General features: G+C 45.1%; 1 protein-coding gene across 1 annotated transcript; it reads left to right on the top strand.

Moving 5' to 3' along the window:
- Positions 1–34461: 34461 nt before the first annotated feature.
- Positions 34462–36740, top strand: LOC121497946 (glutamate dehydrogenase 1, mitochondrial). Its single transcript, XM_041767783.1, has one exon. The coding sequence runs from the start codon at positions 34462–34464 to the stop codon at positions 36130–36132; it is 1671 nt and encodes a 556-aa protein (XP_041623717.1). The 3' UTR covers positions 36133–36740.
- The last annotated feature ends 35349 nt before the right edge of the window (positions 36741–72089 follow it).

Genomic DNA, 72089 nt, shown 5'->3' with positions numbered 1-72089 from the left:
GCAAGAGCAACACTTAGGAACCTCCTGCTCTTGCTCCACCTTCGCTGTTCTCCTGACTCATCATTACAACACCTCTCAGGCATTCGCTCAATCCCTTCTACACGTGGAGTCAAGCTTGTCTTGAGGGTTGTTTATGTTTCTCATCTTTATTTCAGATGCCTGTGTTTCTGTACACTCACTCTCTCACTTCCTGTCTCTTGTAGAGGAAATAATCCTCTTTCCCATGATTCCTCCAAGAAATGTACTTCATCCTCAGAATCTCTACCCACCAGTTATTTCTTCTTTTGTGGTTTACCTTTTCTCCTTTTTGTCTTCTCTCTCCTACAAAAAAGAAGACAAAATCTTCTCTTGACCTCACGAATCATTCAACAGAACAAACTCTCTTCAATGTCAAACTCCCCCCAAAACTTGGCTATTCTTTTTTACTGTGCCTACTTCTTCTATCTATAATTTGTCCTTTGATCTGTAAAGTTTATCCCTGTAAGGCCGTTAAAATCACTTATCCTCCCTTATCAAGGCCCACCTTCTGTTCAACAAAGTAAGCAATTCTGTTGTCTTTGAACTTGGGCAACATTTGACAGTGTTAGACATGTTTTGGTTCCCAGATCCTTCTGGGTATCTTTCAGTCCTAAAGCTTCTATCAAAATACATATTTTCCTGGTTTTCCTTCATTTGTATTGCTTCCTAGGGCTTTCTTTCTCTAGACTTTTTTTTTTTTTTAAGAGAGTGTGTAAACAGGGTGGAGTTTGCTGTAGAGGGACAGGGAGACAGACAATCCCAAGCAAACTCCCCACTGAGTGTGGAGCCCCACTAGGGGCTCAATCTCATGATCCTGAGATCATGCTCTGAACAGAAATAAGAGTCAGTTGCTTAACTGACTGAGTCACCCACGTGTCCCCCTTTGGCTTGACCTTTAATATAAGGCTTTTTAAAAAATTCTGACTTCCGGAGTACCTGGGTGGCTCTCTCAGTTAAGTGTCTGCCATCAGTTCAGGTCATGAGCCCCAAGTCCTGGGATTGAGCCCTGCCATCAGGCTCCCTGCTCAGCGGGCAGACTGCTTCTCTGTCTCTCACTCCCCCTGCTTGTGCTCTCTCTCTCTCTCTCTATCAAATAAACAACTTATTTTTAAAAATTCTGGCTTCAGCTGTCTTTTGCCCTCTCTCCTTCAAACTTCTCTCATGACCTTAGGATAACTTTCAGGCAAAATACTTTAGTTATCCTCTCTCCACAGACAAGTCTCCAGTACAAATTTCTAGCTTTGGGGTCTTTTGAGCTCAAGTTGCACACCTCTAATGGTCTTTTTGGCATCTACTCCAGCATGACCTGCTTTTACCCTAAGATTCATGAGGGCCAAAATCAAAATTTCGTTTAGAATCTACTCCTTGTGCCCTGACTTTTCTGCTTCCACTAATGGTCCCACTATTTCCCAGGATACAGCCTTAATACTTTCATGCATCTTTCAATTTGTGCTTCACCGTCAGCTGCTCCAGTGGGCTGCTTCAGAGTCTGAGTCCCATCAGCCTTCAAGCTGAATGCAATTTGTCTCTGGCCTTGGAACCTTCATAATGCTGGGATTCTAGTCTGTATTATATTCTCAGGAGTTTTGAAAAAGAGATCTCCCTTCCTATGTTACAAGCTATCCTAATGAATGTGCAGAATCATAATTCTTTCCTATCACCACCATGCTCACCACAGTAAGCATATGCTCCATGCTCAAATAATACTTGCTAAGAGGAGTTGAACTTCCCTGATTCCTTTCATCACCTGTCCTTCATAACTGGAGTTCCAGACACCAAAATTCTTGCATTTATCTGATTTCATGTTTTTTAATTTTCTAAATCTTAATTAAGTGGTGCATAACATCTTGCAATCAACTAGGATATTAACAAAAGTTGTTAATTTGCCATGATATTTGGCATTTTGAACTATGTGGCAGAAGTGAAAACCAACCAACCAACCCAACCTTATCATTACTAAAGCAAAAGCAATGTGTTATAGACTTAATCCCTTGTGTGGTTGAGAAGGCATTTTCACTTAACCTTCCCTATTTTAGTCTTCTCAGACTGTCTGAGAAAGTACCCTCAGGGCAGAGAATTCTCCTGCTTATTTTGAGTGCAGTCTGACTGCCCTTGAGGTAATCAGGTGTGACTAGGTAATGTGCTTTAATAATTATGGCATTTAAAACATTTTGTCCTGTTTGGTTTTATTGTTGGATATGTAAAAAGATTTACAAAGTCTAGTCATGGCTTAGTTCCATGGCAAGGCATTCTGACAGAAAAGATGCACAGGAATGTACGCTATGACCTAAGCAATTCTGGAGAGAAATTACATGGAAGGCCTCACCTCTGATCTGGGCCACTTTCTCCTTTCCAAGGCCAAGAGAAGTTACTAACAGTAAGTGCAGGTGACCATCTCTGGCTGCTGGGTGCTGGCCTGCTGCCAAGGGAGTCACCCCAGGGAGCAATGTTTCATAGACGGTAGGTATAATGAGACCCTCTAGAGCTCCCACATCCAAGTCACAAACTGGTAGCTCCCAGGCCGGGCTCAGCAGTGAATTTTGGCTTCACATAGTTGGCTCAAACAATGTTTTTCACATTGTTGGCCCAAACACAGTTTTAAATCTAGGCTGGACACCAACATTTAAAAAATCATGAGATTTCACATAGAGCTTTGGATTTCTGGCTTCTTGGTATCTGGCCTCCATACTCACACAAAATTACTTGGCTGGAATTAAGAGTATTCAACCCTTTTGTGATGGACTGGTGCTCTGTCTTTCCAACCATCCCTGTCACTGAGCCAGACCAGCTCCTATCCATTACTGTGCACTTCACCCAGGAAGGTAAATCATGGGGTGGCACAGGTCCTACTGGTATGGAAGGCTGTGACTCTAGGAATCACTTGGGGATTACCACAACATCTCAAGTCAAGTCTTGTTCATTAGAAAGGATGGATGTATTTTTAGGATGATGGGAAAAAGAAATCAATTTGAATGGAATAATCGGCCAATTATAGCTAAATTGGAATTAACCTCTGATTTGAGATTCAGAGAAACTTTTTTTTTTCCAGACAAAACAGACTTTACTTTTTTGTATATTTTTTTATTGGAGTTCGATTTGCCAACATATAATATAACACCCAGTGCTCATCCCATAGAGTGCCCCCCTCAGTGCCCATCACCCAGTCATCCCATCCCCCCACCCATCTCCCCTTCCACTACCCTTTGTTTCCCAGAGTTAGGAGTCAGTCTCTCATGTTTTGTCTCCCTCTCTGATTTTTCTCACTCATTTTCCCTCCATCCCCTATAATCCCTTTCACTACTTCTTATATTCCCTGTATGAGTGAAACCATATGATGATTGTCCTTCTCCAAATGACTTACTTCACTCAGCACAATACCCTCCAGTTCCATCCATGTTGAAGCAAATGGTGGGTATTTGTCATTTCTGATGGCTGAGGAATATTCCATTGTATATATAGACCACATCTTTTTAATCCATTCATCTTTCGATGGGCACTGAGGCTCCTTCCACAGTTTGGCCATTGTGGACATTGCTGCTATAAACATCGGGGTTGCAGGTGTCCCAGCGTTTCACTGCATCTGTATCTTTGGGGTAAATCCCCAGCAGTGCAATTGCTGGGTCGTAGGGCAGGTCTATTTTTAAATCTTTGAGGAACCTCCACACAGTTTTCCAGAGTGGCGGCACCAGTTCACATTCCCACCCACAGTGCAGGAGGGTTCCCCTTTCTCCACATCCTCTCCAACAGTTGTTGTTTCCTGTCTCGTTAATTTTCACCATTCTCACTGGTATGAGGTGGGATCTCATTGTGGTTTTGATGTGTATTTCCCTGATGGTGAGTGATGCAGAGCATTTTCTCATGTGCTTGTTGGCCAAGTGTATGTCTTCTTTGGTGAAATTTCTGTTTGTGTCTTTTGCTAATTTCATGATTGGATTGTTGGTTTCCTTGCTGTTGGGTTTAGTAAGTTCTTTATAGATCTTGGATACTAGCCCTTTATCTGATCTGTCATTTGCAAATATCTTCTCCCATTCCACAGGTTGTCTTTTAGTTTTGTTCACTATCTCTTTTGCTTTGCAGAAGTTTTTTTTCTTAAGTGCTAAAACTCATACAGCAATTTGGCAGTGTGGCAGGATACAAAATCAATGCCCAGAAATCAATGGCATTTCTATACACTAACAATGAGACTGAAGAAAGAGAAATTAAGGAGTCAATCCCATTTACAATTGCACCCAAAAGCAAAAGATACCTAGGAAAAAACCTAACCAAAGAGGTAAAGGATCTATACCCTAAGAACTACAGAACACTTCTGAAAGAAACTGAGGAAGTCAAAAAGAGATGGAAAAATATTCCATGCTCATGGGTTGGAAGAATTAATATTGTGAAAATGTCAATGCCACTCAGGGCAATTTTTATGTTCAGTTCAATCCTTATCAAAATACCATGGACTTTCTTCAGAGAGTTGGAACAAATCATCTTAAGATTCGTGTGGAATCAGAAAAGGCCTGAATATCCAGGGGAATATTGAAAAAGAAAATCAGAGCTGGGGGCATCACAATGCTGGATTTCAGGTTGTACTACAGAGCTGTTATCATCAAGACAGTGTGATACTGGCACAAAAACAGACACATAGATCAATGGAACAGAATAGAGAATCCAGAAATGGGCCCTCAACTCTATGGTCACCTAATATATGACGAAGCAGGAAAGACTATCCACTGGGAAAAGGACAGTCTCTTCAATAAATACTGGGAAAATTGGACAGCCACGTACAGAAGAATGAAACTGGACCAGACACAAAGATAAACTCAAGATGGATGAAAGATCTAAATGTGAGACAAGATTCCATCAAAATCCTAGAGAACATAGGCAACACCCTTTTTGAACTTGGCCATAGCAACTTCTTGCAAGATCCATCTATGAAGGCAAGGGAAACAAAAGCAAAAATGAACTATTGGGACTTAAGATAAAAAGCTTCTGCACAGGAAACATTATTTTGCCATAATACAAACCTACCATCACATTACCTTTGTTTGCTATTCCTTATATTAAAAAATATTTAAACAAAGACAGTCTGTCATCCTTTCAGTTTTCACATTTATCAGATTCACAAGCAAGGAAGAAAATGCATGGTCTTAGAAATACAATGTAGCATTTTTCCAGTTTTATTATTTGATTTATTCACTCTAAATATGCATTTGAACATATTTAGTACCGATATTATCTCGTATATGACAAACATTATCTATAGTGTGTTTTCAATTATTTTAGACCATTTGCTTTTAAAGAGCTCTCACAAACAAAAACAGAACAAAATGTTCTTAAAAGTCATTAAATTTATTGATGTTTTTCTGAAGTTCGAGAGCAAACATTTACTCTAAAGATTGAATCTGGAGCATGAGGCCAATTTAGTGTTTCTTGAAACTGTTTTGAGTAGAACACTAGTGCCATATTCTTCTTTTTGATAGTTTTATTGAGGTTTAATTGAGATACAAAAATGCATATATTTAATGTATACAATCTGATAATTTGTTGCTATACAACATAGAGCCTATGGTGAACAATATTGTGTTGTGTATTTGAAAATTTGGTAAGGAAGCAGATCTCACATTGTTGTTTTTTTTCATCTCTAAAGCAGAAATAGTTTTACTTGTTTTACCGAGCTGTAGCAGGTTTAAAAATCATGTCTCTGGAATGCCTGGGTGGCTCAGCAGTTGAGTATCTGCCTTTGGTTGGGGCATGATCCCGGGATCCAGGATCGAGTCCCACATTATGTTCCTTGCTGAGACCCTACTTCTCCCTCTGCCTGTATTTCTGCCTCTGTGTGTGTATGTGTGTGTGTGTGTGTCAAAAATAAATAAATACAATCTTTAAAAAAATAAAAATTATGTTTCTATAATGATTCACACAGAGTAGCACAGTGATTTCTGTCCCCCTGATAATTTTTGTCAAGCCCATTACTGAAAAGCAGATACAGGAATTTGGTGGGATGGGACACTAACAAGTGAACTCAGATCTCCTCAAATTCTTTTGGAATCTAGGCACAAAGGGAGTAGCAGAACACATGTATACAAACAAATAAATTTTAAAACTACATGGATAAGTACAATTCACAGGGAGACAGGCTTTGGGAAGAGTGTGGACTAACAAGAGGGAACCAAGTGGGATGGATGCAAGGCAAGTGTCAGGGTAAAGGCAGGTTAGGTCAGGGGTCCATCATGGCAGCAGCTGGTTCCCTTCCCAGAGCCTGGTTCCCCGACCATGTTCGATGGAAGATTGTTGAATGAATGAAGACTGAATCTGGGGCCATAGAGGATGGAGAAAGAGTAAACATGAAGATCATAGAGCAAAAAGTGACTTTATTCATAATGTTCTGAAGATGGACTTTGATTATCTTGTTGAAACATTTCCTAAAAGCTCATGATGGAAAACTGAGAAATTCCTCTTAAATTGGGTGCCAGACTCTTCAAATATCCTCCAAGACACTGTTTTCTGTATCTTAATGCTGTCTCTGGATTTATAAAAGTAAACAGTGACCGATGGAGAAACTGAACAGCCATGAGGGCCATGGTCTCACAATGGCCTTATTTTCTAACAGAGATTAGCAAGGGCTAATAGCATCCCTGTTCTTCTGAGTTGTGTACAGTACAGTGGGAAACTCAACTACAGAGTTTTTGATACTTAGGGGTGTCAATAGTATAAGGTGTAAATGTCTGAATAGGTCCCTAGGTTTGTGGAGGAGAAAGAAAATGTTAACTAGTTTGGCCTAGACTGAAGCCTACAGGCTGAGTAAATTGAGGCACCTGGTTTAGTAGGTGGGTTGAATGGGAAGAGAGAAGGTAGATGACTGACAGATCATGGTGCTCTTAATCATACCCCACCACCAACAAAAAAAGGGGGGCATAAGACTTTAAGCCCAGAGCCATAGGGAAGCTGTACAGCTTTTCTTTTAGTTATAATTTATTTTATCTTTCCATGCAGCAGAAATCACATTTATAGGTCTGCAGCATATTTGCAGTCAATGGCTCATGTTACTTTCAGATGCCTCAGCTTTGCTGTGGGCCTGAATCATCTGCAAAGGTATTTAGCTTTACTGAGTCCAACATTGTGCACATCATTCCTGGCTTATTCTACAGGGCTTTAATGTCTTCACTCAAGACTTCTGCTTTTTCTCCTTGATTGGAAATGTTGATTTTATTTTCCAGAAACAGCCACAGAAGATCTCACTCCTGATACTATTTTGAATTGCTTACCATTATGTCTTCTGAAGGCTCTTTCCTCCCCCTCGCACCCAGCGAGCACCTCACAGCTGGTGTCTGTTGAGTGTAGCACACGAGGGTGTTTGTGCTTTGGAACCAAAGAAAGTTTAGTAAGTTTTGTTCACTCTTGGGGTGAATTTCAATCTGAATTCTTTAAGTGGCCTGTATTTGAAAGGCTAGTTATTAAATGTGACAGAGATTATGATACTGAAGAAAGATATTAATATGGTACATCTTGTAACCAACATCGCCAATTCCAAAAGTCATCAGGTTATGAAACAGAAATCCCAGCACAGAGGCTCAAGAAACAACTACCTGAACATGGCCATACCAGTGTTACTACATCATGGAACACTCTTACCTCAAATATATATAATCATGTAATTATGATATGAACCAGTGTAATTGTGATATATAACGATGTGCAGTGATCCTGAATAATAAACAAATTATTATTTGTATCAGAATTGTTAATTTTGTTCTGAAACTTTCTGAATGGATAAGTTGCCTGCCTTTGGCTGGTCCTAGGAGTATTTGTTCATGTCATCATGAACTTCATTAACACGGAACAAGAAGCATGGGATCTGGACCTTTAAGGATGTGCCTTCACCTGTGCAAATTGCCTACATAGATGAAGCAGGGGTGTACATGAATTATGGGGCCCCCCACTACAGTTTTCACCCCAAATGTCTCCTCAAAGGATTGTTGAATATTTCCTGAAATCTGTTTAGTTCAATGCCTGGGGATGGAAAATGATCTTAGCTCCCTGGCTTGTATTCTAGATGTGTGATCATCTTGATCATTCTCATCTTTACAAACACATCATGGCTCACTTTGCTCTTCACCTTCCTTCACAGCCTGCTCATAACAAAAATCATGACTCCACCTTCTGAGACTATGAACTGGAATTGCATTGTTGGCCCATGGGAAAGGAAGGCAGGGAGCTGCACAAGCATCCACACTGGCATTACAAGTCACATGCAGTAGAAAGAAATAATTAACAGCTTCTATGCCATCCTCAGTGGACAACTCATGGATGGACTGTGAGCCTAGAAAGTGAGGGACAACTCTAGAGAAAAAACATAAGGTCCTGCTGAAAACATAGGGCCTTCCAGATGTCTAAAATTAGTAGTCATCATCACTATGCTGAGAGAACAGTACAGAGTAATTCATATCAAAGTGGCCAATACAGGCTTTTATTTGCAAAGTGTTGAAGCAGTTGGAAAGTAGTTTATGCAGGTGACCATTTGATTTATGTTAATTAAGGGGCCTTTTATACGGGGTGAGAAATAATAGTTAAACTCTGTTGATTAAAAAATATATTATCTTGTTTAATCCTTAAAAAACACAGTAGGAATTATTGTATCCTTTATACATAGGCAAATGGAAAATTATGCCATTTTTTTTCTTTTTTTAAGATTTTATTTTTTATTTATTCGTGAGAAACACAGAGAGAGGCAGAGACACAGGCAGAGGGAGAAGCAGTCTCCTTGCAGGGAGCCCAACGCAGGACTCGATCCCAGGACTCCAGGATCACGTACTGGGTCGAAGACTGATGCTAAAGCTGAGCTACCCAGGGAACCCCTGTCATTTTTTTTCCAATAAATCCCAATGAATACACTGAGAAACTAGGAATCAAATTTGGGTCTACCCTGACAGTTTGCTGCTCTTGACCATTGTACTTGATACAGGGGTCTGTAAATGGCAGCAATATGCTAACGACAGAGAAGGCTCTTCAAAGTAGGCTTGTGATATAGTGTGATCATAAACCTGAGCATTTAGTCATTCAATTCAGTTAACTTTTGAAATGCATATGCTTGTGATTCAGTACTTTGTAGATAAGGAACCTCAGAAGTAAACTGATCATTGTGTGAGAGCCTTCTGCTCTGTCTGGTATGGAAACACTGGTACATGTGGATATTCAAGCTTATTTAAAACTAATTGCTATCAAATAAGAGTAAAACCTTGGTTCTCAGTTACAGAGGATGCTTTTCAAGGGCTCAATAGCCACATGAAGCTAGTGGGCAACTGAACTGATCTAGATCGTTTCCATCACTCCAGAAAACTCTGCTAGACAGTGTTGCTGGGTAATTACCAAACTCATATGCTTGCTCTTGGCACATGGTTGTGTTTCTAGTAGTTAGATATGCAATAGAGCTGAGTTCCAGCCCATGTGACGTTGGCAGAAGTGATTCCAAGTCTGGACCATGCAAACTCCCATGAGAAGTGTGGCCTGTTCCCTGCTCTGCTCATGTGATGCAGTAGAACCTGTTTAATTGATAGCCACACATTGATGATGGTGGAGACAAAAGATGGAAGGAGCCTGGGTCCCCAAGTTACTGCCCGGAAGGAAAGAGCCTGCCAATTAAATCGGGACTTCTTGCTTTGGGCAGGATGTGAATAAGACCTAGATTTCAACTCTGGATCTGCTGGGATTTTGGACTTTATCTGTCTATTGCAGCCATCAGTCAATAGGCTTTTGAGCTGTGATTTGAACTTAGGAAACCTGGATAGAGAATTTGGCTTCCAATCCCCTCACTGAAATCAGCAAGACAGGATAAACAGCACTGACATGAATCAGACTGGGGAAATATTTGCATCTAGCAAACCACTACACAATCAAATAATTTTCTTTACATTCAGGATTGGGGAACTTGGGAATGATCATAACAATAATAACATAACACTCTCATTTTTAATGGTGCGTGCTGAGAAACCGCATTATTGCATTTAGTCTCCATGACAACCCTACCTACTAGGTACAATTTATCCCCATTTTAGAGATGGGCAAACTGATACTTGTCAAGGTTAAGTAATCTTCCCATGATAATAAACTAGTAGCGGAAAGCACCATTATTCAAACTCTGAAATGTTGACTGAAGAAATGTGAAAACACGTAGAGAATCTGAGGGACCTTTTTGACAATGGCAGTTACCAGGATGGGCTCTGAAGGGTTTACGTAAAACAGGTCAAGAAGAGCGACAAGGAAGTACAATTCACTCTGGACCTGTGGCTCCAGAGATGGTCTGCAATGAGAAGAGCTCGCCTGTACTCGACCACACGTGTGTTAGCGTGTGTCCAGTGTGACATTGGGTAAATCAGTATGAACTCTGTCTATAGGGTGCTCTTTATATATATTTTCTAAAATTCTCATTAAAAAGAAAATATTCCTTTCTGTATTGGAAGCCACGCATTCCCAAACGAAATTGATGAAAGTGACTGGACTGTATTGTTAGAGGCTGCCTCACACAGTCACTTTGATCGGAGTTGGAACTAAAATAACAAACGATGAAGGGACATGCTTGCTTTGGATGTTTCAAAAAGCAAATATGTCATGATTGCTCTGGGTGAGAGCCTGAGCCGTGTTCTGGGAACTTGTTGACCTTCACCAAAATGGTTCTCCTGGATCAGCGAGGCACACGCTTTCCATGGAGACCACACAGTGACAGAGGGAGGGATGCCCCGGCTGCAGCCACCTGCATCCAGTGCCACGCTTGCAATCACCAGATGTCTCCATGGATGTGCTGCTGTTTTCATAGCTTGATAGGTATTCTGGGGACAAAAGTAAACCAATGTATTGTTTAATCATCTTCTTTTATAGGTGGGAAAATGGAAGAACACTTTGAGACCCTTTACACTCATTCTATCCTGTGGACAAAGTCACGAATGAAAGCTAAAGCCTCACACCCAGCAGCACTCGATGAGACAGAAGAATAAACAAGATGTTACGAATTAATGATTAGCGCCAGTTCGTGCGTCTGGTCACACTAATGATTCTTTGTGATCATGATTCCTACACTTACTACGTGAATGGAAATGATATATAAAAACACGAGCAAACCGGAGAAGAGATTTGCTCAGTGCTTGGCAACTCAGAGCTTTCAAAGGCAATCACCAGAGCAGAGTCTGCCCCAAATCTTCTAGCAAGAGCTTTGAATAATGCATGTGCTACTGCTTTGAAAGTTAAAAATAAGTGGGATGCCGGCAACAGAAGGTGGTACTAAAATACATCCTCCAGTGGCGCCGAGGAAAAGGTAAGAAGGAATTCTTGACTTCACAAGAGTGATAATCATGTAAAACATAGTGAAGACCTTGAATAACATGAATGCTCTTCTGAGGGAATTATTTAAATCATAATAAAAGGCAGAAGTCACAACAGACTCAACCGAATCTCGTAGCTTCTAGAATCTACAATACAACCTTTAGATCTGGAACTTACTCTCCGGCTCTCAGAAAACACTAGCTATAGAAAGCCAACACGCCAGCGAGAAAACCAAAAACATCAACAGATCAGCAAACCGATTACAAACAAGAAGTCTGGGGTGAGGGGTGGTGGATAGGGAGAATCAGGACCTTCTGGAATCAACCCAGAAGTTCTACTCTATTCGGAGGTGAGAAAAGCTCCGACTGGAGCTCAGTATCCCACAGGGCTGCATGTTTTTTTTTTTGTTTGTTTGTTTGTTTCTTTTCTTATCCAAAACAACAAACTTTAAGGGGAGGCATGTGATAAGAAAAATGAGACTCTCTGTAAGAAGAAGCAGGAGTGTAATGCCAGATAGCCGTGCTGGTCTTGTGGGCTGTGGGGGGACCTGGATAGTCAGTATCCGGACCCGTGGAACCTTTGCAATGCCCAATCTGGCAGCCAAGACCCACATGTGGTTGTGTGGCTGGTTGAGGAAATGTTAACAGAATATTAACATTTATTTAATTTTTAATTTTTAAAGATTTAGATAGCCATACAGAAACGGTAGCTATCCAGTAGAAATTGGATAGCTCAGATCCTGACTGAATTTAAACACAAACGTCACGGTTGTTCACTTAATGTTTATCATGAGCCCATGCCATGTCAAGTACTCCACAAGCACTTAACTTCCAATATTCTTAGTACTGATGCAGTCCAGAAGATATTTCAAAAAATTCACTTTCCTGCCCAGTGAGAAAATATTCTTCACATGAGAGGACCTTCAAGTTTCTCCCATATATTTCTGCCCATCGTGATCTGAGCCTCTAGGACCTCCAGCCACTGAGTGATAAACACATGGTATTGTCACGGATTACTTTTGCACAGATTGGCAGGAAATAGAAAAATGTTTGGAGAGCTGTCTTGACCCAGATTTCAGAAGATATTTGTAGTGATGCAAATGATGTGTGTACAACCATTAAGAAATCGTAATTATTTATATTTTATGGGTTTAGAAAATGCAAAGGATGTTAGGTTTTAGGTACTTCCTGATAGTCACTTAATATATATATTTTTAATTTTTTTAAATTTATTTTTATTTTTTATATTTTCTTTTTTTAAAATAATTTATTTTTTATTAGTGTTCAATTTGCCAACATACAGAATAACACCCAGTGCTCATCCTGTCAAGTGCCCCCCCTCAGTGCCCGCCACCCAGTCACCCTCACCCCCCGCCCTCCTCCCCTTCCACCACCCCTAGTTCGTTTCCCAGAGTTAGGAGTCTTCCATGTTCTGTCTCCCTTTCTGATATTTCCTACCCATTTCTTCTCCCTTCCCCTCTATTCCCTTATATTCCCCAAATGAATGAGACCATATAATGTTTGTCCTTCTCCGATTGACTTACTTCACTCAGCATCATACCCTCCAGTTCCAACCACATCGAAGCAAATGGTGGGTATTTGCCATTTCTAATGGCTGAGGAATATTCCATTGTGTACATAGACCACATCTTCTTTCTTATAGCATAATTTTGTTCCTTTTCTCTTTATTTTCTTCCTCTCTCCTTCCTACCCATCTCCTTCCCTTCATCTTTTCTTCCTCTTTCCCTGTTTGCAGGAGGAGTGAGTGTGTCAGGCAGGCTTCACATTCAAGTGTCATACTAGGTTCTAGCTTTGGGGTGTGGAAATCATGTCTGTGGTCTTTGCCTGACATCCCTAGATTCACTAGGGAATCTATTTTTTTTTTGTTTTTTGTTTTTTTTGTTTGTTTGTTTGTTTTGTTTTGTTTTCAGGAAACTCATGAGTAGTTCCTTAAAACAAGTAGTTTCTAGTGTCTGGACTTTGGTGTACTTTGCGCTCCTCTTAGAAATGACACTGCAGTAGATGCAGTGCTGCGGTGTGGCCATGGGCACAGCATCCCCCGGTGCAAACCCTGGCTGGTTTCTCCTCTTTCTCTTGCAGGTTCAACTCACTCTCTCTCTAGCATGAAGGACAGAGGCCACTTGGCAAAGAGCACTTACTTGCTGTGTATGTGACACTGCAGAATCAGGTGAGACTCCTACACTCCCCACCCACGCAGGCACGGGGAGCCCCTTTGGGACGTTGACAGACTGGAAGCATCCCTGTGTCCCCAGCTCAGGTGGTTCTCGGCAAGGTGGCCGGAAGGGGCTCCTTTCTGAAGCCCTTGCTCCCATTCCTTCTACTTTCAACAGCTCGCCTTGGGGCTGCTTCTCAGCCCTCAGAGCTGAATTTACAATGACACGTGGATTTAGTGAATATTTGACTTAGTCGAATATTTGACAAACCCTATCTTATAGGTAGAGAAGTGAAATAGAATTGGAGGGAACCCCCGGGAATGAGTGCCTAAGTCCGGTTAGGAGAGAATTAAGATCAGTGTCTAGGTCAGTCTTGGGAGCAGGGTCGGGGAAGAGATCTCAACACATCACGGGCTGTTCAGTAGTTTTATTGTCAGTGGCTTCACATACATGGAGCCTTGAGCTCATGAACACTTGAAACCAGGATCACACTGTCAGAAACAGCGTTTGCAGAAATGGGACTTGCATTCTTGAGAAAAAAACTCAGTAATTTTTTTTAGAAGTCTCTACAAAGGCAGGTCTATGCTGACCACTTAAAGATCTGTGTGGCATAGAAAATAATGTCATACATTAAAATCAATGGTGTCTTTAATGTGGTGAAATGAGGTGTATACAAATAAGTTAACACCTGTTTTTTTAATTGATCCATTATTTATGTAAAAATAAACATGTATGTCTTGTTTTGTGTTGCTGAGAGCCTGGCCCAAAGTGAGCAAACAGATATTGATTGAATGTTCTAATATGTCATAATTATCACTCACAATCATATTGTCCACCACAGTCACTGGTGTTCATAGGTACATCCTTCTTCCTTTGGAACTTTGTTTTTTGATTCATAAAAATACTGTTTCTCTAATGTTTTAATACCTCTAAGAGGATGAGACCAGAATAAGATGGCACAAAGACCAATTTGTCTGCTATTTCTAGAGTCATTGACATGTTCTTCCCATAACCATTCCATGAGCTATATAGGTCAGACATTAGCCAGAGAAGGCAGAAAAAGAATGAGCAATTTTCTGAAATTTTCTAAAGTCACATAACATATTTGTGGCAATAGAACAAGAACCATGATCCGTATCTTCTGGTCGCTAGCCCTGTGCTAATGCATCATAAATAGCGGTGCATCTGCCCCAGCTCAAGCCTGCGACACAGGCAGAGGGGTCAGATCCCGGTTCCCACCTCCTGCCCGTTGTCCGAGAGCAAGACTCAACACACACCACATGCCAAAGACTTCGGTCTCCCCAGGAGCACAGAATCATCCTGCCTTTTTCCAAATCCTTATCTTTAAAGAATAATAATTCTATGTCTAGAGTTGCCTGAAGGCCTCAGTGGGAAGATCACGATCAGATTTTAGTGCACAAACGAATCTCATATTTTCTAAAGCTTATGAAATGGATCTGTCACTCACGGGGCTAGGGAGCACTAGAGCTTTACTTGGATGCTGCAGTTTTTACCTACTGGGGCCAACTAGAGCATTTAATTTCACCAGCCAGTGGCAGGAATCATGACATGTTTCAGTTTTGAACATTGAACTTTTAGTCTTTGTTGAAAGTAAACAATACATGACTCATCTGTATCCTCGTTAGAGTGACTTTTATGTTTTCATGGCATATAACTCTTCCAAAATATTAATTTTTCTGAGAAATGCCTATGTTTGCTCTTTTAGTCAGGCATGATCTGATCCTGGTGTCATGGTCCCTATGCCCCTGTATGTAGCATTTACTGCATCGACTGAGTGCTGCTACGTGGATTTCTTTGCTCTGAACCTATCTCAGAGGAATTACAAACACCGCACATGCATGCATACATGTGCACAAGGCCTTCCTTCAACGCAAGCAGAATGTAGTTCTCATGAAGAAGCAAGGTGTGTGTGTGTGTGTGTGTGTGTGTGTGTGCATACGTATACAAAGCTAGAGAGTGGGTACAGAATAAAGATAGACACAGTCATTGAACTTCTGTGATACGTATTTTCAAAATTCTAAGCAAGCAAAGTTACTCAGGATAGGCCCTGGAGAAGGAGCTCTCAATGCAGGTTTTGAAGAAATCCTGAACTCCATGTGGCTTTGTGGCAAATCAAAGGAAAGGATCCTTCATGAATAGAGCTTTGCCACTTTTTAGGAGATGATTGGTTAGACCAGATGATGGTTTGGACACATCTCAGTACACCATCTTGGGACACTGTGGCAAGAGTCTAGGACTTGGGACCAAAGGATACAGGTCTCTGGTTGGCAATCTTCCAGTAGGAAGTGGAAGTGACATGCTGCCTCTACTCACCTGGGCTTTCCCCTGGGCTACCTGAGGAGCAGGACCCAGAGGGCTCATTCTGGTGGATGCCTGACGACATGTTTTCCTTTTACAGAGTTATAAAGGATTTTGAGTTAATGGCCACACATGGAGAAATCCCAGGCCGGACTCTTTTGGGGAACTTGCATTGTCCCCTGGCCACTAGCTCTGGAGCTGGGTGAGGATCGCCCTGGAAGGATAGGTTTCTCCAGGTCCTACCGCTGGCCACCCACGCCAAGTCCCATGTGAGTTACCATCGGCCATTAGGCTGCTATGTTCCTTTCTTTTACTACAAAACCCTTCTCCTGAGTGTCTGACTCGTAATCCAAACTGGTAAAATGAAATACAGACTAAGAGAGACATTATCCTCACTCTGACTTACATTGATAGGTTGGCCTCTGAAGGCATCTGAATTTGCGATAAGTATGGCCGTCTGTCAGGTCAAAAGCCACATCTAGTACAAGAGTCCCCATGCATCCCTCTGTCCCATCTGGGCCTTGATCTGGGGCTTACTCTGTGCTAAGCACTTGGGCCCCAACTTCCTTGCTGCTCCTCAGACCCTTCCCTTCTGTAACCCTGGGTTACAGACTGTTATCGACTTGAGCTTGATTTTGTTATCCACACCCTACTTTCAGAATGAACTCGGGAAAAAAAAAATGAACTTGGATGACTTTGTTTCCACCTACTCTTCTTGGCTAATGTTATCGGTCAGAACTTTGGAGCTCAACAACATTATTGATGAACAACCTAGGGTGCTTTGCTTGGTTGTTTTAATACTTTTTTTTTTTTTTATCTCTAGAATATCCGTCTTGTTTATCCTTGAACAGTACTGAGTTACAAGGTTAGGGGTTGGGTCAAACTGTCACTCTGGGGGAATTAGATGGTGTGAAAGCTCAATGCCACATCCACCATGAGGTTCCTGGCAGGCTGGGCCTTGATCATCTGTCTGCCATGTGAGTGGACACTGGCAGATAGAAATTATTCAGTGGGATTGTTTGACTGAATAAGCCTGTCCTCATGGGGGGAATCTGTCCAGGCAGAGGCTGAGTGATAAGGCATGCAAAGAAATGGCCACTGGTGTCTAAGGAGTCATGGGGAGGATGGCGGCTCACTGCCATTGCTAATACACCCCTGGTGAACAGGCTGCCCATCTGAAGGCACATCAGACACCACATTGCCACTGCACTGGGCTTTTCCAACACCATGAACCCCCGGGTCTGTTCACTGCAGGGATTGGGAACCACGGGGGCTTTATGATTATATTTGAAAAATAAAACTAGTCATAAGTGCTTTGATTGAAGAGATATTTTCTACTAATCTCAAGACAATTCACCAATCTCAAGACACAAATGAAGTGGTATGCTAATAAAAAGAGTCACAAGACAGTCATGTGTACTTGGTTAAAGTCCAAAAATAGCTGGAAGGAAATCTGGAGATAACATGTAGAACAATATTCCCTTTTTATATCGGGGGCTATTCATTTTATTGAAACACAGATCAAACAGTGGTTTTAGGATCATAAAAATCTGGTCAAAATGGCAGGTGGTTTGAGTGCAGTGACCGTGCTGTGATGTGGTCTGTCAGAAATGGGATGACAAAGTAATGCTTAAACCCTCACTATTTCTGTTATTTTTCAGCAGCGACTTCAGTGATGGGAATCAAAATTTTCATTTGTTTTTACGATACAAGCATTTCTGCATTTCAGGAATGCTTCTTGGGAAAAGGAAATGTATGCGTGTGTATCAAGTTCTCAACTGAGCAGGGAGGTTCTATTCCCCAGGAGACAGGTGGCGATGTCTGGGGGATCCTTTTTGTCAGAAATGGGGGAGCGGGAGCAATGGGATCCAGTGGGCAGAGGCGGGGGATGCTGAACATCCTACAAGACACACGACAGCCCCAGAACAAAGGTTCTTGTGGCCTCAAGTGATGTCAGGAGTGCTGAGGGCGAAACCCCCTGAGACTATGTGTGTGTGTTCATATGTACACAAGTACGTGTGTATGTGCAGATATGTATGTACACACACGAAGACACACAGGCACCTAACACGTATACACTCATCACATATACACATACATGCATGTACGCACATGACGTGAGACGGGGAGAGACTTGGCAGCTCCACTCAATAATCTATGAATCCGCAAGCAAGTTCTGCATAAACAAAACATCCCAAAGTTCCAAAAAAGCAGTAATTAAGGATAGAAGAAGTATAAGAACTTTTTTTTTTTTTTTTTTTTTTTTTTAGTTCAAGGAAGATTCAGCAAAGGGTCCTACAAAAGTATTAGGGGAAAGTACTACTGAGAGGCTCAGACTGCCTCTCTGCTTTTTCATCTGCCAGCCGTCTGGGGGACTCTCCTCTTCCAGCCTCGGATGCTTCCTCACTTTTACAATGACACCAATAAGGACCGCCCAAAACAACAACAACAACAAAAACCCCACAAAAACCCATATATCTGGGAAGTCACTTTCTAAACCCAGAAATGCTTCATTGACAAAGAGGTAGAATAATAATGGAGGGATGTGGAAAGCAGATGGGGAAGGTGGAGAAGAGCGATCATACAGCCAGTGGAGACAATGGTCTTACACAGGGGTTTCCCTCCTGAGCCGTTTCTAAGGTGAACATTGCTGGAAGACTTCTAAACCCCTTCCCACTTCTTAGCAACGGTTCCAAAGAAGCCAATTTATTTCTGGCAATAATTTTTTTTTTTTTTTTAATAAAAAGCCCTACCTTTCCTGCTGTGTTGGATTCTGGTTCCCCTTCTCCACTTGACACCTTTCATTCGGGCCTAGCATGGGAGCCACCTCCTTCAAGGGACCCATGGCACCCCGCCCCCACCCCTGACACCCATTTGCAGCCCCACACAGGGGTTGTTAGGCTGGCTTGGTGATTGGAAAGGACCCCATAAGGACACTAGACAATGAGAATTAACATGGCCAGTTCACCCCCTCCCGTCACAACACAAATGTATTCTCAAGAGTTGCACATCACAGAATGCCTCCCCACAGTTGGAAGTAAAGTCAGAAGTGACTGACATTCCACCACAGTGTGAGCTGTGCCATTAATGAAGCCAGCAGGGCTGCACGGGGATGGTCTAGACACGTCCTTAGTGGCAGGGCCTGCACCAGCTGAGGCGGCAAGTGTACCTGGAGGATGATCCTCAGAGCCACCGAATGAGACGAAGTCTGGAAGCAACAACCAAGAGCAATGCCCAATCCGAGCCTGGGCTGGGGCATTCTTATTAGCAGCACAGGGGCTCTGAGGAGAGATGAGCTGAGACGAGGTAGCCGCCCGCAGGAGAGACACCAAGGGACAGAAGCCATGTGGCCAAAGCTGTGACCTCATGCACCTGCCTGTCCTCACCTGGCATGCCTGGGGTCTTCGGGGGTCTCTGACTCCCATTCCCCTCTGACCCATGGGTGCAGAGAGGGCAGGTAGGGGTGAGGATGGTTTCTGACAGAAAACCACTATCCTTTTTTTTTTTTTTTTTTGCTGAGACATGCAGAGAATTTTTATTTATCATGTATGTTAATTCTTATATTTACTTGCAGAACAGAGTCACAGATAGAAGTTCAGGCAAGGTATTAGTAGGGTGCAAGGGTCTTGTACACAGTAGGTGGTTCAGTTAAGGGCTTGTCAGGTAGTTCTCAAACGCCAACTTTTGGTACAGTAAACGGTCACTTTTACGTAGATGCCTTTGGATTGCTGTTACGCTAAGTTTTTGCCAATGAAGGATTTCGTGTCATGTATTTTTTTCGTGCGGGGTTTTTGTAAATTTTGGGGGGTTTTTTTTGAAAATTTTTTTTTGGTTTTCGGTTATCTTTAGAGGTTAGGTGGTAGGGTCCCATCCCCCTCCCCCCCACAGGCTCTCATCTGTTCTATCCATCCTTCAAAGACATTTTCCTGCATCTACGTTAGAGCTAAGATCTGGTTCCTCATCATCATGCTGTGTACAACATCCAAGCCACCATCCCCCCATAAGATGGTCTTTATTTAAGAAGATTAAACATAATTTGTCTTTTAAGCAAATTATTGTTGTTGTTTTCCTTCGGTTGGGTTCTATGCAGTGTGGGACGTCAGCTGTGTGACCCTGACCGTTGGCCCCAGCCAGAGAACCACCACCTGGCAGTGCCTTGAGCCTCAGGCAGAGTACCCTTCCTCAGGTGGTTTTACTGACCAGGCCCTAAAAAGATCTCCCTCCACCTCAGAATGTTGACCCATGGTGGATGCTCAGAATCCGCACCTGGAAGGTCAGCTAGTGAGCCACAGGTGTGGGCACTGGGACAAGCCGGGGGAGCTTCTCCTTTCTCCCCATCTCCTGGCAGGACTGGGAAGGCTGCGCCTTGCTCCAAAGCCAGAGAGCTGTGACCTCACAATGTAAGGCTCTCGTCCTCATCATGTATTGTGCTCCTGGGTTTTGTTTTGTTTTGTTTTTCAATCAAGACGTTATGTTTTAGAGCAGCTCTGGGTTCACGGTAGAATTGAGGGGAAGGTACAGAACCCTCCTATGTACCCTCTGTCTTCCCATGGCCTCTCCACTATCAACATTCCCACCAGGTGGTATGTTTGCTACAGTCAATGAACCTACCCTGACATGTCATCATCACCCGGAATCCATGGTTTTCATGAAGGGTCCTTCTTGGTATCGACCATTCTAGGGGCTTGGACAGGTGTATAACGACGTGTGTTCACCATGTGCTATCACACAGACTAGTCCCACTGTCATAAAAATCCTCCACCATCCATCCGTCCTCTCCCACCCCTGGCAATCACTGATCTTTTATGGTCTCCATAGTTTTGCCTTTTCCAGAATGTCTTATATTTGGGATCATGAAGCATGGAGGCTTTTCACATTGGCTTCTTTCACTTAGTGAGATGCATTTATGTTTCCTCCATGTCTGTTCATGGCTCGAGAGCTGGTTTCTTCTTCGTGCTGCATTGTCTGGATGGGCCACAGTTTAATGACCTGTCCACCCACTGAAGGGCATCTTGGAGGCCTCCAGGCATTGGCAATTATAAACAAACTAATATTTTTAATGAGTAAATCAAGCAATGCTCAGGCTTTTCTATCAAAATGGCTTGACTGACAAAAGGGAACAGCGATATTGAGTAGGTCCTGAAGGGGTTTGCAGTCATCTGTCATGAGAGAGAGTTTCTGGAAGTTTCCTATTGGATCCTAATATTTCTGGCAAACTTGCATCCCACTTTTTTTTTTTTATTATTATTGAAGATCATAATTACATCTTCTTGTCATTAAGAAGTGTATCTTCCCCTAATTTGATTCTCCGTCAGGGGAGAATCAAAGTCTTCCTTTCCCAAAGTTGCAATTTTTCCGGTGGATCCCTCTATGCCCTGATGTTCTGAAATGATCATGACTAACTCCAAGCATGAAAGTATCCAGAGGCCAAGTGAGTACATGCACACCGTCCCCAACAAACACAACGGAATCCTTGCATTACTGAAGTCAGCTAAGTGGGTTCTCAATTTCCTTAGATGTCCCATCCTAAAAGGAGAGCCCCAGCATGCCACATTATGAAGAATTTCAGTTGATTTGACTCAAGCGGACGTTTTTCTTCTGAATGAGGTCTTTGGCAGCAGATGAGTCAGCGTTTCTTGCAATTAATTGAAGACCACTTAGCAGACAGTGGGGTACAGAATAACAAGGCCTGGCGATCGCTGCGCTCATCCAAACTTGAAATCCATTTTGGAGCCTCTTGTAGGGCAGCCCGTTGCTGCCTTCCCATCACCTGCTTCCTAATGACACCGTAATTACATGGGGATAATTACTTCACTTTCTATTATTTCTGCTCAGAACACCCTAGAATCTTAGAATCACGATGTCATCGAGGGACCTGGAGCTTGTACCTTTCAACTTCCATATTCAGTGGAGGCAAGAGCAACCAGAGATCTGAAGCGATGTGCCCCACGTATAGTTATTAACCCGACGTAAATTACCGGTATTATTAAACGACTGAAATATTTCATCAGATACCAGTATCTTGTGTGTAGAGAATCCATGTGCCTGTATTTATTTGGGGAAAGGATGTCAGCTTTCTTGCTTCTCTGGCGTGCTCTGTTCCTGTTGCACCTAATTTCCAATTATTTGCTTACATTTTTGTGCCTTTGCTCTTGTTCTAACCCTGCTCTGGCACCACTGTGCTGTTGGCTCATGGAAAGCAGCGTCTCTGTTTCATCCCCCATCCCCTGAAGCCCTGACCTACTGCCTTAACCCTGACGGGGGCACAGGACATGCGGGGCGCGGCAATAGGGAATGCCCGTGTTCGGAAAACCGGGGTCCAGAAGTGTGTCCTGCGCTTCTTTGCCCTCTGTCTCGAAATGAGACCCGTCCACTCGGCTTCTCACTAATCGATCACCTGGACTGACTTCTGCAAGGTTGACTTTGCAGCCCTGCGGCCCCGTCAGTCCTCCGTCCAGGCAGCCACATCCGTCGTCCTGTGCGGTTGTTCTGGCCCCACCGGGAGCTCTGTCCACCCCTCCCCCAGGGCCAGAGGCCACTGTTCCATCGAGGAGAGGCTGCAAAGCCGAGGGAAACAGGACAGAGCGGGAGCACCAGGGGGCTGTGCTTTCTCCTCCCTCCGGGTCAACAGCAGGTGCCTGACTTTGTCAAACACATTCCCTGGGAGCAGGGCGCGCAGGGCAGGAATCCCAGGGACGCTAACTTTCAGGACACACTACGGGCAGGCATCAGGTGACCCTGCAGAGGAAAGCATGGGACTCGAGGGCCAGGAGCAGAGGCCAAGTGGCTCCGATTCATGGAGAGAAGCAGAACATGAGGAAGGAGGCCCACAGTGGGGCTGGCAGTGGCCGCACACCCACCCTGCACCTGTACCCTGCACCCTGGCTGCCCCGGGGGCCTCTGGGCAGGACCCTGAACCTCCAAGCAGGGCCTGTGCATTCCTGAGTACGCAGCATTTTCCCAGGTTGGGTTGGAGGCTTTATTACAAAAGGAGCCTCTTTACTGTTTCCTCAGTCAGGGCCTCCCACGAGGCTGAGAAATATAATAATCTTTGCAAATATGCCAATCACTTGGATGGAATTTTAACAGCCTGTTAGCGAGGTTTAGATGAAGAGGGAAAGTCACATTGGTATTTTTAGAGCGGTCTTCCTCTGAGATTCTGCTCAGCGCCTGAGAGTTAGCCTGCACCCCTCTCCTCCTGCTCTGTTCTTCGGTAAAAACGTGCAGAGATGCCTTTATTTATTTATTTATTATTTATTTATTTATTTATTTATTTATTTATTTATTTATTTATTTCTGTTTGGCCCTATTGCTTAAATATGTTCAGTATCAAGGGTAGGTTTTGTGGACCCGTCTACGAGGAGAATAAGAAATTTCTACTACGAGCTTAGATGCTTTAGGTGGGATTTGACCCCCTTTGGCAGAGAAAAGGCTCACCCGGATGCTTTATTACAGGCAAAACCATTTTGCAAGAGGGAGGGTACGCCCTGCCCTGGCTGGGAAGCAGTCACATGGGGCTATGAGGGGTGCCTCACTGTTGGGGCGCCCGTCAGAAATGGGGAGTGCTCGAGGCCCTGCCCTGGACTCCATGCCCGTGCTCACATTTTCAACCTCTTATCTCACATCGAATTAGTTTTACTGGGATACGAATACCCATCTCAGCCAGGAGGTGAACACAGTGTAGCCGTGTTCAGACCCTGATTGTTGAAAATATATTAAGTTTTTGAATATTGAGCTTCTCATGGGTCTTAGGATGCGATTCATTATGCCACCCTCCAACTTGACAGTCTCTCCAGATGGACTGGCCGAAAGCCACCCACATGTGTCGAGGTAGGCGGAGTGGAGGCGTGGGGGCTTCATGGAAAAGGGGTCGGCTGATGATAATTTTAACAAATTCAATCCGATTTTCCACACTGAGTTAAACTTGCCCTGAGACGATTTGAGAGGCTCTGTGAGGCTGGAGGGCAAATAAATCAGACACAGCGACCCCCATGGACTGGAGGGGACAGGTGCAGGTGCGGTGGTGCATCTGTGGGGTGAGGAGGCCCTCACTGCTGGAAGTGCAACATAACCCTGGCAAGGAGCTGGGGGACGAGGCCAACAGCTTCCTAGGGGTGGTCAGCCACCCCAAGGGCTCTTGTGAGGTGGTGGATATGTAATGTGTGCTGTAATCACGTACACTAAATAGGGAAACTATCTATGCAAGACATATACCGCAGCACGCATACTACCGCCTAGCATCCTGCACATCACATATAATGTAGGTTATAACATAGCACATAATATACAAGCTATATTATGATGGACTGTGTATATCATAGTAGATGCACATTATATCTTATATGAAATATATAATACATATAATATCTCATAAATTATTACATATTATATCACGTGTCATGCTAAAATATACAATATGGCCTATATGTCATTAGGGTATAACAAAATATAAGATATAAATTACATAATACAGCTCAATAATGTATATACTATATAATAACATATGGTAATATGTAATATACTTCATATCTATTATACAATATATTATATAATAGTTATATTTATGATCTGTTCTAGCAGGAGAACATTAATTGTCTTTGCAATTAATTATGATTGCATTTTCATTATAGATATTACCAGTGTATGTATATATTACAAAAATTCCACAAGGGGAAATGGGTTTAAGTTGAGTCATGAGGTATTTTTCCAGAAAAATAACAATGCATGTGTATTTTCATGCTGTCCATTGATTTTCTTTTAAACTACCACCATCGGCAGTTTAAAGGACCTGCGTCCCAGGGGGCAGACTATGCACACAGGGGCTCCCATGGCTGCCGCAGGGCTCGTGGGTGCTGCACTAGCGCTCTTTCCCACCATACGGGCTCTCCTCTCCCTGCTGGCGGCGTGTCATCTTTCATTACTGGGAGAAATTACACATATTGTATAAACAATGAACATGCTGGTTTGGCCCACCCGTTTGTAAGAAAAACATGTGGGGTTTTATGGAAATGAGTTACAGCTCCGAGTTCCTGGCACCACCACAAATCTCTTCAGTGCAAGCACCAGCTTTGTGTCTCTCTCTGTCCTGAGAGGGCACAGTATGCACCTCCCCGAGGGCCTTCTGCTCCTCTTCTAAAGGCCTGCCAGTGGAGAGTGTCAGTAAACTCAATTTCGCCAAAGTGCACTGCACACAAAGGAATGGGGATTTTTGGTAGTAGCCTGGCAGCCACTCACCAATGCTTTGTAGGACAGAAAGAGAGCGCTTTCCCTCCTCAGTTTCACTGCACATGAGACCCTCTCAATCCAACACCACCTTCCCCCACCCCCCCCCCACCCCCGGCGCCTAATGAAACCTGAACATCCGATTGCCCTGACACAGTGGGTACCTACAGCGGGGTTGTTTCAGGCGAGGTCATCTTCCCCAAAATGCTTTGTGGCTTCCTTGCTGGATGACCTTGGGCCAACTACTCCCTGAAGCTCATAAGGTCCTCATAGTGATGCAATGAGGTGACATCTATAATAGTGCTTTTCAAACCTAAATAAGCACTAACAAGCATTTCTTACTGTCACGTTGTCACACAGCGTCCAACGTCTAGCAGACCGCTTGCTATCTGTTGAGCTGGATGCCTGGGCATTGAGTAGTTCACATTGTACAACATCTCTGTGCATCAAAATACAAAGTTATCAACTTTAATTATGTCGATATTGGGGACAAAAAATATATATGCCATCTTACAAACTCAGGATTATTACTGAATATTTTTTTTAAAGAGAAGCATAGTTTTCTTCTTCTTTCTTGTTTATGTTGCACTTAAAAAAAATCCCAGTAAAAATATTCCACAGTATCACTCTGAAGTAGCACATGGTGCAGTCGGGAAATAACTTCATGAAATTTTGTTTTCATTGTAAATTGAGCATTTTAGGCAGATTTTACACAAAGCAATGCCTGCTAAAATTTTCTTCATAGCCCCACAGATTGATTCCCTCTCTTTGCTGATTTTTCTGTATGGGAGAATTAATTGATCACACATTTGCTCAACAAATATTTCTTTGAGCTTCTCCTATGTGCTCTGCTGAACTGACCAGGCCCTGAACACTGGTCTTTGAAGGCTTGTTCATGTCATGGAGTGGACGTCAGAGGAGAGGGCTCTCCCCCTGCTCACGGAGCCTTGAAGTCCCCCCACATTAGAAAGAGTAATGTCAGGAATGTGCCAGCGAGAAGTAATCTGATGGAGCTTTGACTCAGGGCTGTATATTTGCAAGATAAGCTTGTAGGAGAGGAAATGCTTCCTTCTACCCTTGCAGATTCCATGGCCCAAGAACTGCCCTGCCATAAGAGGAGTCTTCGGAAGGAAAATGAAGATCTGACGAAGCCCTTAGGCCCCAAAGCTTGCATACATTTTACACAAAGAATGGTAAACTCTGGGGATGTCACACGAGAACGGGGCTGACTGTGGGACAACCGTGGGGAGGTCTGTGGGGAATTCCAGAACGATCAGGGTCATTTAGTAGGTGTATTTACGCAGTCCCATTCCGGCATCGGTAAGAATGCACTGCTCTTCCTGGGACAGGGAGGGACTTTCTCATGGAAAATTTGATGACCTGCTTTTGGGTACAGAAAAGGAAGCCAGCCAGCCCTTGCATATGCTGACTCTCTAGGGCCTTTAGCTCAAAGTAGTCAGTATGCCCAAAGGGTGTATTTCAGGGTGGCATGTTCTAAACCCCTTCAACCCCTTCAACGTGCTGATGCACCTTAGAACCTCGTGCATCAGCAATAATCGTGAAGGAGCCATGAGAACTGAGACTGTCTCACATAAGTTCTTGAGACCGATAGGCCACTGTGAGAGGTCCCCGTCCTGCGCACAGCCCATTGCTGGTCTCTGGTGCTCATTGGCGTCTGGTGTTTGTGAGAAAGGCAGGAGTGTTGTTGGTGAAATCTGCATGCCGATGCACCAGGCTCCTGGGATTTATGGCCTCAGAACAGACCCAAGTCCAGATTCTTGTAGGAAAGTCTGCTGCCTATTTATGGGAAAGTCCACGCTGAATCTTGCAGGCCTTGGAGTTTTAGATAACGAGTTATTTATTTAAAGTTGGATCCCCTAAGTCTGTACTCCAATCTGCACCACAAATATTTGGCCAGACAATGAAATACTAGGCTCACGTTGCATCTCGATCCCCTGGAAACCTCATTTATTTTAGCTGATTCATTCCTCCTGTTGGGGTGGCGGTGCTGTGCAGAGAGCCCTTCTTAAAAGGAATATAGAAGTTTTGAATTTAATTTTAATTTTTTCGTAACTTTAAGTCCACTTCATTCTGGTAAGGAGGAATGTGTTATTCAAAGCCATAAAGATAAAGGGATTCTTCATATAGTCTCGGTACAAAATATTCCCTTCTTCATGTTCAAGCAAATTATGTTAGGTACATGGAGATCCTGCGTCAAGCTCTCATTCCAAGCAATGAGCTATACGGTTATTTATTTCCGTTATTTGCCTTTTTGCTACGTGCTTCGATGCATAAATCATAACCGCTGCCAGTAAGTAAGGGAACTCAAGAAAAAAAATAAGCAATAAGCTTTGCAACATACCCATTTGATTCTTCTGTACCTATTGGGAATGAATAACCGGTCCCATGGACTTCGTAATGCGAAGGAAAACTCTCTGATCTAATCCTAGTAGGCAATGGGCACAGCATCCTGTGATAAGCATAGAAGAAACAAGAATATTAAAATCCCTGAAAGTAAATTATTTTTGTTTGAAAAATGACCCTGTTTATACCGATTTTCAGTTTCATGATGATATGAAAGCAAAATTTCCTCCATCAGTTGTTAATCTCCCCAGAAAAAACTTAAAAAGAGATTTGGGCTTGTAGTTCTAAGGGTGAATCCTTACTTCAATATTTTATTTTGTCTTTTATTTATTATTATTTTTTACCCCACCTTAATTAAAGCACTCACACCGTAACATGTCAGAGGTGAATATGTCAGAAGCTTATAAACTTCTTTGGCTTCCTCTAACCTCTACCTGAAGGGAAATTCCTGCTTCTTGTAATTTCCTCATACAGTCAGGGTAAAATCGCTATTCTGTCCTGGTCACTGTCATACCCAGAGGTTTACATGTATGAAACCGGACCTATCTTCACCCAGACACAAGGTGTGTCCCAAAGAGGATTTGCAGGAAGCCCGTGAATCAAGTTGGAGAGATTAAGGTGTGTTGGGAATTCCTACCTGCTTGAGATCAAAATCCTGCCACAGATTTTCCCTAGGAAACTACAGGTAAATTGCTAAAATCCAGGGACATTGCTAAAATCCTGCTGCATGTGACCTTCTGCCAGCAAACTGGATCTTCTCATTAAGCAAGGAGGTGCTATGTTTGCTGGTTCCTGTTCTGAATTGGATGCTTAGTCTTAGGGAATCATATCATCAACCTTCCAGAAATCTGAGCTAAACATACTCTGAAAATCATTGTTATCTGTTTCTGAAAAGAGTTTTACGCTCACGAGGGCCCCCGAGCTCACCTGTGCGTCAGGTGTTGCCATGCACCCTGCCCGACCACCCACCCCAGGTCCTGAGCGAGGGTCCCACCCGCCTGAGTGCCATCGATGCCAACCTAGAAACCCTCACTCAAAGGTGACACTTCTGCTGAGTCTCTTTCCTGCTTGGACTCCGGCGTAGAGGAAAATCCAGAACACAACAGGTTTTGAAAAACCAAACAAGGCAAAACTCTGAATCACAGAATCAAAATTTAAACTTAGGCAAGAACTTGGAAGTTTATCCCTGCTTTTACAGAGGTTAGAGCCGCTGGAGACCAACGGAGCTCCTCACACTAGGGTGCTAGGCCCACAACATCTGGGCTCCTGTACCTCGCAGGGAGCTTCACACAGCCCGGCCGGCCCGAGGGGCAGGGGGGCGTCATGCCAGGTGCCGTGTTCCAGAATCCTAGAGATGGACGTCAGTGGATGAAGGAGAAATTCAGAGAGAGGAGCACTGCTCTGAGGAGCTGGTGAAGACGGGAGGCTACGCAGCCTCCCCAAGGTGAGTGGTCCGGGGGGCTGGTACCAGACCTCAGGACCGGGCCGACCCTGTCCCCTAGGTGTGCACAGAGTAGGGGAGGAAATGGATTTTCCCTCTGCTCTTCAAATCCCTGCCTTAGACTCCCCGAAACACAGCATAGATCGTCCGGACAAACACAAACAGAAACGCGTTAACATGTCGGCCTCACATCCACACGGGAGAAACCTAGAAAAACGGGTGGCTTAGATTTATTTTTTTTTAATTTTTAAAAATGAATAATTAATTAATTTATTTATTTTCAGTTATTTATTTGGCTCAGATTTAGGTGTAAATACCATCCTGATGGGGGAGGGAGCTGGTGGAGGCATCTCAGCGGGGAGGGAATGGGGTAGGGGAGATGGCGGGCCCCTTAGAATAGATGAGGGGTTGGTGACAATTTGTGACCGTCTGCGGTCAACTTGTCCTGGCTGGCGAAGCTCCCACATTGGGGACCGTGGACATTGAGGTCCTTTTGGGGGATCCGTAATCAGGTTGATGAGGGGCGTTCAGAGAAAGCCTCTCCCTGCACCTGCTGTCTTTCAAATGCCTCCCATTCAAATGAGCACTATGACACAGCCCCACGTTTTGAGGCGGTGTGGACACCCACGTGCACCTTTTGGGGTGGCAGTGTGCTCGGGGCCAGCTCTCCTTTATTTGGGGAGCTCTGTCCTCGCCCGGCTCCTGGGACGTGCCCCTTGGGACAGGCTCTGAAGGCCCCGACGCTGGTCCACTGCCGGGTGATGGATGGAGTGTCCGGTGCCGGAGGGACTGGGGACCACGCAGCCTGGCCCGTGTGGAGGCAGCTCTCCTGAGGCGATGGCCTGGCCTGGCCTCGTCCCTTCTCATCCTCCCTCAGCCTTGTACCCCCTACTTCTGGCTCCCCCCCTTCTAAGCACTCTGCTCCTCAGAAAAACAAAGGAACACGTTGTGGTCTGGCCCTGCCTGTTGTCAGCAGGGTCCCCGTGTCCCCACTCGGACCCTCTTTCACTCGAACTCTGTCTTCACGTGGGTTGTCGTGTTGTTTTGAGAAGACACTCCTCTTACACCGTTTGGCCCATGGTCTTTAAAGCGGGCTTTTTCAGACCGAAGCGTCTCATCTGTCTCCCCAGCCTTGACCCCCTTGTCCCCCGACACACACGGGGGCATACAGAGATGCCCCAACAGACAGGCAAGAGGCCTGATGGGTTTTCTTGAGATTTTATTTATTTATTCATGAGAGATAGACACCCAGGCAGAGGGAGAAGCAGGCTCCCCCGGGGAGCCCGACGTGGGACTCGATCCCAGGACCCCGGGGTCCCGCCCTGAGCCCAAGGCAGATGCTCCACCACTGAGCCCCCCAGGTGCCCCTGAAGCCTGATTTCTAAGCTGCGGACAAGTCATGTACACTTGGGAGTCTCTGTAGTAGTGAAGTCAGGCGGCGTAACCGGCTCTAAGTCCCTCTACCTAAAGAACCGCCCATCCTGTGCTTTCTTTTCTGCAGCTTCTCACGCTTTCCTTACACGGAGGATTCAAGTTTGCCACCCCAGACCCCCCGCTGCTCAGCACACACCAGCCCCCAGGCCCCCAGGGCTGCCACCCCCTCGGCCACCGCTCTCCCGCGGCTCTGTCACAGCCAGTGACCCTCCCGACCCCCCCCACCCGGTCCCCCGACCCCCCCCACCCGGTCCCCTGCAGCCTCGGGCTTCAGGGGCACCAGGTGGAGGGCCCTCGACGCCTCCCCGGGTGCCTGTGGCCGGGAGCAAGCCCCCAAGTCAACAGAAGGGGACACAGCGTCTTACATAAAATGAGCTTAACTCTGGACTCATGCTCACTTCCTTCCTGATGGGAGGATCCTGCCCCCACCCTGGCCTCCGCGTAGCTGGGAGGTTGGGAGGTGCTCACGGGCAGCTGCTGCCCACTGGTCCCGGTGGACAGAGGAGGCGTTAGGCCGGCGCAGGTTGCAGCAGAGATGAAGCGGTCTACACGGCAGGGCCGGATGTCGGAAGAGAGCACTGGTGTTCGTGGGTTGCACTGCAGGGAAGGACTGGCGGACATTATGGACAGACGTGGCTTCGGTATGCCCCCCACGTCTGTGTCTAAAACCGGCCGTGCATGCTCACCCATGGGCACGCTTCCTCACACACACACGCTCACGTTCACTCACATGACATTCACGCACACACACTTACCACCTCATCCTCACATGCACACTCATGCGCACACGTACCACCTCATGCTCACTCACATGCACACTCACACACACACACACTACCTCATGCTCACTCACACGCACACTCATGCTACTCACATGCAAACATGCACACACATACAACCTCATGCTCACTCACATGCACACTCATGCACACATACACATACCACCTCATGCACACTCATACACACACACACACCACCTCATGCTCACTCACATGCACACTCATGCACACATACACATACCACCTCATCCTCACTCACACACACACACACCACCTCATGCTCACTCACATGCACACTCATGCACACATACACATACCACCTCATCCTCACTCACACACACACACACACACACACCACCTCATGCTCACTCACACGCACACTCATGCACACACACCACCTCATGCGCACTCACATGCACACTCATGTACACATACACATACCGCCTCATCCTCACTCACACACACACTCACACACACACACATATACCACCTCATGCTCACTCACTCACATGTACACTCACACTCACTCATCGTTTTGCCTCACTTCCAAGACTGGGGAAAATTTTTCCCAACAGAGTTCTATGTGTAGCTGCAGCTCTACATACTCATCGGCACCTACCAGGCATCAGACAGGCCCCTAAGGGCGGACGTGTGACCCACTCGCCTTATATAAAAACACTTTGAAATCTCTGCCTTGAAGCGTTAGCGAGTTTTAGTGAAGAGCAGTCTGTTGCTGATAATCCTAACGCTGCCCCTGGAAATGGCATGTTATTTTCAGAGATTCATATCCTCCATGTGGGTTTGGAAACATCTGTTCAGACCAGAACATATCGGTGGAAGCTATATTTTGTTCCTCTCCATGCGAGCCCAGGTGGCTGCATCGACACGCCATGTACTGTAAGTTTCAACTGTCTGCTGTAAATTTTTATTTTATTCTGCATGTCTGGCGAAACTCGTTATTTAAGACAATAAGAACTCCAACTACATTTCTACAGTCCTAATGGTTAAAATCTGTGTGCGTGTGCGCATGTGTGTAAGATGCTGTGTATGTGCCTGTTAGGAAATGTGCGTGAACCATGTTATTAAAAGAAGATCAAACATTTACTGGGTGGATTTTAAAAATCTAAACAAAATGAACTTCAGTAGAGATGAAGAGTCATGAAAGAAAATCACTGGAAATTATGACGAAATTATTAGTTACTTCAACAAATACGTACTTCATCATAGAAACATAAGACGTGTTTCGTATTGATCACTATTTCGAGAAAAATGACAAAGCTGTTCAAATGAGTAAAAAAAAAGTCCATTTTTAGATAATTTTGCTTAGAAGGTATGTTTTATGATGCTTTAGAACAGTGATCTTCAAATGTTTTCACTCCTCTGACATAGTACCTTAATATACTAATATATTTTACAAACTGCAAGCTCTCAATTATTATTAAATTGATGAGAAATTTTTCCTTATGAGGGGAATAGTTGCAAGTTTGGGATTTTAGCACACTATGTTGTGGACAAGAGGAAATGAACCTATGGAATTGTTCTTTTACGTGTGGTTGGTGGACTTTTACTAACAAAATGATCTACTGACCGTCCCCTATTATAAGGACACACAGGAACAGGCAATTTGGCTGCAGGAGTTACTCTTTCTTCTCTTTGAGCCATATTCCAACTGTATCCCTCCACAGAATTTTATCTTCATGTAATATTTTTTTCTTGAACATCTTCATCGATTGTTTCAAAATTCCTTGTGTGAGGAAAACATATAAATTAAAAATAAAGTATTTTTAATTCTGCCCACACAGCTCTAAATGTTCTGTTTTTCTATACTGAGTTATAATTAATATTTGTGTGAGATTGATCAAAGTCACAAATATATTGTACAACTGTATGTTCAGGAAGTCAAGAATAGAATTTAATTAGACATGTGTACCCTAATGAAATCAATGCACATATTTTTTATGAGTTGATGTATCCGTGGGTAATTATTACTTAGCTGACGGAATGGAATAAGTATAGCATTAAATCTCTTTGTAGGGTTGGGGGGGGGTTGTTTGTTTTGGTTTTTTACCTGATGGAGGCCCTGAGAAGAGCTGGGATGCCTCAGAATTTCACTGAAGTGCTTACAACTTTTTCTGAATTATGTGAGACATATCAGTAATCTGTTGTTGAAAAAAATGTAGTCCATCAGCTGGTAGATCAATTATGTTCTCTTTGAAAACAAATGATCAGAAACCACATGGCTTACAGAGGACGTGTTATCTCCCCACTGGCGTCCTCTGCATCTCTGTTACTGCTCCTTGGTGTGTTACTTGCTTTGTGATGTTGTGGAATGTGTATCTGCCTGACTTCCTCTGGGACGCTGTAGGGCCTGCAGGGACAGGATCATTGCCTCTGCCTCCCCCTACCACCCTCTCCTCGTCCTTCTGCCCTCCCCCTCTCACGCTCAGTGAGCTCCGCTGGATATTTCTCTAAAATGCTTCCACTCGGGAGGCATTTGATAAAGTGTTGATTGTCTTAAGCATTCCGCAAGCTAACAAAACCATGGAAGAGAATTACTTGCACTTCACAAAAAAAAAAAAAAGTCTTTTTAGGAAAACATGCATTTGTTCTTGTTGATAATTTCCAACCGTGCTGTTAACAGTGTGTGATGTTCACTGTTAAAATACTTTATTGTGTCTACTACTTCATGTTCAAATCAATTTGCGGGCCTGGATCAAAGCAGAGATTCTTGTTATACTCGCAGTATGTAAAGCCCTTTAATGACGGAGAGAAGCCCTGCCACGGGCATTAATCATTCAGTTAAATTCCATAGAAAGAGCCACAAAAAGCATTTTATCTTAAATACATGGATCAGAGACTAAAACTGACCCATACATGAAAGTGGGACGGTGCCCCTGTTAATGTCGCGGGTTCTTCCCTCTGTGGTGCAGGACATTTGCACAGGAAATGCCCCTCCAATGCTCTCTAGGTTAGGGACATTTGCAAGATAAGGCTTAGCTCTGCAGGGACTGGGGAAAGATTCCCATATCTCCCCCTCCTTCTCTTAGGAAGCCTCCGCATTCCCAACCATAACTACCTGGGAAGTATTTTTTATGTCTTTGCTATTGAGTTGCATATGACCTTTGAAATGGATGAGTCATCATTTTGGTTTCTCTTCTTATTTAAAGGGGATATGAACCGTATAATTTTGTTTTTATTAATTTTTTAATAGGGGTTAATTTAATGTTATCTATTTGGGAGAATCACAATCACTTCTTTTAAAAGCCATCAAAGAAAAAAAAAATAAAAAAAAAAAAAAAAAAAAAAAAAAAAAAAAAAAAAAAAAAAAAAAAAAAAAAAAAAAAAAGCCATCAAAGAGTAAAGTGAGGCGCCCGCGGCCCCCGCCCGCCGCCGCCGCCGCCGCCGCCGCCGCCATGTACCGCCGCCTGGGCGAAGCGCTGCTGCTGCCCCGCGCCGGGCCCGCCGCCCTGGCCTCCGCCGCCTCCGCCGCCCCCGACGCCGCCGCGCTGCGGGGCCGCGCCCGCCCGCAGCCCCCCGCCGCCCCGCCGCCCGCGCGGAGGCACTACAGCGAGGCGGCGGCCGACCGCGAGGACGACCCCAACTTCTTCAAGATGGTGGAGGGCTTCTTCGACCGCGGCGCCAGCATCGTGGAGGACAAGCTGGTGGAGGACCTGCGGACGCGCGAGAGCGAGGAGCAGCGGCGGAACCGGGTGCGCGGCATCCTGCGCATCATCAAGCCCTGCAACCATGTGCTCAGCCTGTCCTTCCCCATCCGCCGCGACGACGGCTCCTGGGAGGTCATCGAGGGCTACCGGGCCCAGCACAGCCAGCACCGCACGCCCTGCAAGGGAGGTATCCGTTACAGCACTGATGTGAGTGTGGACGAAGTGAAAGCTCTAGCTTCTCTGATGACCTACAAGTGTGCAGTGGTTGATGTGCCATTTGGGGGTGCCAAGGCTGGTGTTAAGATCAATCCCAAAAACTACACTGATAATGAATTGGAAAAGATCACAAGGAGGTTTACCATGGAGCTGGCAAAGAAGGGCTTTATTGGTCCTGGCATTGATGTGCCTGCCCCAGACATGAGCACAGGTGAGCGGGAGATGTCCTGGATTGCTGACACCTACGCCAGCACCATAGGGCACTATGATATTAATGCCCATGCCTGTGTCACCGGTAAGCCCATCAGTCAGGGTGGGATCCACGGGCGGATCTCTGCAACTGGCCGGGGAGTCTTCCATGGGATTGAAAATTTCATCAATGAAGCATCTTACATGAGTATTTTAGGAATGACACCAGGGTTTGGAGATAAAACGTTTGTTGTTCAGGGATTTGGTAACGTGGGCCTGCACTCTATGAGATACTTACATCGTTTTGGTGCTAAATGTGTTGGTGTTGGTGAATCTGATGGGAGCATATGGAATCCAGATGGTATTGACCCAAAGGAACTGGAAGACTTCAAATTGCAACATGGATCAATCCTGGGCTTCCCCAAGGCAAAGCCCTATGAAGGGAGCATCTTGGAAGCTGATTGTGACATCCTGATCCCCGCTGCCAGCGAGAAGCAGCTGACCAAGTCCAACGCACCCAGAGTCAAGGCCAAGATCATTGCTGAGGGTGCCAATGGACCGACAACCCCAGAGGCCGATAAGATCTTCCTGGAGAGGAACATCATGGTGATTCCAGACCTCTACTTGAATGCTGGAGGAGTGACAGTGTCTTACTTTGAGTGGCTGAAGAATCTGAATCATGTCAGCTATGGCCGTTTGACCTTCAAATATGAAAGGGATTCTAACTACCACTTGCTCATGTCTGTTCAAGAGAGCTTGGAAAGGAAATTTGGAAAGCATGGTGGAACTATTCCCGTTGTGCCCACAGCAGAATTCCAAGACAGGATATCGGGCGCCTCCGAGAAGGACATCGTGCACTCTGGCCTAGCTTACACCATGGAGCGCTCCGCCCGGCAAATCATGCGCACGGCCATGAAGTACAACCTGGGCTTGGATCTGAGAACGGCCGCCTACGTCAACGCCATCGAGAAGGTCTTCAAGGTCTACAATGAAGCTGGGGTGACCTTCACATAGACGCCTGGCTGACCTCTTCACCGCCCTCTTCCCCCCTTCGTCTGCAGACCCTTCACAAGTTTACATGTAGCCACAGAAATCTCTCGCGCGCGCTCTCTCGACTTACTAGATAATGGACATCACGCTCAACACATCAGTCCAAATCCGCCCCTTTGAGAAAAATTAAGGTTAGGGGATCATATACCGGCCAACGAATATGGAACTAGAAACGACCTGTGCCACAGAGCCATTTGGGTATTTTTGCCTTTAAATGGAAGGTCTCTTCCCTCCAGCTGTGCTGCCTTGCTTCATGGCTGCTCTGGGAAGGTGGGACCCCCAGGGCGGATCCTGGGGCCGGGAATGCACCTGTTGCCCAGCAGCAGCCAGTGGCTTACTGCCTCGGCTCTGGACGAGTCTGAGACCTGCAGTAGCTCTGACGCCTCTGAGCAGCAGGTGTGGGGCGTTTTCAGAGGGTGGCATGGTCCTCAAGTGACTTACTGGTATTTTACATCAGCAAAATAACTCAGTTTTACAGATTGCAACAAAGATAAAAGCTGTTTCTCTTTATGCATTTTATTCTCTTAGAATAAAATACATGCTGCTGTAATAAAATTGCCTTTAATCACTTACCAAGCCTAACCTTGACTCGAGCAGTGAATGCCTATAAACATAATAAATGAAAAGAAGCTAGTATTTTTATAATATAAAACAGTATCATTTATAGCTTATCAGTCATGTATTGTTGTCCAGCAAAAAAATAAGTCCAATGGAGAATTAAGTTATCTTCACACCTGCCAATGGTGGAGGCTATTTTTGTTAAGACTGTCAGAATTTACTAACCGCAGTTACGACATAGAGTCCAAAGAGTGCAGTAACCTCCTTATCATGGTAATTAATTGTTCTCTTCTGAAGATCTACTGTGTTGTCTAATTGAACAATAATTCAAGTAGAGCGTCCCAGAAAAAAACCACTTGGACTCCCGCTCTGGAGTCTAGCTGGCGGCTCCGAGCCCTGCCAGGGGCCCCAACTCGGCCTGCCTTGGCGTCCCCTGAGAGGCCTGAATTCTGCTCGCAGCTTCATTACCACTGGGCTGGAAACATCCTTGGGTTGAGTGTTTTGTTTGGGAGTTATTTCACGAGGGCCTTTTGAACAGTAGTGTCCCAATGAAGTACTAGATATTATTTATGTAAGAATGAGCTTTTTTTTTTTTTTAAACAATATCCTTTCAAAATTTCTAACTACTTTGTAACTGCATGACTTAACCTGGTGATAAAAGCAGTTATTAAAAGTCTACCTTTTCCAAAAAAAAAAAAAAAAAAAAAAAAAAAAGAGTAAAGTGAAAAAAAGAAAAAAATTAAAATAACTCCATTTCTCCATTCCTCCCTTTACTTTAGTCTCGAAAGCAAGACTCTTGAAAGTGATACGGTAACCACTGCCAAGGGTCACCCAGCACCACGATCTCATGTTGTATTGGTCCAAAACATACATACAAAAATACAAGGAGAAAATTAGAGATAAAGTAATGTTTTTAATCAGAAGGAGAAAACAAATTAAATTGCAATTTTTGTGAAAGCATTCCAATATGACAACTGTTACAGAATTCAGAAAATTAACATAACTGTCTTTTTAAAAGACCTTATCATTAGAGAGAGAGAGTGCATGTGCGCGAGAGTGAGGGGAGAGGCAGAGGGAGAGAGAGGAAAAAAAATCCCAAGAAGGGTCCATGCTCAGCAGGGAGCCTGACCTGGGGCTTGATCTCATGACCCTGAGATCTTAACCTGAACAGAAATGAAGAGTCAGACACTCAACTGACTGAGCCACCCCAGGTGCCCCTAACACAACTGTCTCTTAATTAGTTGCCTAATATAACTCTGGAACCCTTAAAAAAATGGTAGCATACCTAATCCAGGTCTAAATATTTGTTCTATCATTTTTATAGAATAAATAGACCAATTTAGTCTTTCCTCTAGAATGGTTAGCAGGGTATTTTTTTAATTAATAGTTTTGAAAAATCTCTTTCAGTTTTACAACTGGTTATTAGTGATAGTATATTCTGAAGTCCTCTATCAACTTTTTCTCCTATGTAAGCTGTAAGATTACAGGATTTGTCAAGATTTTTAAATTTTATTCATAATTAATTGAATTGATTGATAATACACATTAACCACTTTCCAAAAAATGTCCCATTTCTAGTGGCATCGTATATGTTTCATGTGAACATAATCAATGCCAGGATTTTGTGTTGGATCAGCAAGAATTTTAAAACTTCTTGGCAAAGGGTTTAGATGATGCACAATCTCTTCATTGGTGTGATCAGAAAATTCAAAAGCCTTTTGTGACTTCTGTTTGAGATTTATTTCTTACCCTTAATGAATTACTGCTTTTGGTGTGATCTGGAAAACATTCATTATATTTTTCTACTCAATATTGGAATAAAGACTTTACTTCTAAGACACGTCTTTCTGTTTTGTTTCATATTCCATTATTTTTTCTCTTGCACTCCATTGGTGTTCTACTTGATAATACATTTGAAAATAATTGAAACATACCTGTCGTATGTGTATAACAGCTTTTAATTCCTTGTTTCATTGAAACTTGTAGAACATCCTATCACATGGTAGTTACAATGATGTATCCAAACTTTATCAATCTTTTAAATAAATTTATCGTATCTAATCTGTGTTTGAGATTCTCTTTGGAGTCTTCAAATATTTATCGTGGAGTCCTTAAAACCTTATTGGACCCAATTTTCCAAGTTTGAACATGAGTGTTTCCGCCTTGTTGTTTCACTGATAGTATCTTAAGAAAAATCAAATTTCTCACGTATGTTTACATTTAGGAGATGATCCTGAAAAGAAAACATATAACTTGCAAAATACTGATGAGGTCAACAACCTCAGGACCTATGGAGATACCCAGTTTTCCCAACAAGATCAAGAAAATAAGATAAGCATATAGCCAAGGCCTCAGACTTTGCTGTCATGAACCCCAGGGTATTTGATGTGAGGATGGTGGTGGGGACGACAGGGGAGTAAACCTACAGGGCATTCCTCTTGTTCATCTAGTTAGCAATAACTTACTAGATTTGACAAAGAATCATACAGTGATATCCTAGAAAACTCCAAATGAAAAGTACCTCTAGCTCAGGGGTGCCTGGGTAGCCCAGTTACTTGGGCATCCATCCGACTCTTGGTTTGGGCTCAACTCGTGATCCCAGGACTGTGGGATTGAGAATGGCATTGGGGTCCATGCTCAGTGCAGAGTCTGCTTCAGACTTTCTCTCCCTCTCCTTCTGCCCCTCCCAGTTCTGCGCTCTCTCTCTCAAATAAATAAATAAATCTTTTTTAAAAAAAGTACTTCTAGCTCAGCTTTTCTTTAACTGAATCCCCCAAATGCCTTAAGCTTTATAGCTCTGCAGTAAGCCTACCTCTGTTTCACAGTGTCACCAGTTAAGCCCTAGAGGCTGCGAAAGTCATACAGTTTAGGAACAGTAGCCTCAAAACTAATAAAAGAGGTATAATCAGGCCAAAAAATCAATACTTTCATCTCCAAAGATTTTAGGGTTTTTAATTAATGATACCATGTGTTTGAGTCTGCTCAGGCTGCCATAACAAAATACCTCAGACTGGGTGGCTTAAACAGAAATTTATTTTCTTACAGTTTTAGATGCCAGAAGTCCAAGATCATGTTCTAGCCAGTTCAGTTCCCTGGTAAGAGCTCTCTTCCTGGCTTGTAGACGACCACCTTCTCATTACAGAGGAAGAACAGGAACGCTCTCTGGTGCCTCTTATGAGGACACTGATTGTGTTGGGCCAGGGTCTACCCCCTCTCATGACCTCATCTCACACTGATTATTAATTCCTCACTCTGAAGAGCTGTACCAGGGGCAGGCCTTCAATATATGAAGGGATGTGGGAGGACACAGTTCAGTCCATAGTACTGTGGATACCACAAATATCTTTTAAGAAAACACTCTAAAAGTCAAATTAAGGACTTGCTATTTTATGAAATTTGATTAAAATGTAGAGTGATTTCTGACCTTGGTTAGAAACAAAATCTACCCTTTCATACGGAAAATATATTCTACTCACTCCATTCTTTTCTCACCAGTGGTGGTAGTTGAGTTTCAGCTTCTTGGATTTTGAAGACCTGTGAGCTACACAAACCACATCACCCAGATGTATAATGGTGTGGCAAGCACAAGATAACCCCCGCATGCATTTTCCTTCACAACGGAGGCACACGGGAGTCTCTGCAGCCTTGCAATCCTTGGTTCTCCTAGGACATATGTTGGAACATCCTTCAAGAGGATTCCAGGTGTGTGAGTAATCCTCCATGGCTTCTGACTCTGCCTTCTTGGCTCTTGGTTTTGCTCCTAATCACCCTTTTCCCATGAAATGAGGCCTTTGCCCCAAGCAAAGTAGTTTTCTTGGTTGTTTCTTGCCTCTGGAAGTTTGGGGTCCAAATGCCTCATTTCTTCTGTCCTTTCTGGTCTAGGCTGGTGGCTTTTCTGTTACTGCAATTCTTTTGAAAAGTTATGTGCATCTCCCATGAATCTTGTTGAGACATATTTCATTTGATGAAAGCCACACCTAGACATATTCTGAAGAATAGTTCATGTTTACCTTGAGCTCCTGCTGGGACTTCTGAGGAAACTCATCTTTAATTTTATTTAGCTTTATGTTTAATCATGTGATCATGTGATTAAACATAAGGTCACTTTAGACCTTTGTGAGGCCTTGGCAAAGGATTTTGAAATCATGCCTTGCCTCCAAGTTTATGTCATGTGTTCCTGACAGTGCTCTGGATTTGTTCTTTGCCTGGGAGTCGTGTCTTAGTTTAGGATTGTTTGCCATCAGGAGTGCTGAGAAATTTCAATATCAGCAAGTCCTTGCTTCCTCTCCTTATTTCCTTTAGCTGATCTCTGTCTTTTCACATTTCATTTCACATCTGTTTGTAGCAAAAAGCAGCCTGGTGGCACCCCTGAAACACTGCCTGGAGATCTCCTTGGCTGGTTACTAAGTTCACAAGGTATATTTAATTTATCTTTCGAATTACTGCAGTCAACAGTATTGGTAAACTTTCTGCCAACTCATAAGGCTCCCTTTCCTCTTGTTTTCAGGAGCATTTTCTCTACCATACATTAAGCCTTTCCTCCTTGCAGGTTTCTCAAAGGTCAGCAGATGTCTGCTGCCAGGTCTTTGAGACTCTTTTGCTTTTTTCACTTGCACCTGACTCAATATCTTTGCAGCTTCTTCCCACTTCCTGGAGGTGCTCTGCTTCTACTGCCAAAATTGGCAATAGTTATCTATGGCTGCATAAAAAAAATTTCCTCTCAGTTTCTGAGGGCCTGTTCAGCTGGGGTAGCTCAGAGGTTGCTGTCAGGATGCCAGTGGGGTTGCCTCATCTGAATGTCTGAGTGGGGATGGAAGATCAGCATCGACAGTTGCTCATTCAAACAGATGACACAATGTTTCTGATGTTGGTTAGGGGACTCAGCAGTTCCTCCCCAGATGAAGCTCTCTACAGGCTGCTCGAGGGCCATTATGACATGGCATCTGGCTTTCCCCAAAGCAAGTCATCCAAGAGAGGACATTAGGGAACTAGCAGTATCATTATAATGTCACTTCATAAGCCACCCACCATCATATCTGCCACATTCTATTCATCAGAAATAAGTCATGAGGTGTGGTCCACTTTTAAGGGAAGAGGAACTTATACACCAAGGGACAAGTGCTAAATAATTTGTACACATATTTTAAAACCACCACATAGTAGCTAAACAATTTGTGGAATTTTAGGGGACCGCATAACAGCTAAGTCCAGAGACAAAGCAATATTCAAGTAAATTTGAGCAGGAATCTGGCTCCAATTCTTTGTGATTCTCCTGGCTTTGCTTAACACCGTGGCTCATCTTTGCCATGTTGTTTTCCCTCATGGTGAAGAAATGGCTCCAAATTCTCATTTGTATTCTCAGTTGCATTTGTATCTCAAGCTACTTCTCACCTAGAGATCCCTAATGAGACTGGAGAAATAGAACTTGTTCAGAGGATGGAATGATGCTCATAACCTCTGGTCAGACTGCATATACCACTCATTGGGGAGGAAATATACACTATTTATTCTATTTTAGGGGTTCTAATGAGGTCATTTAGGGGTTCTTATGAGGTCAAAATGTGACCCAGATATTAATTTTTTAACCTTTAAAATGCTGGAAACCTCATTATAAGATCTAATTTCATAAGGCTGCATGGTCTAGTATGCTATGGGTACATTGTAAGGACACAGGTTTTTGACTACTTGGAACAATGCCTGACCTCCAGTAGATTCTGGATGAAGAGCTGCTGGAGCAATCAGTAAAGGAAAAAGCAGCCCTGATAAACAGCATTGCTCGTGCAGATGAAGAAGCAGCATCTCTGGGACAAGCTGTTGATTATTGATGGAGGTAGGCCTGTTGATAGCTATTAACCAAGACACATTCAATACTACTCACTCCATTCTCACTGTCCATGCTGATTCTATATGCCACTATTCCCACCTTGTCTCCCCCTCCCTCCTCCACAGAGCCCCCCATACATCTTATCTTTCTGGAGCAACTTGTTTTGGCACTTCCTTTTCTGCAATAGAAGGAAGTGATTGCATATGTTGGAACACACCACCAATTGCCAAGAATTTCTATTTCTGTCTCCCTTCATTCATCAGTAGGAAATATGAAAAGCTGCAGTCCTCATCAGCATTTTCTGGACATCCATAAAAAATCAGTGTCAGTTGATGAGGTCATGTTGATTTACTTTTACTCTGTAGATAAATACTTGAAATATTTAAACTGTCAGAAATGCATTGCTAGAGTGTATCGGTGATTCTGAAATATCTAAGATCTTTTTCCCCATAAACAATATGTTTCTTTACCATCTTGATTTAAAACTACCGAGCCTTCAGTTTTAAAGAAAACGAGGAAATATGGAAAGTTCAGCAAACACTAAAAAAAGAAAGCAACCAATTGTTCAGATGAGCAGGGAAGAAGAGTCAAGAACTGAAATTTTCATCTGTTGATTATGAGTATGAAAGATTGATTGTAAACAGGGACATATTTGATTTCAGAAGCAAAACCCATCCCAGTACTCGGAAATGACAATTAAATTCTATTTATGAGGATGAAAAACTAGCATATCACTTTCCAACGTTTTGTCTCTTTGAAAAACAGACAGAAGTTGTTATGCTATTCTGTAAATTGAGTTCAATCTTCTTTGCAGTTTCTGAATTCTGATCAACCCATTTGATCTCAATTTTCCCAGGTTCCAGTATTTGCAGTAGGGGTACCTTGTCTGTCCCTGTGGAACACCAGGTGCTTATGTGGGCAGCATTTGCCCCTCGCTCCCCCAACCTTATCTCCTGCTCGCCTCCTCTAGTTGGTGGAGCCTCATGCCTCTCTAGGCTCTGAACATTCTGGCCGGAAGGTGAAGAAGTCTGACTTCAGTGACTCAGCAAGTTCAGATGCTTCTGCTTCTGCAGATTTGTGTCATGCTGCCTGCCATGCATGAGACCAGGAATAATGAAATCCCTCATGTTGGCAGGATAAGTAAGTTCTGGGTGGGCACACACTCGCACTAGTTGTGTTACCTCAGGGCTGCCGTGGCAAAGACCACAGGCTGGCCTGCTTCAACAACAGAAGTTTATTTCTTACAGTCCTGGAAACCAGGAGTCTGAGATGCAGGGGTAGGGGGCAGCTATTGTTTCTCCTGGGGCCTCTGGCTTTGACTTTCAATGGCCATCTTCTCCCCATGTCCTCAGATGGTCTTCCTCCAGTGTGTTGTCTGTGTTCCAATCCCTTCTTCTTAAAAGGACACCAGTCAGATTGGATTAGGGCCCACCTGGTGACCTCATTCTAACTTAATGACCTCTTTGAAAATGGTGTCTCCAAATATAGTTTACATTCTGAGGTTTTGGGGTTAGGAGTCCAATATATGAACTCAGCCCGTCACATCAGGGATCCTTTAAACCAAGGTTCTTTGAAAAAGAAAGACAGGCTCTTGCCTGGGTGCCCCCACTACTCTAAATGGACACAGAATTTTAATAAAGGTGAAGTGTGAACTGGCATGAAGAAGTTCAGAAGTCCAAAGGGCCTATGGGAAAATATCCCACCCCCACTGGAACACATGTCACCTTGGATGAAATATCTATTTTCCCTTTTTCTCACTTTGGAGATACAAAAGATATTGTCCCAACTGGTTCCTTTCTTCCAGATGGAGGTCCTCAAATTCTAAAAGATTTGAGCTTAGCTGATGACATAAAGTCCCTTGTTATATGAAGAACAAAGATAGCTTGACCTTGATACTACTATATTTCAAGAGAAAAAGGATTTACTAGTGGACAGAAAACATTCTTACCCTCTTCCCATCCTTCCAAACCATTTGGGCAGGAAGCAGGCCAGGTATGGGACACACAGGCTAGAGGTCCCGGCTAGGGTGAGATTTCACAGATTATAATCCTTCCCCACAGACGCAGTCTCAGGGTGTGGTTTTCTATAATTCATGTGCTGTCAGACACAACTGTTAATCTCCATCTTGCCTAGAAGCTTGTTTCTTGGGCAGCCTGGGTGGGTCAGTGGTTTAGCGCTGCCTTCAGGCTAGGGTGTGATCCTGGAGACCCGGGATTGAGTCCCACGTCAGGGTCCCTGCATGGAGCCTGCTTCTTCTCTCTGCCTGTGTCTCTGACTCTCTCTGTCTCTCATGAATAAATAAATAAAATCTTAAAAAAATAAAAAAAAAAGCTTGTTTCTTTCTCTCTTCTTCTTAGGAAATGCCAAAATGGTGGTATTCTATCAAATAGAAAGCATTTCAAAAAGTACGTCTACTTCCAGTTCAGTAACTAGCAGGGCTGAAATAAAGACATGTGATGTCTATCTTTACAGTGTGGTAATTAGGAAATAGTAGGAATGTGCATTAAGATCGAGCCATGGGAATGCAAAACCACTCATTTACTACCGGCTGGGTTCTGTTATGATTGGGCAAGATGGGGGGGTGTCCTCCAAGCACAGAAATGATCTCCAGACACCCACACACACACCAACAAATAGAAAAACCTGCTTCCATGGTTACATGTTTCCTTCTCCTGCATCCACAGTGGGGTCCATTGAAGCTATACCCCCCTGTGACCCTCACCCATGGGCCACGGGATGGGAGGAGACCGCTGAGCTTCAAGGAGATCAAGAGAGGTTGTGCTCCTCTAAAGCCTCAACCGATGGTCTGCATGAGGAGGAGCGTTGGTGACACAGACAAGGGGGGATAGACAGGGATACAGGTGGAAGGATGGCATTGTGAACAGGCTGGGTGTCTGATGCAGCTTGGGTAGCAAGTGGCCATATATAAATTTATAATAAGCCCAGGAAAATCTCAGAAGACTATTGTAGGGTATTTAAGGTTTTGAATTGGTGACTAAATTCTAAATACCATGACTTTCCTACAGGTGGCAAATGCCCTTTGTTTTTGTTTTGTTTTGTTTTGTTTTGTTTAAAAGCATGCCCTTTAGAATACAGCAATTAACTTGAACTTAAGCTCACATGACAGATTAGAAATACAGGTTTTCAAAGTAATTTATAGATATTTTGACTTAGAAGAGGACCATTTTTCTCACTGATATGTAAGTCTTTCTGTTTAATGAGTCATTCTACAATATCCAAATAAACCATCTCAGAAGAAGACAAAAATTTAATCCAAAAAATGTCTGCAGATTTTCATATTGTATTTTATTTAGAGTATTTCTTACTTTTTGCTTTGAAGAAATAAATTGGTGTGTAGAGTCTCACTAAGACATTTCAACTTGTTCCTCTAAACACTTATGTAAGAGTTCACCACATTGAGAATTTTTAGGGAGCGATGCCAGGTTAGAAGCCTCCAACATTTACATTACCAAGCAACAATACTCAGAAAAGCAGAATTACAAGTGAAACTACTTTCCTTTTTTCCCCCCTGGTCTCTCCGTTTGTTTTCATTCCTCCATTAAGATTAAGGGAAGCATAGTTGTAAATAATTAATTGTCTCTTCATTCCTCACAAGGCCCTAAAACAATAGTCCAGCATTTGGTTTATGAGAGTAACCTGCCATGTTCCTAGGATTTACCGTTGGAAGTAATAGCTTGGCCTTTCTAGAAACTCATCCATTAGCTTGCATCCTAAGAATTGGCTCAGCAGGTGACTACATTATAAGAACTCAAACTGCACCAAATCTAAGAGTCCTCCAGTCATTAAGAAAAAGTTACGATTATTTTCATTAGAAGGACAGTTTAGATTCACAAGTGAACAAGATTATGAGTACTTACTATCCTGCATTGTAAAACGTAGTAAAAAAAAAATATTTTTCATAGTTTGGGAAAAATTTAAAAGGAAACCTTCACTGGGCTTGTCTGTAAGGGAGTATTTTTGATTCTGTGCTCCAGGAGAATAAAGCCTGTGTCTGTTTTGTCACAGTCATAACCTGACCAGGGAGAGACTGGCTGGCAGGCAGTAGTAGTGCTTCTAGAAGGAAGGGAGTTGGAGGAGCCATAATGGACAGATCAGTGCAAGGTTGGCAACTTGGGGAACAAGCATCCAGAGAAGATGAGAACTTATGGAACTTACTAACGTAGTATTTGTAGTTTTGTTGTTTAGGCCCCGCACAATGATATGGGAGTATATTTTATTTAAAACTTGAATGGAAGGTGTATGGATCAGAAGGTCTCCTTCTGGGGACCCTGCTAGTTCCTTCAGGAAGTATGTGTGGACGGTTTCCTACAAAGGCCTCTACTTCCTTTTGTCTTTAAGTGAAGCTGTTAGGTTAAGCTGATTCATATACTCCAATTCATTGGTTCTGTGGAAGACACTGAGAAACATGACTTCCAAGCAAAAATGTGAGCTTTACCCTTGTGTACATCGCCAAGTCCTGGTATTTTCCTTCAAGCTTTTTTCCAGGTGTGTCTTTTCAGTAGAATTTGTGATTGTCACCCCCAAACCTCACACGGCCTCCCAGATGAGTGGTCAAACTCTTATTTCTCCCAGTTTTTCCCTGTTCTGTGCAATCCAGCCAGGTTCTTCCTCCTTCAAAATCATCCCCGCCTGTCTCTTGGTGCTGGGTTCAACCCCGGCGGTTGGGAGAGCCACCCCCTTGTTCTAAGCCAGCTGCTTCCCAGGAGCCCTCGTGTGTTGAGGCCCCCCGATGTTGGCCAGGGCAGCCCCGAGCTGCGGGACACTTTATCTCTCCTCTTGCTGTCCAGGTAGGGTCTGGCCAGCCTGGACACCCACACTAGACTCTGTCCGGGCACACCAGCTCTCAGGGGTGGGAAGGGGTTCCTCCTTGGGTTCTTAATCTAGAAACCATCATGCAGCCCTGGATTATCTTCGCTTCTCCAATTATTCCACAATTATTGATCCCGCTGCCCTATCTGAAGGATAAGCTCTTGGAAGAACACCATGGTATTTTGTTTCATCTGCATCACTGATACAAGTGAAACACAAAACAGCAAGAACAAAACCCAAACACACAAAAGAGGTGTTCCTTGAGCACTTGGCTTGACGCTTAGAAAAATAATCAGCCAGTCTAATAGTCTCAGTAACCTGTAGCATTTCAAATGGAACAACTAGGAGACCGGAAAAAAGAAGAAAGGAAAGGAAAGGAAAGGAAAGGAAAGGAAAGGAAAGGAAAGGAAAGGAAAGGAAAGGAAAGGAAAGGAGAGGAGAGGAAAGGAGAGGAGAGGAAAGGAAAGGAAAGGAAAGGAAAGGAAAGGAAAGGAAAGGAAAGGAGGAAAGGGAAGGGAAGGGAAGGAAAGGGAAGGAAAGGAAAGGAAAGGAAAGGAAAGGAAAGGAAAGGAAAGGAAAGGAAAGGAAAGGAAAGGAAAGGAAGAAAGGAAGGAAAAAAGAAAGGAAGAAAGAAAGAAGAGAGAAAGAAAGAAAGAAAGAAAGAAAGAGAAGAAGAAGAAGAAAGAAAGAAAGAAAGAAAGAAAGAAAGAAAGAAAGAAAGGAAGGAAGAAAGAAAGAAAGAAAGAAAGAAAGAAAGAAAGAAAGAAAGAAAGAAAAGAAGAAAGAAAGAAAAGAAGAAAGAGGGCACTTGATGGGATGAGCACTGGGTGTTCTGTATGTTGGCAAACTGAACACCAATAAAAAATAAATTTATTATTAAAAAAATAAATAGACTTTAAAAAATAAAAATAAATAAATAAAATCAACAAAAGGAAAAAGCTTTTGAGGAAAATCTGAATAAGCCAGTTGCCTACCAGAGGAATCATACAAACATGCATGATTGTGGACAATAATGCTTCCAGGTGTATTTCCCAAATATGCCCTTAAAGACCAATAAAGGCACTTATTTGAAGAAAAAAAAGAAAGAAAGGAAAGAAGAAAGAAAGAAAGAAAGAAAGAAAGAAAGAAAGAAAGAAAGAAAAAGAAAAGAAAGACCTTGTTAATTTTACAGCTTGTTTAGGATTTTTATACAAATGTCAGTAACAGGATGTCACATCATAATACTACGGAATACAGGGATAGAGATACGCTACCAGCTAGGCCAAGAAACAGGTTTTATCTGAACATATTATTCATTAAACCGCTCTTGGCATATCATAGGGACAGCCCTGTGGCTTGTCACTCACAGAAGAGAGGCAGGAGTCACTCTTATTTTTCTTATTTTTACATACCACGATCTAATTATTAGAACAATGGTGTTTAACTCTATAGAAATCCTTAGTCTCATTTCACTTACTAGGGGTTGCTAACACGTGAAGTGTGTAATGGAGCAAAATGATCTGAAATATCCTTTGGTGGGGTAGGGGCTGCCTTCTGCTCACGGCATCTTTGATGGGGGCTGGACAAGAACCCTATATTCATCTTACCTTTGCCTTTTGCCCATTGTTTTATAAAGTTTCGCCAAAAAAAAAAAAAACCCTATTAGCATGGCTGTAGCAATGAACTATCCATGAGCTCAGTCCTGAAAGCTTTCACTATGTGCATAGTAAGTGGGTTTTCCTGAGTGGTTTGGATCAGAAAAGATGAGAGAGGAGCCGGGAAGGGGCATCTGTGAATGAGGAAAGATGGACCGTGCGCGTTAATTGGATCAGGTCTCCTTAGCAGCTCATTTGTCAGTTTGGTTAGAGTTTATGCACTGGATCAGACTTCGCTCTCCAGAATCAGCTGAGCTGGCTAATGAGGGGAGCAGATGATGAACACGGTGGATGAGGGTCAGCAAATTTGGTTCTTCCGCTTCATTCATACTAATCCTCAGTTTGGTCGGGAGCACTTTGTTTCTGCCCTTACTTTGTGATGGAGAAAAATCCGTTATTATGTCCTAATCCTTGTATGCTGGTGGTGTGTGGTTCCTCTGGCTGCCTCACAGAGGCATGTGTGTGCCTAGGGGGTATTTCTTATCTTTGGAAAGCTGAAAGGATTTTGCTCTGAGTCTTGTGAGCTGGACTTTTACTTGCTACTTGCTTCTGTTTAAAGTAACCGGCGACACAGAAAGCATCACAAACTGCAGCCCTGGCCTCATCACCAGTGGACATTTGTAAAAGCACAAGAGTGAGTCATTGTCAGAAGTCAAGGGAAGTGGCACCTGCCATGTAATTCGGAAACTCACACATTGGTTTTACGTGGTCAAGAGACTTTGGGGGGGACTTTACTACTGAGGTAGCATTTTGCCTTTGAACAGACTTTATAACGGTCCAGGTTTTGGCTTGTTCTTTTCCCCACATAAGCATCACGGTCAGCCTCCGGGACAGGCTGCGGTCATCACCCCTCACCCCCACATTAGACAAGCGGATTGAGATCCGGAGCTGGTAGGGATATAGTAGTAGCTAATGCTCCCTGGGTCCTACGTTCCAGACCCTGCTGTGCTCACTCACACGTATCACCTGCATCTGCACATCACACCAGCCTGGCGCAGGTTCTAGGGTCATCTCGGCATTAACTGCGAAGAGGTGAGGCACAGAGACTTTACGCAACTCGCCCAGGCTCACACAGCTAACAATGGGAAACGGGTCATTCTTCAGACTGATCTCAGCTGCTCTGTTGAACTCAGTCTTGGTTGCTATTCCCTCTGCCCCCGACGCTGACTGATGCCTGTCTGCCTCTGTACCTGCCACCTGTTACAGAGGTCAGGCTAATTCCTAAAGGAGGTCACTGCTCTCATTCACACTTGAAACACTCCTGGTGCCCGCCCGGCCTCCTGGCACAAAGCCGGTATCCAGGACACAATTGTTGGCTACGCAAGAACGCGGAGTTTGCTCAGGGCTTTCTGATGAAGAAGTATCGATATGACAAACTGAAATCAGCCTCTCGACTTTTACTTCTTTTGAAATGTGGTTTCGCAGTTTGCTTTTTGTCTAGAACAGGTCAACTTGTTTTCTGAATGACACAAACCCCCTGGTTTCCATTGCAACTGTGAGTGTGGGTCAGATTGCTAGAATGTTCCGGAGTCCTTTGACCACCTGAGGCCTGCCTGCCCTGTAAGGCTTTCGGTGTCACCAGTTCTTCTCCGGTCTTGACCAGCTGCCCTCCCTGCATCCTGCCTTCCATACTCTGGAGCTTCCCAGCCCCAGAGAATGGGGATCTTTCTAACCTCCTTTAAGACTCCATTAATGCTTTAAAAGGTTTCTGAAATGTTCTAGTGTGTCTATTGCTTAATCGATTTAAACACGTATTGGAAAGCATAGAAGTAAATCACAACTTCTCTAAGAACCGCAAGTCACTTCGCCCAGCATCTCAATTCCACGCCCTCTGGTTCTTTCCTGTCACTAATATCTCCAATATTTATGACAATGGTTAATAGCGCTGATGTCTAATCATGCTTTCATGTCACTGAGAAACAGAGGAATACCTAAAGTCAAAACGGAGAAAGGATATAAATAGGACTTTCTCAAAGAAAGAATTCCAAAATGCCAGGAGACATGTGAAGCTTTCTCTTAGTTGACACTAGTTTATTTTTTTTAAAAGATTTTATTTATTTATTCATGAGAGACACACACAGAGAGAGAGAGGCAGAGACACAGGCAGAGGGAGAAGCAGGCTCCATGCAGGGAGCCCGATGCGGGACTCCATCCCAGGTCTCCAGGATCACACCCTGAGCTGAATGTGGCGCTAAACCACTGGGCCACCAGGGCTGCCCAAAGTTGACACTAGTTTAACTGTTAGGTTTTACCAGCTTATGTGTTTTTTTTTAAATTAATTCCCCAGCAAATTGCTCAAATGTCAACATGCCCTCATGCACAGAAACTAAGGCACAGCATCTCCTCCCTCTTGAGACTTTCGTTCAATTATCCAAGGATCCCAGGGCTTACATGGTCCAAAGGGCAACTGTCCTGCTTCTAAATATCAGACAAAGGTAGGAAGTACAGCGATGATGGATGAGTCACTGTCATTTTTGGTTGACCCATGTGTGCGTGGGGTTGGAGTTCCTTTCCTGTTCTGGGTGTTGCCACTCCTGCCCTGCCTTCAGGTCTCTAACCCTTTTAGTTCACAGTCATGGGCCAGACACCGCAGGTGGCTTCTTGAAGGGTGTCCCACACTCTGCTGGCACCAGCCTCCCCCTGTGCCTGGCTCTGTGTCATAATCCGTTCACCTCCCATGGCCTGTTCCACCATGAGTAGGGCTTCTTCTCTGTGAATACTAGTTGGAGGTGTGTTCTCAGTACTTGTCTCTTTCAGAAGGTTTTGTTTTCCTTATAAAAGCTGTTCTAAGAGCCTGCAGGGCTCAGCACCCCACTGTGTTTAGGGAGAAAAATCCCTGGCCAGAACACGGAGACCGCTCAGTAGCTGTTACATGTCTTGCTGTCTCCCACACTACAGAGAACCTGCTGACATAGTCTATGACTGTTGCCTCGCTGCACCCTCTTACACTAGCAATCAAAACTACATAGATTATCACAACAAAAAGATTTTTTTGTCATCAAATTGGCAAAGATTGAAAAATCATGGGAAAGTGGATGCTTTCATGCTTCGTTTGTGTTTCCAACAGTTTTGGAGTGCAATTTGGTAGCACAGACACGAAATCTTAACAAGGTGGGCCATTAGATTTTTTTTTTTTTAATTTTTATTTATTTGTGATAGTCACAGAGAGAGAGAGGCAGAGACACAGGCAGAGGGAGAAGCAGGCTCCATGCACTGGGAGCCCGACGTGGGATCCGATCCCGGGTCTCCAGGATCGCGCCCTGGGCCAAAGGCAGGCGCCAAACCGCTGCGCCACCCAGGGATCCCCAAGGTGGGCCATTAGATTGTTCAACTATACTTCTTGGAATTCATCGTACAGAAATAAAAAAGGCAAGTCCACAAAAGGTGAAAAGTAAGGATGGTCATCACAGAAAAGGAATAAAAGGGAAAATAAAAGCTACTAAGACCTATCAGTAGCATTTGATCAGATAAATCCTGTCATATCCAAGCAGTGAGCTATTATGTAGCAATAAAAATGATCACCCTGTCTAGATCTGTATTTATTAACATGTAATAACATCCACATGGCAGTGTTACTTGATAAAAAGAGGTAATAAACCTTAAGCAATATATTCCATCTCTACAGGCAAAATTACACACACAAACATGAACGCAAGAGTGTGACATTTGGGGAAGGCAAGAAGCCAGTGGTGCAGTAAGAGAAACTATTTCCAACTAGAAATTATTTGTGTTTCCACTTGTTTATATCTTTCTTCATGAATTATATATAAATATAAATAATATATACATATTATTAATATATGTATATATGTAATGTACATATAATATATGTATATATGAGTGTGTGTGTGTGTGTGTGTGTGCATTTTTTTTTAACCAAAGATTAACTTCTTGTGTGGTTGCAGTTCCTAAGTGCCAGGATCCACAGAAAGTTGTATGGACATTTTCAATTGAACTCTTCTTGAACCCTCCTGAGGTAGGTGTTGCCACGATCCCTACTCTATTAAACGAGGCAAGCCGACTTGGAGTGATTTTCTAAGTTCCCAGAACTAGTGACCTGTGCAGCTGGGACTTGATCTCTGGCCATCTCGCCTAACCACAGATAGCATATATATTTTTCATATTACTCTCTGATCTCATGAGTATTATTGGACAGTACTTAACCTCTATTCATAAAATGTTGAAAGCAAACACATGGAGAATGCAGCAAGGGATTGGTGCATGTCTTCCTTGTTTTCCCCTCCTACACGTAGTCAGGCATGTTCACAGTTAATTCTCTGCTTATTAGAGGCATCTTCAAGATGAAGTCTTTCATTATAATAACAATCAGTTGATTTCTATATTTTTCTGTTCTACTGGAAACACGTTCACAGAAACCATTCTTTCCAGATTGGCCTATGACCACATTGAAAAGAAGGTCTGATACCCTCATGACAAAATGTACCGGCTAGGCATATGGCAGTGTGTGGTACAGCACGTCGGCTGTGATACCGTTTCAGTGGTTTCCTGGATCACATAGACCATGCATAGATGGATAGTGTTGATTAGCCACAAGGCAACTCTACATCAGAATGTTTACTATGACAACCAGATATTTACAGCATTACCAACACCACAGAACTCATTGGCAGGTGCAGGAAAAAAAAATTAAAAAAAGTTTCCTGCCATTCATGAGTTTTCCACCACTCTTAAAAGAAATACTGCACACATGCACACAAACACACACACACAAATACCTACAAAACACTACCTCATCTTTCCTCCTAAGAATTGGAAGGCCCAAAGGCCATTCCCATTGTGAACAGACTAGAACAGGGGACTTGATGGTTAATGTAGAGGTTGAAAGCGAGATCTACCTAGTACCAACTCACCAGGGCAAACCCCTGTCATGTAAAAAGCACAAAATGACCTGAAGACTCAGAGCTAAAGTGTGGGCAACATGAACTGGATGTGCACAGAGAGGAAGTGAAACGTTGACTGTGTCAAAACTGTGGAGGGGATTACTGGGTGCCTGTGTGGGGTGATTGGAAAGATTAAAAGGCCACCTGAGGGGAGAGGTCACCTAGGGGAACCTACCAGATGATCCTATTCATCCTCAGATGGCTAATGCAGTAACTGGGACCTAACAAAGTCTGAGTAAGACTTGCCCGGGGATTGACCATTTGGAAAGTTCAGTATATTGTATGGAAAAGAGCCCCAGATTGATATTTGCTTCATACAAACTTGCAAGATTTGAGTTTAATACAAATAGCAACTAAGCACCAGATGCACACAGTGGTGGAAAGCCTGAGCTTTAATTTCATTTTCTGAGGATAGAAATCCAGAACAACCATCCAGCCCACACACACAGTCACACATACACTTTTGTTGAACTGTCAATAAATAATTAATGATCATAGATCCACTATCTGCAGTAAATGTAGAAACTTGAATGGAGAGTGAGAACTGAAGTTGGCCTTCTACTTGAAGGAATCCGTGATGACAGCATAGAGTCTGGGAAGAGAAAGTGCAAAGGACTGCATATATGATACCTAACCTATAAGATAATGTGTTAGGAAGTAGGGCCTCTGGAAGGTGGAGCCCTATGATAGGATTACTGCTCTTATAAAAGACACCAGAAGGCTCCTTCATCCTTTCGACCGTGTGAGGACACAGGGAGAAGATAATATCTATGAGCCAGGAAAAGCACCCCAACCAGAGTGCCTTGATCTTGGACTTTCAGCCCTTAGAACTGTGAAATAAAGGTCTCCTGTTTCAGGCCCCAGTCTGTGGTTTTAAGCCTTAATGGACTAAGGCAGAGGACAAAGGCCAAGGCCTACCAAAGGAGGATCTAACAGGAAATTGATGAGTCATCCCTTCAACCCAAGAGTTAAAGAGAAACAAACCCACTTCACAGAAAGATACGTGAAGGAAAAACGTATGCTGCAATCTGGGCCATAAATGCATGGAAACCTAAGCAAAATGTTTTAATGTGTAATCAGTAGCTGGCCCTCACATCTGTTTGTAGTGCTATCCAAATCAACTTCCCATCAGATAGCTGGGCTGGAAGACCTTCAGCAATCATCAGTCTTAAAATAATTATGCTTGACAGAAGCAAACACGCATTTTATTTAGAGAAATATACCTTCAAAATAAGCCTCAGGTAATTCCTATACAGGAAGCTTTCTTTTTTTTTTTTTTTTTTTTTTTACAGGAAGCTTTCAAAGAATATAAGGGATGCCTGGGTGGCTTAGGAGTTGAGCATCTGCCTTCAGCTTAGGATGTCACCCCGGGGTCCTGGGATCAAGTCCCACATCAGGCTCCCTACAGGGAGCCTGCTTCTCCCTCTGCCTGTGTCTCTGCCTTCTCACTGTGTCTCTCAGGAATAAATAAAATCTTTAAAAAGAAAAAAAAAGGATATGAGCTCATAGTTGCCAGTCACAAGCCCTCAAGAAAGGGAGGCATTGTGAGTGAGAGCCAGCAGAGAGATCATAGAGTCAATCCTCTAAACTCATGAGATTGGAAGTACCAGACACTACTTCCAATGTAATCTGATCTATATTATATATGTCTACATTAATTAATTAATATAGTCAAATATAGGAGGTGATGAAAAATGTAGGCAAATAATAAGGACCTTAAAAAAATAAAAAAGCAAATGTGGGAGGAAAAAATAGAATTTCTAGAAATGAGAAACAAAAAAGCTAAAATGAAAAAAAAATCAATTTAATTCAATGTTAATTGTGACTCACCTAGCAATTCACGCAATTAGTGAATTGGAAATTAAACCTGATGCAATAATACAAATTGCAGTAGTAGAAAGAAATTAAACAGAGCAAAGTAAATTCAAGGGCTGTGATGAGGAAGCATTCATCTGCTTAGGAACCTAGAAGAGTGAGACTTTGAGGAGTTAACTTGCATGAATTTTCCAGATTTGTTGAAAAATACCAATCCTCAAGTCCAAAAGCCCAATGTCAAGCAGAATAGGGTAAAAATCCCACATCTGGACGAATTGAAATGAAAAGGAAGAAAAGGAAGTTACTCGAACCCTTAGCACAAAAGACAGGTTACCTCCAAAAGAATGAGAAAAGACCTAGAGTTACTTCTTAGCTGAAAATATGGGAATCAAAATATAGTGGAAATTATTTTCTGTTTGCATTGAAAAAAAATTGGTAATTGACCTAATTATATCTTCACTAAAACTATACTTTTCAAGAATGAATATGAAGTAGGGACAAAACTGAGTGCATTTTCCACCAAAAGGATCTAAATAATGGAAAATTTTGATTCATAGAATTTTAAAAGCTAGACTTAAAATATTGGATGAGAAATAAGATAGAGGGCAGCCGAGTGGCTCAGGGGTTTAGCGCTGCCTTCGGCCCAGAGCGTGATCCTGGAGACCTGGGATCGAGTCCCACGTTGGGCTCCCTGCATGGAGCCTGCTTCTCCCTCTGCCTGTGTCTCTGCCTCTCTCTGCGTGTCTCTCATGAATAAATAAATAAATAAAATATTTAAAAAAAAGAAAAGAAAAATAATATAGAGACCCATTACTCACAGGCTTTTGTATTGTACTGGAAGATAAAGATGTTGATTATATTTCAACATCTTTATGAAAACCGTTAAATGATACTAAAGCAATATAAATAGGTGTTGTAAATTAAACTTGGTAGAACTTTTACAACTAGAGTCAGTAGAAAGCCTCAATAAATTCAAAGAATTCAAGAAACAGGTAAGGCAGAAAAAAAAAAAACTATAGTGGAAATGGTGAAAAGAGAAAAGCATGAAATGAGATGGTTGCACAGATTCAAATACACCAGTAGGTGAGCCGCACTGAGCAGGGTGCACTTCTGGAAGGAGACAGAAGCGTATTTCCCTCATCCGGTCCTTGGTGAGAGGCAGGGTTGGTGGGAGGCCCTGCCCTCCTCTGCTCTTGACTTGCATCGCTGGCTCCAAGGTGCCACTCAGCTGTCAGCATTTCAGAGTCAATGGGAACAGGGGACAACAGTGAAGACCATGGTTTTCTTTTTGAGGTTGTGACCCAGCTGCCTGGGAGCTAGCTATGTTCCTCTGCTCACACCCTGATTTTCTGTGCTCAGTCCCACTTGGCTGGGACACTCAGCCCCATGAAAGAATGAGAGAGGGTCCCTGGGCCAGAGAAAGAAATGGGGGAAGGACACTGCAGACAATGAACACTCTCCACTGCAATGTTGTGTAAATATTTTCACACTGGGTTTAAAAATGTTTAGTAATTGCTGTTTATAAGATAGACACAGCCAAATTTTAAGAATTCAGAAAATTTGGGGGGTTGAAAATGTTTCTTCTTATAAATGGATAAATGTATATGAACTTATAAAGAAGCATATACACACATACATACGCATGTGTATGTGTTCATATGTATATTTTTGCATTGAAGTGAGTGCACACACACACACTCATATTAGGCAGATCTCATTAAAGAAAACTGGTATAGTACTCTTGTACCAGGCAAAAGACTTTTTTTTAAAGATTTTATTTATTTTTTCATGAGAGAGAGAGAGAGATGCAGAGACGCAGGCAGAGGGAGAAGCAAGCTCCACGGGAGGAGCCCCATGCAGGACTTGATCCTAGAACCCTGGGATCAGGTCCTGAGCCAAAGGCCGATGCACATTTTCCAGGGAAAATGTAACTCAGCTTAGGTGCACCTCATAATAAAATATTAAAAGCAAACACCATCAAAGCTAAAAAGAGAAACTCAACATTACATTAGGAGATTTTTTTCATAAAACAGCTGGGCTCTACTTTGTAGCTATGTGATATTTGGCTGTCCCTTCTCTGATTCGGTTTTTTTTTTTAATAATGTGTAGATACCTATGCACATTTGAATGATTAACATCTTTTTTTTTAAAATTTTATTTATTTATGATAGTCATATATATATAGAGAGAGAGGCAGAGACACAGGCAGAGGGAGAAGCAGGCTCCGTGCACCGGGAGCCTGACGTGGGATTCGATCCCGGGTCTCCAGGATCGCGCCCTGAGCTGAAGGCAGGTGCTAAACCACTGCGCCACCCAGGGATCCCTCTTTTTTTTTTTTTTAAAGATTTTATTTATTTATTCATGGGTGATACAGAGAGAGGCAGACATAGACAGTGGGGAGAAGCGGGCTCCATGTGGGGAGCCTGATGCCGGACTCGATCCCGGGACCCAAGTATCACGTCCAGAGCCAAAGGCAGATGCTCAACCACTGAGCCACCCCAGTGTCCCTACTTCTCCGACTCATAATGGTAAAATGTTACAATGAAGGATGAAATGCTTCCTAACGCTCCATAAAATAAACAGCATGGATAATGTACTCAGCAATGTAGGGGCAGGAAATACACCATAAAAATTAAATATAGTTATTATTGTCACAATGGTCTTGGTGAAGGTGGCAGCACAAGGAAGTGAGTTCTAATTGCACTGCATAATAATAGACGGGAGGCAGACAGCTGTGCTAACTCTGGAAGAGATCTCGAGTCATTCCAGAATAGGAAAAAATAACCTTTTCATTCCAGGTGGCTGCTAAGACCACACACACAGAATAAATAAATAAATAAATAAATAAATAAATAAATAAATAAATAAATAAGTGAATGAGTGGATGAATGAATTTAATTAATAGTACAGAAGTAAACAAACTAAAAAAAAAAAAAAAAAGCAGTGAAATTCTGTGGCAAACACAGAGAAAGCTGTTTGACCATGGAGTCTATCTATCTACTGGCCTTGGAGGCCAAACAGATTGCAAAAAAAATAATAATAATAATAAATAAATAAAAATTAAAAAAAAATAACGGATGCCCTGAGAAGAATGAGAATCGTTCAAATCCTTCAAATCCTCCAGATTTTATCTTTCGGAGTATTTAGTGCTATGATATCCAATTTTTCTTTTCCTCCCCTGCCTGAGCAGTGTGTCGGAATGCACCTCACCACTCGGTGCCAACTCCTGACTCGAAGCTTTGTAAGTGTAGGTGGACACGCGGGGAGCAGATGTGACCCGGGGCGCGCGGCCTGTCCGCTACCCAGGCCCTCGCCACTGGAGAGTGGAGTCAGCCAGGTCCCACTGACTCGGTGGAAACAGCTGCTCCGGTCACTGCCATTCTAAATATTGGGGCAATGGAGCACCCCACGCTGGCTCCTGTGGTTCCGCCCACAGCGGAGCTACCGGGGTCTCGCATTTGCTTTAAATATCCAAGTGACAATTGGATCCAAACAAACTCAGCGGCCTTTGATTCCGTTTCCTGAGCTTGCCTGGCTCAGGCATGAGTGTCACTTAACTTCAGGTGTTTCTAAGGATCTTTGTAAAAAAGTGAGGCGCACAGAAAACCACTACTTCACCCTTGAGGTTTGTCCACTAATAGCCTTGCTGCTTTACAAACAGAAGGTGGTTGGTTGAACAGGCATTTTTCTAAAAGGCGTATTTGGTCTCTCTAAAGCAGAGCAATAAAAATTGCACAATCTAAGGGAAGGAACAGTTTGTTTTGCCCTGTTTATTGCCAGTTAAATGCCAGAAGACTTTTAAAGTAACAGCAGTCAGTGTAAAAGGAGGAGGGGGAAAAAATCAAATAAAAATGTTATGATCTTAAAATAAACCTATTGCTCTCTCCCCTTCCATGGCTGCACAAAACTTTCTACACCTTTTGACACCAGAAACTACATATAATGGTTTTTGCCCTGCGAATGCCAGCAGGGCATCGTATAAAATTATAGTGGTAGCAATCGAGGTGCCGTAAAACTGAGTGGGAAGGCAGCATTTCCGTACAGAGCGAAGCAGTTGATGTTACCCCCACTGGCATAAAGCAAAGCGAGCGAATTCTAAGAGAGGAAGAGAGGAGCCAGGTGCGGGTAACTTCCTCGTGAGTGGATCTCAGGCATGGTTGCACACCGGGCTCCGTGAAGCTCGACCAGCGAGCATCCCCAGGCCCCCCGGGGACTCGGGTTGAGCTGCTCTGGGATGCCTCCTGCATCCTCACCTTCTGGGAGCTTCCAGAGCCGCCCAGGTGGCTCTCAGCCCGTGGCTGAGAACCGCAGCCTTAGAGCAGGGACAGCAGTGATGAACCCACTTGGGTGAGTAGGGAGGACCCAGAATCCATCAGATCACGAAGTGGACCGTCTCCCACGACTTCCAGGTTGTGAATGGCCAGCCAGCCTTCATCCTGCTGCCCTGACTGGCATGAGCTCCTGAGCTGCCCTTGCCCCTGCCCTGCTCGGGCCTCCACACGCCCCTGACCAAGCCCATCTCACGCCCAGGGTGCAGAGCAATGATGTATTGGGAATGATGTGGCAAGAAGAAGTGGAAGAAATGCTTTGGTCTCCATGCTCCTCCCCCATCTCAAGCCCTGACACATCCTCAGGACTCTGGGTTAGGGTTCACGCGCCGGCCAGGGGGGTTTCTGCAGCTCAGGCGCCTTGCGCTTCTGGTGGCTTGCTCCTGCACACCTGCCCCTCTTCTTCCTGCCTCTGCACATTTGCATGGCTTGTGTGGCGTCAGCTTGAGTGGCAGCAGCTGGAACAGACCCCCGTGCATGCCCAGGGAGGCTGGGAGGAGCTGGCGAGAGAGGGTGCTGGGAAGGGGTGCGGGAGGCCTCGCGCTGGCAGTGGGAGGGCCCTGGAAAGGCAACGGGAAACGCATGCTGCCCAGGGCCGCGGGCCGCGGCTGACTCAGAAGCTAATGCATATGTAGGATTTCCTCTGAGCCTCATGTTACACACGGTTCTTAACATCCAGCGTAGCTGAGAAAATCAGACTGACTAGAGATTGAAAATATCCTTAGCTAAAACGTAATGGAATACAGAATGTGTCCCTGCATACATCTAGAGAAATGTCATGCGCCAACTAGAAATTTCCTTGGAAGAGGAAGAACTGGTCCTTTCCGTTTAGAAACCTCACTCGTAGGGAATAAAAGCGACCCTTTGCTCTTCTATTTAGGGAATGTCATTCATGAGCTATTAGCGAAAACCCAACCTCAAATTGGGACAGTGGTGATAAAGTAGTAACGGTGATATGATCGCATTATTTTCCAGGCTTTTTGGGATCATTTTCTTTCCTTGCTCACTCGTGTATTCATCCCACCCAGGTATGTTAGGGGATTTCCGGGGGCTGAGCCCCATGATGTGTGTAGATGAATGACAATAGAGACCCACATGCCGTCCTGTCCTCCTAATGGAGGTCGGGCATCACATGAGGTAGGACCCCCAAGGACAGATCGTGGTAAAATATGTCACACTCCGCAAAGGACTAGCCCAAGTGCAATGAGACTGTTTACCAGAAAGTCCAACTGTGATGCGAACGCTCTGGGGACCCTCTGCATGGAAACAGCATTTGTGTTGAGGCTTGACTGAAATGACACGAGCGACTCCGTTCGGGGTTGGAGGGAGCTCAGCTGGTGTGCAAAGAAAGTTGTGCTGTGGGCAGCGTCACGAAGGTATCTTATAAAGGAGACGCACATGCACACGGGCTGAGCGGCTGATAGAGAGCGGACCCCACCTGGCTGGGGCGGCCCCCTTCCAGAGAATATGGGATCAACCTGCGGGAGGCCAAAGACCATGACTCTGAAGACCCCCCACCCCACTCCCCGCCACCGGCCCAGCCAACAGCCTGTTGTGCAGTGTGGACGCGGCAGGCAGCCCTTGTGCGTTTAATGACAAACAGAGAAAGGTCCCTTTTCGGTCATGGAGCCATTGGCTTGCACTTCCTTGGCCTGTTTGGTCTTATTGAAGCCTTTGGAAAAACCCCGCTGGGGATTCTGAGCTCTGCTCCTTTCCCACAGTAAGGTTCTCTCATCCCCAGGTCCCTACGATGTGCAATTTGAACGACGTCACTCCTTGGCTGGGAGCGAGCGTGCAAGGTGTTAGCGGGGACTCCTGGTGAGGCTGAGCTCCGTGTCCCGTGGGTCACAGCATCCACCTTGTTTTGTGTTTCTGGGTGTCCAGAAGGACGTAGCTGTCCTTTCCACCGGACTCAGTCTCCGTCCCAATGCTAACTCTCGCTCATCCCAGATCGACAAGGAATCCCTTACTGGGAAAACCCACCCCCTGCTGCGTGTTCTCCTCCCTTCCCTTCTCCTCCCCCAAACCCTCAGTGAGTGTACCCCCCAAACTTACTCTTGTATCCTTATCCATGAAGAACCGTAGGTCGGGGTTATTGGGATTATTTCACAATCGGCTGGGGTTTCTCGTTGTGCTGAGTCAGCGTCAGGGTTGCTCACGTTCTCGGTTTTAAGGCCGGACCAAGGCGTCCCTAACACTTCCCTCAGATCCATCCATCCCACAGACCTGCCTCTTCCTGTCCCAGAGCAGACACTACCACGAGTTTCCGTGGCTGAGCGGTAGGTACCCTTTTCTCCTGAAGATTAAGCAGGTCCCGGGCCCGTCAGTATCAAACCCGCGGCGCTGTGAGCTCATATCTTACTCGGGGCTTGTGCAGAAAAAGGAAAAGGCCCTAATTGCAACTGCCTTAGTGCGAGCAAGCGCTGGGCTAAAAGCTCATTTGTGCGCATTAAATAATATTCCCAGTCTTTGCCTAACAAGCGGACGTGCCCGAAAAGACAGGCTGTGTGCTTAAGGCCCAATGGCCTCCCGCCTGTGTGGGCCCCGGCCCCGCAGCCCTGGCGTTATCTGGGGGCTGATTAGAAACGCAGGCTCTCAGGCCCCGTCCCTCCTACTGAATCAGAAACCGTTTTAACGAGATCGTTCAGTGATTTATATGCACAATAAAATGTGACGCCCTCCGGCTTAATGCATATTAAGGAGTCTTTATTTCCTCCTGAATTCCTGGGACTGAGCAGAATGATTCTCCTTCCCTGTGGTCCTGGTGGGGTGGGCTGCACGAGGGCAGGGCGCAGGCCTTATAGTAATCATGCGTGTGCAGGAGGTGGTGGTGGTGGTGGTATTTTTCACTTTCTCCATTTTCTGGTGCTTTGATGTCTCGGGCTCCCGATGCCCCGCAGAGACGTCCCTTAGGGCTGGCTCATTCCTGCAGGCCCCAGAATGCTCCCCTTCAAGCTCGTGGACCTTTCATGGCAACCACCCAAGCCCCCCCTTCTTCCATGGGGCTCTTGCTCTCAGGGCCTCGGTCTCCCCTGCTGCTCCCCACAAAGGCCAGGGGCCTGATCAGGGACATCCTCTATGCCTTGGGGTCCACCGAAATCATTGAAACCAGGCTGTCCCAGGCCTGGCATCCTGCCTCAGGTGGAAACACCTACAGAGTGTGGCCCATGTTCCGACCCGGCTCCCTCGGCCTCCCGGCTGCCCCCCGAGCTTCCCCACATGGCCCTGGAGGGCGCTGTGCACCCTGTTCCTCCTGGAACGGAGACTGACTTCTCAGGGGCTGTCATTGCCCGATCTGGGCGTCTTGCAGGCCCCGAATAATCATAAAACCCGCGCCCTACGACAGGCCTTCTCCTGAGATGCCCCATCCCACGACAACAGGAGGGTAACAAGGGATTTCAGAGGAGGGGTGGCTCCGGAAGGGGGAGCCCCGGGTCAGCTGCTCCCTGCTCAGCCAGTAGGTGGCCGGGGGTGGGGGCGGCTAGGGAGGGGTGGGCGCCCCCAAGCCTCCCTGATGGCAGCGCGGGTCTGGGCCCTTCCCTGGGCAGGGAAGGCAGCGACCCCCCCAAGTCAGAGGAGCCGGTTCCTGGCCTCCTGGCCTCACACCAAGCCTCTCCAACCGGCCTTTGGTATCTGTACGTGTAATTGGACATGTGTGCACACTGGACTTAAAAAAAAAGACCCTAATGAAGACTCACGAGTTTTAAAATAGAGACATTAAATGTCTGTCCCAGAACACCAGCGGAATCACATCTACGGAGGAATGCCTGCTTCTGTTGGGGAGCCGGTGCCAGCGGCCGTCATCTGATAAAGCGCATCCGTCGCTGGGGGTCCCCTGCTTCACCCCAAAAAAACACACCCATCAGCTGTTTTTATCTGTTTTCTTTATCCTCCGGGGATTTGGCTGGAATTGGAAGGCCCACCAGAGACTACATTCTGTTATCACACCTACCTTGTCTGGGTGAGGAAATAGTGTATTCTTCCTAAATTTTTAAAATTGTGATTTTTTTTTTTTAATGGGGAAGGGTACTTCCAAAAGGACAACTACACCCATCCTAGATGTTCTTTCCAATGGAACGAAAGTCCGAAGGGGACCAGAAGGTCATCTTGCCTGGACGTTCACTGTCTGTGCCCGCGGGCCGGGTAGGCCATAGCCCGTGGTCCCGCCTCACGGCCGCGGAACATGACTGTGCAGATGGAGCAGGAGACACAGAGGACCTGCCTGTGTCTGGAAGCCAGCTCTCTTGGCTTCGGTCGGTGGCCTGATTCCCACGGGGACGTGCCCCCGACGGCCCCCTGAGGAGCCCTGCAGGTGTGTGGTTCTTAGGAAAGCCCGAGAGCGTGGCCCCAGGTTTCTCCCCGGCGTCGAGGCTCAGCGCTTCAGGTGACTCACATTGTGCTGCATGGTGATGCGTGGGTCCCACCCGGGCAGACGGGACGCGATCGAGCGACTCGCCCTCTCACCGTCAGTAGCCTCTCCTTCCCCTTCCCGGCCGCAGCTTCACTCCTGCCATCCACGTGGGCATTCCTACCCACACGGGACCGCACTGGCATTTGCACCCATGCACCCTGCGCCCCTCGGCAGGCGGGAGGGAATCCCAGGATACCTCTGCTCCTCGCCCTCCCTGCACGTCTGGCAGAGAGGCAACCCGCCAACCGGCTGGCTGGTGTCTGAGAAGATGCCAAGGTCCTGGGGCACATTGCAAGTGCAGCAAACAGAGAGGACGGCGGGCCCCAGGAGCGTCGCCGTGCAGCCACTACATGCAGGCTCAGTCGTATTTACATGTGACTGCTCTTGAGCTTATTTTACCAAAAAAAGCAGACTGAAAAAAAGCCGTGTAAGCCGGCAAATGAGCCTCAGACGCTGTCTTTGTGGATCTGTGACCGAAGCTTTCACATGTGAGCGTGACTCACGGGTAAACATCCGACGTGAGCCTCACTGAGGCTGCTGTAGGTGTGACTATAAATAAGAACTATTTTTCAGCTAAAACAGCAGAGCATTTTATTATTTAGCTTCTCCACTCGTTTGAACTTGGGAGTTCGGAGGACTGCACCCCGATTTCCCAGCTTGTGGGAACCCAGCACCCCTGGTTTCTCCTAATCCCTGTGGTGGCCTGACCATCTCTGCACACAGGACCGGACTGAGCGATGAAACCATATTGGACCGTAATTCACCCGGGGGCCATGTCGTCTGGTCCCAAGGCCACAGGCTTTGGATTGAGAAAGATCCAGGTTCAAGTTCAAATCCTGCCATTTACCATCTACGTGAACTTTAACGGATCAATTTTCCTTTTAGGGACCCTCGAAACTGAAACGAACCCAAGGGCCGCCCCTCCCGTCCCTTCAGGCACATGTGGGGTCGACTGAGATCCAGAAGTCAAGATTTGGGGTAATGAGGAACACGTTACTGTCAAATGGAGGATGACGTGAAACATCAGGTGCTGGAGGGTCCAGGGTTCGGGGTTCCCAGCGACGCTTTCCGTCGTTGTCATAGAACGGCCACAACGGGGCAGAGAGTCACTTCCAGGGGTGCCTCGGACATTTCCTGTCCCCAAAAGGTTCACATTCCCAGCCCCGCGCTCCCTGCCCGGCCCAGTGGCCCTGGGACTCAGAGCCGCTCCCGGCCCGGGTCTGCCCTCCGGGGAGGGGGCGCCGGGGCACCCGCACTCATCCCTTCCCAGCCCCGCAGCTCAGAGAGCCTGAGAGAGGACACAGGCCACCTGCCCAGCCCCTTCTGGGGCGTGAGCTCTCTCCGGGTTCGGGGCAGCCCCTCCGGGCAGGTGGTGGAGGTAGGAGGCCCTGTGGGAAGCTGCTGTGAAGTCTGAAGAGTGACCCCCATTTCTGTGTTGGGGTTCCTGGGCCTTGTGGATTCCTGCACCCCGCAACTGGCTCGGTAGCAAAGATCTCAGGGCGCAGAGACTTCTAGAGAGAGGAGCCTCCGGGGCTGAGCTGTCATGTGGGGTCGGCTGGCACCGCGTCTCCCCTGCCAACGGGACACGCGGGCCCCGGGTCTCCACGACGGGAAGTGGGACCGTGTGGCCTCGCCACCCGGCTGGAGGGTGCAGGACGTGCTCACGGCCTTGCTGGGCTTTCTGGCCGCGGCCACAGTGCCCTCCACACTCCTTTCTTTCGCCTGTCTCAGAGGTCATGCCTTTCCCCCGTCCACAGTGCTCCACCGGCTCCGTGTGGGGTCACCGCCCTGTGGCCCGGGAGGACTTTGAGACCTTGGTTTCCCTCCAGCAGCTTATCGGACACTATGATCCAGTATCCAGCACTGTGCGTGCAGGTCGGCTGCCCAGAACCCTAAGTCTGGGTTTATGGATTTCCTCCACGCCCTCGACCTCAACCTTTGTCTCGCTTCTAGAATCCTCCCAGTGACACGCCCTGGAGCAGGTCATGACCAGGAGCTGCTCATTCCCAGAAACGCTCCTGTCCACGGACACACCCCCACCGCCCTCCGTCTTCCTTGCCGTCCCCAAGCCAGGCAGCATGTCACCCCGCGTGGCACCGGCCGCTGCTCCCGTCCCTCTCTATTTTCCTGGGCCCCACTTCCTGCCCCTGTACCCCCAGTCCTGGGCCCAGCACCCACGGCTCCTATCAGTCCTGCCACCTCCCTCTCTCACCGAATATTTACCGAATGATGACACCCTTTTCAACGCCCTCCGACCGTGGCTTCCTGGGTGCCTCCGTCCTCTACGTTGCTTCCTCTCCCGGCCTTAGACATGCATTATGTGCCCATATTTTAGGAAACCTAAGACCGTATCGATCACCAAATGCACCATTACATTATGCACTGCGTAGAATGAAAAAATGCTGCCAATTAACACTGAAAAATGCCATCAATTATAAGAGGCATTCTGCTTTCAGAGCTGTTAAAATATGAAAAAATATGCATCTTATAAAAAGTAATGGTGTTTGTGAGATCAATGCCAAAAACACTTCCTAATCTTCCTTTCCCTGTAGATATTAAATTTCTTGAAATAGACTGAGCGGCGGGTTGCTGCCTTCCTACGTCCCAGATATTCCTTATCCCGCTGCAATCTGGCTCCCGCGTCTGATAAAGTCCCAAGGCCTGATCCGATGCCCAGATGCGACCCCCCCCCCACACACACACACACCGCCGGCCCTGGCTCAGGGCACCTTTCCTGTCCCCTGCGAACCCGGCCGACATCCCAGCTCCACGGTGCTTGACCCTCAGTGGCATCGGATACAGAGGCTCCCCTGGCTTTCCTGCTGGCGCTCCGAGCTGCAGCTTCCTGTCCCTGGTCCCCCTCCCCCGGAGCAGGGGGAGCTCCTGCTGCGTCCTGGGGGCTCATCCTTCAGGGACCCTGCCAGCCTGACTACTTGGAGCCCAGTCCGCCTCTCCCTCAAGGGCCCTAAGTTGCTCTCTCAGCCCGGACATCCCCAGACTGTTGCTGTCGGCTCACGCATCCCGCCGGTATCTGGAACGTACAACCTCCAAAGATGCATCAGTCCTCAGTTTTCCAAACCTCTTCCCTCCACATTCTTCTCCATCTCAGAAAACGTCAGCTCCCTCCTTCCAGTTCCTCAGGCCGAGATGCAGGGGTTGTCCGCGGGTCCTGCCCCCACACCCACCACAGGCCACCCTGCGGGTGCCTGGGACTGTACCCCACACCCAGAACCTCAGCCCCCGGCCCTCAGCGGCCACTGCACCGGGAGGAGGGGGCCCCCGCATCAGAGCAGGTCGCCGTCCCCAGGCCACCACCCTAGCCCTGCATCCCGCACGCACCCAGACTCTGGACTGAGACCTGGGTGACATGGGCCAGGCCTGAGCCCTCCCACCCCCCCACACTTCCCAGCCGCTTCTTGACCCCTGCCCCCTGCTCCTGCCCTACCCTTTGGGATGCTGAGCACCTGCCCTCCGGCCCGCGCGGTGCCCTTGGTCCCCTGGCCACACGCACTGCCCTGTCCCCTGACCACTCTGACTGCTTCTATTACTTTGGGTGCAGCATTTATTGGTTCTGGTTTTCACTTTTGCCATCTCTAAGTTTCCCTGACATCTGCAATCATTTCTTTTTTTTTTAAACGTGAGGAGAGCAACTCTAAGAGGAAAGAAGGATTCTCAATTAGGCCCGTCGTTGGACAAAGCAAGCATATGGCCAGGGTTTATAATTTGAGAGTGTATGTACATTTTCAAAAATAAGATCCCACAAAGAATTCTCCCTTTTAACTTGTAAGATTTCAAACCCTGGACATCATCCAAGGTCCTAAGCAGCGAACGTGGGAAAATATCCATTGAGTTTTTCTCTCCAATGACTAAGAATGTCTCATTTATTCCATAGAGACCTCGCTTAATGTTTTTATTAAAGCAAATGATTTGTGAATAAAAACCTGTAGAACAGATACTCACAGAGTGGGGCAGTCTGAAATCATACAGACGGATCAATCAAACCCTACTCAGTGGGAGTTTGAAGTACTCTGTAGGTGCTCTGACATCTCAGAAGAGGAAAGTATGTCCGGAAAGAAACGTCTCCTCAGAGAACACCTCTTGCTCTACAGTTATTGGAGTTGACTTGACAAAGCTTCCCCTCTCAACGTTCCCATTCTTGATGTAAAACGGGTTTGGACACAGGTGGCGGCAATGCAGACTAATGCCATGTTGATCCAGGGGTCGCGCCGAGTGGCCCTGGGGGTGTTCCTCCAGAAAAGTGTCCCCATGTTCTCGGCGTCAACACCATAGGGGCTCCTAATGTTTCTGTGGGCAGCCCAGGGCCCTTCACGGGACTCCCTGCAGTTCTGTCTCATGACCCTTCACCCTTCGCGGCGTTCAAAGGCCAAGTTAGTGACATTCTTAAGGGTTAACATGGTCTTTAATCGAGGTCTACAAGACTGCCCTCAACAAGCTTTGAGTGGAGGTCCAGAGAACTGATCCGTCTTCACAAGCCCTGAAGCTGTGTCATGGTCTTGTGACTAAGCCCCCGCCTACCCTCCTCAAGTTCCAGCGGGAATGGTAACAATGGCCCTGTCCCTGACAACATTCTCTCTGGGCTTCCCTGGCCCACAGGAAGCTAGATAATCAAACATCCCACTGCTCTTTTCTTTTTTTTTTTTTTTAATTTTTATTTTATTTATTTTATTTTATTTTATTTTATTTTATTTTATTTTATTTTATTTTATTTTATTTTATTTTATTTTATTTTATTTTATTTTATTTTATCCCACTGCTCTTTTCATCGAACCGTTGAAGGATGGCAGGAGTTTGGAAGGGTTGCATGGAACAGCTGCATATGGGGTCTGCAGAGAAGGCAATGCAGAAAGGGATTCAGTGGTCAGGGAATTCTTAAGGTCTTAGTAGAAACCCAACCAAGAAAGCATCCTGTTGAAAAATTCCAGAGGCATAAAATTTCTCTTCCCACATTTCCTCTAGAGATTCTTTCCATGTTTAGTGTGTTCGTGTGTGTGTGTGTGGGGGGGTGTTTAATGTAGGGCAAGGGAGCTTTAAGCTCCTCTGGATTACTTTATTTTCTGTGCCCTGATGCAGCTCCAATGGGATGTCAGCCACTCATTCACACTGTGTGTCCTGCTTTACGAAGTACCCTAGGATGACAAAATGGGTCAACTCTTCACTCCCGGGAAGGTTTCATGATCACTACGTCTGACTTGTGAAAGCTGACGTTTGTGGCCTTGCGTCGTACCTTCTAGGGATCGTGCTGCATAGCATATGGCGGGGCGTTCATGCTATTTCCAAATCTACAATACAAATCCATAGCTTGTTGTAGATCTAGAAATACAAACCTCACTCTAACGACACCGCTGTCGGAGTCCTTAACTGTTAGATGCGGCATTTTGAAATGCTGTCACCAGAGTTTACAATTGTTCGTCTTATTGGAAACAGGTTTCTTCCCCAGCCCAAGAATGACCAAACCAAGAGAATCAGAGGCACTGGGACACAGCGTCCAGACCAAGTGGAATAGATCACAAATCTGTGGCCACAAAAGGACTAGAAATTAGAAATTAGAAAGCAAGCCGTCCCACTTTCTAAAATCACCGGAATATGCACACACCCCCGAATGTGTGTGTCCACACCGCTCTCATGGTGGGAAAGCATGGTCCCAGGCATCCAGGCTCACCCTTTCCCATCTCCCTCGCTTCTCCGCCCGCTCAGAAGGGCATCTGTACGTAAGCCCGTCATGTGATACCCTCTGTCCTGTTTCTCTGCCTGACTTCTCATTCATTTACTGTCACTGATACCCATTCCAAATTTTAGAGGGCTCTTCTGGCTTAAAAAACATGGAATAATAATTATCTTTAGTCCCATCATTTCAATCTACAAAGACTGAAGATAACAGGGACAGGATGTTTTTCTGAAGATATATCAAGATACAAAATAATACAAATATCAGCAGAAATTACGTCTCACCCCAACATTTTAAAAATAATTCTTATTGGGCAGCCCGGGTGGCTCAGAGGTTTAGTGCCGCCTTCAGCCCAGGGCATGACCCTGGAGTCCCGGGATCGAGTCCTGTATCGGGCTCCCTGCATGGAGCCTGCTTCTCTCTCTGTGTCTCTGCCTCTTTTTCTCTCTGTGTCTCTCATGAATAAGTAAATAAAATCTTTTAAAAAATAAAATAAAATAAATTCTTATGTGCGTTTGCAATTGTTGAGCAAGAGTTTATCCACTGATCGTCCACATTTCAGCGAGGATAATGGATGGAGATTCCAGCCGTCCATTTTATTTTTAAATCAGGGACAGGTCAGGGGTTAGAATTCTGAGCTTTATTAACTCTCTAGTCTGAGAGCAGCCTGGTGAGCGTTCACATTAGGAGGAGATGGGAGGATGCACTCTTCTCCTTCACAGCTGGAAATGTTTTCCCATCCTCCTCTCCACGAGATGGGGGAGTATAAACACATACTCATAGTCTTACATTAGCTTCCCTGGGAAACAGACCCTGAGAGCTGGAGGTTTGCATGTGGCTCCCCCCACCACCCCCAGGGGCTTCAAGAGCAAAGTTTGGGAAGTTGAGGTAGAGAGGAAATGAGAGAAGTGGAACCGAGATTCAGTCCCAGCAAGTCCCAGTCCCAGGGGCTCAGGCTATGGTGCCCTTCAGAGTCATTCACCCTGGAGGCCTTCGTACTCAGGACTGACCAGCTTTTGGATACAAGTTGCCCCAAACAGGGGACATGCATTCAGGCAAGCAGGCTCTGCAGCTGAGGGTGATTCTTGGAAAGGCCTAGAAGTGACCACTGCCCTCTACGAGTCTCTGGCAAACAGGGGCCTGGAGGGTGGGCATCATTACCCAGGCACATACATATGTACCGCATGTCTGTGCGTGGACACATAGGCTACATGCATACATGGATGTGCACGTATGTGTTGTAAATCCGTCCCTGTGTACACTGCTTAACCCATCACATCCCACGAATGTCTCCTAGGAAAGGAGAGGAAGAAGCAGGGATCGGATATGCTCGTGAGTTTATTCCATGGTTCCTTACATCGCAGGCCGATGGCCCTGCATCTACAGCACCTGCAGCCCCCGTGTGCTGTCCCTCTGCTAGGGAATGGCACCCAGCCTCCCTGGGAATGACAGTTGGTGCAACTCTGTAGGACAAAGGATGCATTTACGGCACATGAAGCACATTAATATAATGCACAGCGTGGGATTCCTGGGCCGCAATGACTGTTTCTCTGGGATGTGGCTTTGATTCACTTTGGGCTTCTCCCTGCACCTGGCGATGCTACGGGCCCTCAGCACTCCTGCCTCATGCAGTTGACTTGGGATGACTCCTATTGCACAGTGTAATCATTTCTCTAACTTTTATTCTAGAAAGATGGGCTTGCCTCAGCAGATGACAATGGGCAATTCAGTCCTATTCCATCACTGACAGGTCATTTAATTTGCTTTACCAAAATCCTTTGTTTTACCTCCAACTCTTTCTTAGATGACCTCTTCGGTAATTGTATCTCCGTAGTCCCCAGACGTGCTTTGTTTCCCGTCACAAAGACCGCATAAAAATATGTAGGTTAGGGAGATGCTTTTTGTCCCGTGGAAGGTCAGAGTGAACTCTTTTA

The sequence above is a fragment of the Vulpes lagopus genome, chromosome 8 (assembly GCF_018345385.1).
Source record: "Vulpes lagopus strain Blue_001 chromosome 8, ASM1834538v1, whole genome shotgun sequence".
Lineage (NCBI taxonomy): Eukaryota > Metazoa > Chordata > Mammalia > Carnivora > Canidae > Vulpes > Vulpes lagopus.
This window is presented reverse-complemented; position numbering and strand designations above follow the sequence as displayed.

Coding starts and splice junctions, on each gene's coding strand:
- LOC121497946 (XM_041767783.1), top strand. CDS start 34,462: ATGTACCGCCGCCTGGGCGAAGCGCTGCTGCTGCCCCGCGCCGGGCCC.